Raw genomic sequence first — 72,089 nt, forward strand, 5'->3', positions numbered from 1 at the left:
GGTAAACTGTACAAGTTTAGTTAGCCGTCAGTGGATGGTTAAGTACGGTTCCGGCAATGAAATCTGAGTGTTGGTGTTAGGATTGCGGAGTTTATCATTGATTGCCATGAACTTGTACTAATTATGTTCGTATCTTGTAGGTATTCGTTGTTCCTGACAGAAGTAACTGAGATTATTTAATATGTTGTAGGTATTGGTTGTTCCTGACAGAAGTAACCGAGATTATTTTTAGTACCAGCCGATAATAATTAATATTATGTTGTTTTGTCCCGTAGAAGTTCCCAAAGCAAGAATGGAGGAAAATTTGAGACATCCATGATTGCCCTGAAAAGGGCTTCTAAGAATTTCAAGGTCATCTAGCCTAGACAGTAACAGTTCCGTCCCAATGGACACCTTCAGGTTTTGGTAGAGAGCTCCATTTAACCCACTACTCCTTCTAGTTTGAGGGTATGCATTTGCATGCCCTGATGAAAATAAGTAATAACCCTATTCCTTAGAGACCGACGGCTTCAAAAGCCCTCCGGAGCATGGAATCTCTCTTTTTTTTTCACATAAATTCTTATTTTATTCAACTCGTCATGAGGCCCTAAAACTCACTAGGTAAAAAACGACAATTTGTTTTATTGTGCTGATGCCTAAACGTAGCGCGCCTTTTTTTTTGGCCACGCGACACTGGCCACCAAGAAAACTGCATTCTTTTTTCGACGACCGTTAACGATGCGTTTTTGTTTTTTCTCTCGCTCGACTCTTGATTATCCTCACTTACGCATTTTCACGATTCGAATTTGTAAATTATTGTTAAATAATATGTAAATAATTATAATAATATTAACGTTTTACTCCGTGTATCGAGTAAGTATTACTTACTCATGACTACGATGTCCTCAAGCACACATAGGTACAAACACAATTTTAGGCCCTTTGAAACACTACATTGAGATTAAATTTTAATTATTATTATTTCCTTGTCAAATAGATGACAAATCCTGAAATCAGAAATTACCAGTCAGAGTTCAGAATCGGTTGAAAAAGTGCATTAACCTTTTGGAATTTCTAAACATCGTTTTAATACTTTTCTTTTGTTCCAGTGCCACCACATCAGCTGATCCTGTACGACAAGTCAGGACGAGACGTGTCTGGAGTAGTCGGCCCTTTAGAAGAGGGTAACGAGCTGGTGCTGGTTTGCGAAGTCAGAGGAGGTTAGTTGAATTATTATTAATTAGCCCTACGTTGCACCATCTTACGTTAACTGTAACAAACGTCAAAAGTCAAACTATATACAAAGACAACCGGTTATGGTTATAGTTACGGTTAAAGTAAGTTGCATCTTAGGCTAACCGTAGCTATAAAGATGGTGCAACCTAGCCTTAGCCTTAATAATTTAATTAGTTATCATGTGTAAGCTAGTGTTACTGAACTTGACAGTTTGACTTGAATTTCGTTCATCCATTTAACATGGTTATCTCAGACTCCTCACAGAGATCTCCTCACATATCTAATAGAGAAAATAAATATAAATAAATAAATAGTAATAGTTGGCCAGGTATTTTTAATTATGAAAACTTACAATGATGACATGGATTTATTTGAAACGATATTAAGTAAATGGATTTAAAATTGTAAGCTTTGCCTTAATTATTATTTGATGACCGAATATATTGGGTTATGGCAATTGAATAAAGGTATTTCAATATATTTTTGGTTATCTTGATTCTACGGCCCACCCAAGTAAAAGATGAAATAATATTCATTCAGTTTCAATTCAATAATTGACAAAAAAATGTTATTCTTTGTATGAATAAAGATCCAAATGTACCAACATGATGCCATAACATTAATTATGACTATGATTATGACATGAAAATTTTCTTGTCAAATGGAAGTTCACAAAATTAAATCTAGGATTCCATATAGTAAAATTTTATTTTTAACAAAAAACACGACCTAATTTTTTTTCCATTGAGTATTGACAAATTTTAATTAACTAGTTTCATCTTTCTTTATTGCCTGAACCAATCTTTTGGTTAGAATCATATACAGCTGCATAACCTAGGACTCTGCCAAACAGCGGGCGTAAAAGAGCGGTACAGTACTATGTGACAATCTCATTCAAATTGTCAATTTGACAGTCATAAGCGTGTGCGTGTTATCACTGGGTGCACCTTTAATTATTCTTAGATATAAGCCTCAGTCTTCTAACGAAACTACTTAATTAAAAAAAACCTTACAGCAACGCAATCTAAGAAAACGCCATCGTATTGAAACCATCATTTTTCTTCCCCATCGAATTTAATACAAAATGGCGTAGCCAAACAAACAAAACCGTTCACGACTTACCCGAAACTAACTGAGTGATCCATTTGTTAGCACAGTGTACCATGAAAATGATCCAGCGGAGTCGTTCGCGGGCGACATGGGATGACAACCCGCTAATCCCCTGGGCTATGCATAATTCCAACTCGAAACATTAAGCGCTTGAAAGGATTAAGCCCGGTTTACACAGAAGATTCCCAACTTGCTTTCATATCGGCAGAAAATATTGTTATGCGTACAACTTCGGAATTAAGGCTCCGGGGATTACGGGTATTGCGAGCTGCGGCTGGCTTAAATGACACGGAAAAATCTTGGCACACTTAAATCGGGTGATGATGGAACTTTGAAATCTTGAGACACTAAAACCCGACGCTCAAAATTATTTAAAGTATTGGTCTGTGATTAATCAAATTCCAGTATCACGCATGACTCTATCTTGAGTATTCTTGAGTCTAGATTTATTAAGCTTTGTTTCGTTTGTATCGTTTCATAAAATCGTGTCTAGTTCACGTCCATTTAGGTAAATGGGGATTATTAATCTTTTTAATTGTATTTTAATAAATTTCTAACTACTAGATTGGAAATGCGGCTTTACTAGGTTAAGCTTAAGATAATTAACTATCATTTTGTGAGTATGTGTTTGAGGATAACCATTTAGGCAGAAGGTTATTTGAGCAGTACAAGATAACGCACCACTCAACCGTGTAATCGTTTATGTAAAAGATCACCTATATCTTGCAAATCCAAAAATTTCTGCAAACATTCCTATTAAACGTATTGGGGCGTCTAATTTCTCGCTTTCCTCCAAGGCTTGAAGCGTATAACTTTACACCGTGCCGTGCCGATCCTGGAAGTGACTTATCGGCAAGTTTAACGGCAATATATCAAAGTAATCGGTTTAATTTCTCATCTCCCACTTTGGGGAGAACTTATGCTTATTTCTTGACTGATATTGTCGTGATTTGTGACGCTCCGGATGTGTACACGATGGGAAATTGTTATTTGAAATATTCTCGTCATCAAGGCAAAGTTTGGGACTAACAACGATGAGTTTGGAAGGTAATTTACATAAGATCTTTAGATCTTTTAGGACAACGCGGCAACGTTCTGTAAATAAATGGCGGAAAAAAATTCCTGCTCTTTTTGGGAAAGTAGGGAGAAGTATTTATAACGAGCAGACTGGCGAGTTTTTATTATATTAAATCAAATCAAGTCTAAAAATACTTATTAAACAATATTGTAAGAAAGACAGAAGGTTTGGTCATAATGGTACAAAATAGATATTAGCTACTAACTTACCTGTTTGCAACTTACATTTTTCAGTTAACTCAGAAAATAATAATGTTGATTATGAACTTTAAAGCTTTAAATATGTAAATCAATTGCGTTAGTTGACATTCGAAAGCTTTATGAGGGGCATAGGAATTTTCCACTCTCTTGTCTTTATGTAAATAAAACTACTAAAACTATTATCGAATCCATCTCGAAGCCTTGTTTAATAAACAATACAAGTAACCGATAAAACATTTTTTAACCAAAAGTTTATTTGTCAATAATTACTCTAAAGATACACCTAACTGAAAAGTTATATAACGTCAAGGTGTCATTTAGACCCATCGAACTCAAAATTACCACTCTACTAACACAAACTATGTACCGATTAGACAAACTTTCTGAGTGCCTTTATCTTGAAAGGTTAGAAAGTAATTAGTCAACTTTAATTATGTTTAAGAACAAAAAACTAAGTTTGAAGTTATTCCTTGTGTGCTTGATTAAACATTAGTCGAAATGACCGGGCATTTATAGAACTAGTTAGAAAGTAAGTATAGGTATTTTACTGGAAATAGTAAATCAATTGAAGAATAAAAAGCTAATAAATAGAAAACGCAGCTTTTACTATTCTTCTCTCTTAGTCTTAACTTATTAGGTGTTATAAACATTTCATTTTGTGCTTTTTATTTTATCCCCATTTTTCATGTTTTTGCTCAAAATCTGTATCATAAAATATGTGAGTTGGTTATAGAAGCAACTGCTTTAATACAATATAAAAATACCGTAAAAAAATCTACCGCATACACTATATTTAAATGCCAACAGCTCGGTGTAAAACAATAAAAACACAGCCCTCCATTTTTGTAAGTCGCCGGTTTATTACGTCAAGTGACGTGGAATGATCAATACGGCGTACAGCAGTCGGCGATAACGTAATTACGGCCTCGCCAGACGTGGCCGAGGCTAATTCCCTGAGAGCCAAAGCTCACGATGCGTTGCGGCGGCGGCGCGACGCCGGAGCGGTGTCGCTGCGTCTGCGTCGTCTTACATAGAAATATCTGTGGCGGGCACACGAGCGGTGCGTCGCCGCGTTGCGCGATACGGCGAAATCTTTGCAGTGCGGCGCCGCAACGCATCGTGTGCTTTGGCTCTGAACCGTACCGCACGCGTATATTTGACATTTTCATGAAGTTTACCTTATAAATTAAGGTGTACGTGATACGCATCTATTTTGAACAGTGTCTTAGTCAGTAAAAAGCTCTCATAACTAAAGCTTACACAAGGTCAAACTTTTGAAAATAAAGCTACTTTGGAAGGAAGAAGTAAGAAAGCAAAACTAAATTCAAATTCAAAATTTTTATCTACATTTCTATACAAATGTAAAGGCAGACTGTGCAGGACAAAAAGCATAAAACAATTACAACTGAATAAACAAGATTGCACATTGCACATAAGAGCTCTTCAACGATTCTGTTTGTTATTTTTCAAAATAGGTATGCAGAATCTGAAAACTTTCTTAAAATAATAAGTTCGAATTACAATATTATTGGTTGTAAGAACAAAAATACCTGTTTGTATTATTATTATAAAGAGCTGTGGTTTTCTGAATAAAGAAAAATAAAATAAAATAAAATATTATTCCTATCTAAGAAACACAACTTTATTTGCATTGCCTATCTATTTCAAGCAACATTCAGAAAATGATTATTTCAAATCGGAATCCAAATCCTTTAACCTATCGAATAACTTCGGAGGATTCCAGGAAAAACCTTTCAATTCAAAGTTGTTGGCCCTCGCAGGGTCGTCGGTCGTGTTTGACCTGAATATAAGTGTCAAAGTTATCAATTGCATGTCGAATCCGAGTTTCGAGTCCAAGTTAGTTTTGTTGCTTAGCAGACTAATTTATCCTAACTTGTCCGAAGGATACTTTATGGATAGAAGAACCACAGATGTCTATTTATAGATTTAACTTCTATGATCGATCATGTTCATTTAACCTCATTCTCGTCACTTAGGCCCAGTTTTTTGATTCATAGTTAAAATAACAAATTGTTAAATTTTGCTACTAATGGTTAAATATTAACAAAATGTTAACTAATAGTTACAAAATGTACTAAAAGTTGAGCTAACCATTGTTCGAAAAACATTTTTTTCTGATATTTAACCACTTGTCATTTGATATCTGTCAAATTTGACCATTGGTTATTTTAACTACGAATCAAAAAACCGGGCCTTAGTACTTGAAGTTGAAGTCTAAAATAATCAGTACAGGATCTATAGAAGGATCTGTCACTAGTGTCTCTGGAACGATTCTCATCTTATTTTCTCGCCTCGCCTTCATTTTCATCTAGACATCATCTAGAAAAAAAAGGATTTAAGTATGTTTTATCCGTTGTCTGTTGTCTAGTATCCATTGCATTACAACCTTTGCTCAGTAGTGTAAAAATGTCTAAGGATAAGGGAGAGTCCGCTAATTTGGACCAGTTTTTTTCAATCCCATTTTACACATAGTTTTCTTTTGTTTTTGCGAATGTCCATGGTATATAATAAAAGATACATTATTCAACTTACTATTTCATAAGTATTAATTAACATGATTGTTGTATATTTAGCACAAATCAACAAAATACGAGTTCAGAGCTTCGGTCCAATTTAGCCAACCGGTTCGATAATTTGTACCACAGGGTTACTAAATTGGATTTCAATAAATTTCAAGCCTTTAAAAAAACTATGGCAAAATATTGTACGATACATTCTTAACAAATTAGAAAACGAAAAGGAACAGTAGTTAATAACAAGACAATCGATATTGTTTTACACGTTATCACGATTTTGAGTACAAGTTTTGTAATTCCAATTATCGTAACGCACACTTGTACCAAATCTACTTTGCCAGTCTTTTGCTTTCATTTATTGTTAGTCAAACATAACTACCCTATTATAACTTCAAAATATGATTTACTAAAAAAAAATCAAAATCATTTTGGTAAAGTTATTAGCCAATAACTTTACCAAAATGATTTTGATTTTTTTTTGACAAGAGGAGCCCCTCTTGCCATCTATATGCAGACGATCTGCAACTTTACCGTCAATGCCACTTCAAGGACATCAACAGGGCTGTGGAGTATATTAATGCTGATCTTGATTACATTGCTGAGTGGTCTGGTCGATTTGGTGTAGCCGTCAACCCTAACAAGTGCCAAGCCATAATTATTGGAAGTCAGCGTCAAATATGTCACCTCAACGGTGTGCCACCGGTTAACTTTAATGGAGTTGACATTCCTTACTGTGCAAGCGTCAAAAACCTTGGCTTGCACTTGGACACCACGCTCAGCTGGAATGTACAGGTTGCAGAGGTCAGTCGGAAGGTTACAGCCACAATGCGCTCCCTCTGGAGGCTCAAAAACTTCCTCCCAACAAAAACGAAAATTTCCCTCATTCAAGCTCTTGTCCTCCCGATAATCGACTATGCCGACGTCTGTTACCCCGACCTGAATCAAGATCTACTTACAAAGTTGGATCGCCTTGTCAACAATGCCATTCGCTTTATTTTCTGTCTCCGTAAATATGACCATATCTCCGCTTACCGTTCCCAGCTTCAATGGTTGCCTCTCCCACTTCGACGCAAAGTCAGAATTCTCTGTACCCTTTTTTCAATTCTAAATGATCCCAACTCTCCTTCATATCTTAAGTCTCAGTTTAATCTTCTCAGCTCTACGCACTCACGTCAGCTCCGTTCCTCCAACAAATCCGTTCTTTCCACCCCTCTTCACCGAACTGGTTTTCTCTCCGACTCCTTCCGTCTCCAGGCCATAAGGCTCTGGAACTCTCTGCCTGAAGAGTAGGTAGTTGAAACAAACCACAGCTAATTTTCATAGTGGACTGTACCATACGATAAACATGTCAGTCAATTTGACAACCTTTGTCGGAAGCATTATTCAATGAAAATATTGTCCGAACCCTTAGTATTTCTCTTCGACAAATACATTAACACATCGTGAACCACTTTTCTTTCACGACTATAAAAATATTTTAGCAATTTAATTCACGAAATCAATTGCACACATTTAAAATAAAGTTTGTTTACACTTTGACAACAATAGACTGACATGCAAGGTGACATGTGAATGAAGTTTTCAGTTACTGTTGCCATTAAAAGAAATTAGTACCATTAGTTTTCCGCAACATGGCGAGGGTTTTTATGTTCCTGGTCAGGCTATACAGACATTCAATAAATACTTTACGAAATATGAGGGTGGTACAATTTACCCGGCGGTACAATATACCGAACTCTCCCCTATTTATTTCATATTTTTCGAGACCCATTGCTTCGATATGACTTATTCCAGTCAACATAACATATTCGACGTTATACGTCTATAATTCACCTCCAATATTAAATTACCAACTACTCTCGAAGGCTTAAAGGAAAATGTTTGTACTTATACGAAAATTGGCCGAAAACACTTGAAGTTCAACTCGCCCGTTGCTCATAACGGCATTATTAAGCGGCTCGAAGTTTCAAGAGCGATTTTATAATAAATTACCCGAATTAGCATTTGAAATTCATATATGCTGAGATATATGAACGCATTTGATTACTAAGCGTTCTTAAAATTTAGTACTTCAACAAAGCGTATAAGTTTTTGACGCTTATTACGCGTAATATCATTGGGCGTGTTCACGTTGATAATATTGTTGTAAAATCCCTAAGAATTCTTGCACAAAGATTGCAACTTTTTAGAATTTAAACTCGAGATATCAAACTAGTCATTGACTGGTAGGTACTCAAGTATTATTAGTTAAAATACCAAGCGGCAAATTATGAAGATGCAAATAATTCGTACTATAGCTATCTAGATTCAGAGAAATGTATTACTTGAACAATTGATTATAGCCGCAGGTGACGAACGATGGTCTTCTACGTATATCCTTTCCCGGGGCTTAAACTATCTCTATGACAAATTTCATCAAAATCGGTTCAGTGGTTAAGGCGTGAAAGCAACACAGGCAGACAGAGTTACTTTCGCAAAGTTATGTGTATTTTTATTCATAAATTATTTTTCTCCAACAGGTCGTCCAGCACCAACAGTGATGTGGCTCATAAACGGGACCCCAGCGTCCCAGTACATCGGTGAGAAGACTGACACCCACGTCGTGGTCAACCGGCTGGAGTTGCCACACGTGAAAAGAAGCCATTTAAACACTACCTTCAAGTGTAGAGCCTCAAATACTAATCTAGTCAGCCCGCAGGAGAAGACTGTTAGGCTGGAAATGAATTGTAAGTATTTTTGGTAGTCAGAATTTCATTTTAGAAGAGTAAGAGACTAACACCGAGTTGTTTATACATACCAGTTAGTGAGATGTGTAAATCTTTAATTGCCAAGTAAAGTGATATGAACAATACTGAGACAGTTCAATCTCGTGATCTCACAGTGGTTTCATCTAAGCAGAATAGAACCACTCTCACTCTTCCTGTGGATGTCATAAGAGGTGACTAAGGGACAAATGGATGGCCTCTTCTCTTCAACTCAGTCTGGCCAGTGTTCTTGGAGGCCAAATCCTCCATTTGTCATTCATTCCTCTGCAGTGCACACTAAATGACTTTTCAATTTTTTCATTCGATCGTTCGTTTCAGCCAATTGTCGTCCAATGCTGGACAAGGGCCTCCCCTAAGGATTTCCACAATGAACGGTCCTGCGCTGCCCGCTCCAATTTTTTATTGACCTAAAATGTTTGTTACAGTAAGACCAACCCTAGTAGAAATATTAAACAAACCAGCAACACTGTCTTCAGAGAGGTACATCAGCCTCACGTGCGTCTCCGAAGGCAGTAGACCACCAGCTCAGCTCACGTGGTACAAAGAAAACAGAAAATTTAAGAGAGGAAAGGTGAGTGGAATATTAAATCTTAATTAAAAAGCGTTATTGTAGAAAATTTACTATTTTTGGATATAACTAGAGTTGTTTTTCTTTAAGACTAAATCTGGGAAGGGAAACAAAATTATTTTCTTACTTTAAGCATTTGCGGTTTATGAAAAGTTTTTTCTCCAGAAATAGTAATAATTATGAAAATCTCATCTCATTAAAAATGTGGGTAGAGCTCTAGAGATTGGATTTGTTAAGAAATCAAGACTAAATTACAAGTGGTTTTGAACCGCAACTGGGAAGGATTCATTTCTATTACATGAAAAATATTTTGATGATTTTGTTAAACCAAGATAAGGTAAAGGGTGTTTACAAACGGATCCAATGATGAACCAAGACGGAATCAAAATCAAACATGCACACTTGATTGGCCATGACTGATATTAATATTTATATCTATCACCAATATCTCGATTAAAAAATTTGATAAACATTTTTTCCAAGAACTGTTCTGTCCACACCTAACATTGATACTTTATCATAACAAAATACTTACTTCTAGATAACCGAAAGCATGAACGAGACGTGGGTGAGCAGTAACCTCCAGTTCATGCCTCTGCCGGAGGACGACGGCGTGCAAGTCAAGTGCCAAGCCGACAACAGCGCGCTGCCCGGACAGAGCATCGAGGATGCCTTCAAGCTGGACGTTGTGTGTGAGTGACATTTATGTTATTTTGGGAACTATGGTTGGGGGGACCTTTTCTTTGGTAGATTGTGAAATTGAAAGTCTCAAAAGTACTAGTACATCAGAAATATTAAGCATGTTTATGTAGGTAAGTATACATCATTGTCATAACAGCCAACACACGTTCACAGCTGCCTCTTATTTTGATTTTCAACAAGAACCGTTTAACGATAATTTAAAGTCACGGTCACGGATACACTAGAACACAAATGAAGCAGCGTGTTGCGGAACATGTCGCTGACCAAATACGTGATGTTCCCGGGGGCAATGTTGTGGGAATACTTATAATAAATCTGTAGAGAGGTCAATTCTGTACATTAAATATATTTTCAAAATAACTATCAGGGGGTGATTAGTGATCGATACTGATGCCAAAAATGCAATCAGTAAAATTTTTGTCTGTCTGTCTGTATGTTCCTTATAGAAACAAAAACTACTCGACGGATTTTAACGAAACTTGGTACAATTATTCTTCATACTCCTGGGCAGGTTATAGGATACTTAGGAATTCCCACGGGAATGGGAATTACCGGGAAAATCGTTTTGTATGAAAAATCTGAACCGCTTAAGTTAGACGCTTGAAATTCGGCATGCAGGTACCTTAGTAAACTTAAAGCTTAGTTACAACAGGATATTGCAAAATTCCCACGGGAACGGGAGTTAGTGGGAAAAAACATTTGTATGAAAAATCTAAACCGCTTAAGTTAGACGCTTGAAATTTGGCATGCAGGTACCTTAGTAAACTTGAAGCTTAGTTACAACAGGATATTGCAAAATTCCCACGGGAACGGGAGTTAGCGGAAAAAAACATTTGTATGAAAAAATCTAAACCGCGTAAGATAGATGAAGGGGGTAAAACGGGATCCACGCGTACGAAGTCGCGGGCGGCCGCTAGTCTATAATAAGTTAATTATGATTAAGTTTTAAGTTGAATTTATGACCCAATGTACACTTGATAATGATTTTGAATTTCATATGAGCTGGGCTCATAACACTCGACGAATTAGCAAACTGAAGTGGTAATCGGCAGGACAGGTATGATGTACGCAGAACTGACGGCCGATGGGGCAGCAAGGTTCTGGAGAGGAGTTCACATATCGGAAAGCGCAGCGAAGGACGTCCACCCACAAGGTGGACCGACGACCTCATAAAGGTAGCAGGAAGGCACTGGATGCAGGGCGCTGCCAACCAGTCATTGTAGAAATCATTGGGGGAGGCCTATGTTCAGCAGTGGACGTCCCTGAGAGTTTTTTCCACGTCAGCTGAAATGATGATGATGATAAGCTCAAAAATTGCTTGCTCTATAACCACCATTCCACATTTTATCATTATTAAAAAATACAATAAGACTTACCTCCGCTGATCGGCCCGAAGAACACGGGCTTAATTAAAGCCCCAAAAACATCACTCGTCAGACATATTGTGCAATTAATACAAAAGCCATTACTGTCATCAATCCAAGACGAATTAAGAACAAAACACAAATTAATTAATTCAGAGAATTCCGATTGCCTGGTAATGAACCTGGTATTAAACGGACGTCAACTTATGTTTGATGGCAAACAAATATGAATTTATTTCAGTGAGTAGGCGCACACCGTTGATTTTTCGTCGGCCGATAGTTTAGTCGGGCAGTTGATCAATATGAGCATATGGGAGTGCGCACACTACGCCGATTCAATTTGGCCGATTCTTCATACAAATTAAAATCGGGCACAAGTATCGGCCAACTAAATATCAACGGTGTGCGCCTACTCTAAGTAACCTCGATTGACGTGGAAAATAACTAAGTATTGACGAGTTCATATTAAATTGGCGTAAAAACCTTTTCAAGTCTGACTTTCAATGGTCCAAATACAGTAAGTACAGTCAAAACTTTACATAGGTATAATTTTCAGATTTGTTTCAAAATAAAAGCCTTAAGCGTTTTAATCGGCTTAAAAAATCTACGTCTCACTTATTGAAAAAAGGTTAGTAGGTATGTCTTTGAGAAAAGGAAGGCCAATTTGAGAGAATTATCAAAAACTTTATCTGCCTTCATTATAAGGCCTTCATACTATAATAACTACATAAAGTCTGAAAACGAGTATAGAACCGTCTTTTTAAATATTCATGTCTGCTTAGCGATGCTCGTCGAGTATTTGGGACTAACTTGTTTCACCAATTTATAGAGACATTTATTATACACTTAATTATATTGATCCCTTAAGGATGAATTCAAGAGAATCCAAACAAGAGTAAAACTAAAATATTAATCTCAGAATAAATCGTCAGTTTTGACATATTATTTCCCATATTGAAACTGTCAATGTGCCAGTTATATTCTCGGATAAGTTTGGTCGAATCGGACCTTAGTCGAGTAAAGATAGAACAACCGCCAATTTATTAAATAGGAATTTCCACTTTTTGGTTTCATTAAAAATGTAAGAACTAACAGAAATCTCAAATCATTATTGGGTCAAATTGAAAATTAGACTATACCACGAAACAAAGAACCATACGCGAAATAAATTATGACACCCATATTTGGATAGCCGTAGCAATCACAAGAATACACAAAGGCGCTTTTGTGCTAGAACAATTTGTGTATGCACTTAACGAATTCCATTGTCTCTATTAAACAAACTACGTTTGTAGCAATCTGTTTCTTTGTGAAACAAGATATAGGTGATTAAGTGACGTTATTACTGTGCTAACATACGAAAGAGTGGCCTCTTTCAAGCGCCAGGCAGTGTAAATAAGCCATGCTTAGTTTTTGTAACAACACACGAAAAGTTTTTAAAAGATTTATTCTAGATATGTGTACTATGTATAAATCCATGTAAATTGATAAAAACTCCTAAAAACTCATTTATTTTTGCAAATAGGCTTTTAAAAAGCACACACGACCCAGTATTAACCCTACCACTGCTTTGGGACAATAAATGGGCCAGTGTGCTGAGAAGATGTTGCGCAAGAAAATCAGTCACTATTATCAGCAGATATTATATGTAACTAACTTCAAAAGATTCGTTCCAAAAATATGATATCGCGTAGTTTAAAAAAGGGAATAGAGTGTGATTGTAGTTTTGATACGGTAAATACCGTTTATCAAACTGGATAATAAACTTTATTCGAAAGTGAATGCAATCCTAGGTGCCTTTTATTTTCAGCGTGGAATAATCGACATTCGTAAAAAGTGCCCTGGATTTTTAGCAACATCATTAACATTAAAACAACCCTTATTGACGATTGTACAAAAGCCTATTTCCACCCTGGGAAATTTATCGAAGCAATTGCGAATTTGCGAGTTCGCAAATCTACATATTTACTTAATTTTCGTAAACGTTTCCAGTGTTGTTGTTACCCAGTATGAATTGTATTTGTCTTATAGCATTTTGTGGGAAATGCTTATGTTACAAAGTCGGTTACAAATTGGGAAAGCAAGAATTTTATCTTGTTTACATTTTCTAAATTCGCCATTGCGAATTTTAAGGTAGCGCTTAGTAAGTCTCAAAAGCTTATGAAAGGAACAGAGGTTTATTAAAATGTTTTATTTATAAAATATAATGAGGCACTAAATCTTAGGTAATAGTAATATTAATTAATAAATACGATAAAGGATAACATCTTTGAATTCCCGTCAAGGCTGCTCAGGATTTTTCAGTGTGGTGGTTTTCTTTACTTTGGGGTCAGCTGTAACAAACAAAATCATCTTCATACACTTGATCCATATGAAAAATTAATTTCTTATTTTACAAAAGTTTCAAGTCAACTTACCGCCTTCATAATCGTACGAGGTTTCAGTAATCTCTTCCAAAACAGTTCCGTTTGCGAACACCGTTCTTTTGGTGTCGTGAAGAACCTTCGGTTTGTTATGGATTTGGAAAAAGTATACTATGTCAAATCCGGGATGTTTATCAGATATTTTACGCCAAAAGTTTGGATCCGAGGTGCGGAACCAAACAACTGGGTCGTGAGGTACTTTAGCCACGATATCTGTAAAGAAAAAACAAAATTAAGTGAATTTAGAATCAACGCGATTTGCAAGCTGAATGATTAATGAACCTTTTTGAACAAATTAGTATTACTTACTTGAACCACCTAAATCAGGAACATTCTCACCGGGATTTGGTGTAACGTTGTCGCTAGCAGTATCCAGGATATATTGATCTATGCTAGGTTCTTCTACCTCTTCAGTCGGATCGTATAGAACTGGCACTACAAGTGGCGCCTGGGTACTATTATTAGAATCTTCTGGATCCACAATTTCCAAAACTTTCACTGGCGTACTTTGCTCAACATTAGGTTGTGGAGTTGAAACAATGATTGGTGCAGGAGTTGGAGTAACTTGTTCCTTATTTCCAGCAGAAGTTTGAGCAGGTGTACTTTCTGTAGTAGGTTTAGGAGTACTATCTGAAGTTTGTTTTGGAGGACTATTAGTTGGAGCCAGCGCCTTTAACATAGCAAAAGTAAAACTCATTAAATCAGGAGTTGTTGGAGTAACTTCAGTTGTTTTATTTGGTACAGTCTTTTGCGGATTGTTAGGAACCAGTTCCGTGTTATTATTTACATCTGATGGTAAGACTTCTTTTTTTATTTCTAAGTCGGATGGTTTAATATTTTTCGGAGTTGATGTTGGCACTGTTGTGCTATTTTTCGAAGGTGCAGACGTACTAGTTTGAGGTATAGAGGCAGGCAAAGTGGCTTGAGGTGAAGAGACAGGGGCAGTGGATACAACCACGCTAGCTGCTGCTTGAGGGGCAGGTACGGAAGGCGCAGGTGTGGTAGTTGTTACGTTGGAAGCAGAGACAGTAGTTGGTGCGTTTTTACCAGGGACAGTTGTTGGTGCATTTGTAGTAGGAGCAACAATAGGTACATTTGTAGTAGGAGCAGCAATTGGTGCATTTGTAGTAGGAGCAGCAATTGATGCATTTGCAGCAGGGCCAAATGTTGCAACAACTATAGCAGGGGTACTTGTAGGTGCTGATGATGCAGTAGATGATGGTAGAGGAGCTGTTGTAGTCGTAGAAACAGCCTCAGGTGCTGATGGTGGTTTGATTATTGCCTCGGCTTTTACCGTAGATGTTTTGTTAATGGGTGAGACTTCTACTGTTTTATTCGTTGGCACTGATTGTCCATTTGTAGGCTGAGTTTTTTCTTCAACAGGTTTAGAAGGTGAAGGTACAGCATTGTTTTCTACGGTTCCATTTTTGCTAGTAGTTGGTACGATGTCCCCAGCGTTGACTAAAATGTAATTTGGATGGTCCTTTGCTACAGTTTCCAATTTATCCACATGCTCTATTCTCCCATCTGGATGAATAACTAAATAACGTTTTATATGTTTAGTGTTAGACAAAACGTTTTGAATTCTGGGGTCAGAAAATACTTTTTCAGCATTTGGTTCTGAAACAAAAAAATAAATGAGTCACGTCATGGCGTAAAATGAAGCGTAAATACATATATCTTTATGTACGGTCACCATTGACAGCTGTTTTATGAAAAAAATATATGATTCTACTCACTTTTTTGTGTTTCAGGAACTGGTGTTTGCTCCACAGGGTTACCTGCCGTCGCAAATTGCCGTTCACTAGCGCTTAATGGAGTTCCATTTTCAATTTGAGAGGGTGTAGGAGGAGGGGGTATTACCGGGATTTCGTGTTCTTGGACCGGTTCTGCTCTAAGAAGATTATTATCAACTGGTTTTACGCCATCGTTATTTGAATGAACGCTATGGGCTGGAAATGAAGGCATAGGCGGTGAAAACAACTGAGCCAGTATCTCAGAAAGACCGTGAGGTTTTTGTAAATGTTCGACAGGTGACAATTGGTTGTCATGTACTTTCTTGGGTGGAATTTGTACTGGAATTTTTTCTTCGTACGGTAAGTTACCGCCACTTGGTAGATAATAAGAATGTTCCACAGGACTTGGCGGTACTCTGTCATCGTGCCTTACATTTTCTGGGTATCTGTGTTGGATAACTGGTTGCGGATAGTTATGGCCCTCAGAAACTTCTGGATACACGACATTAATGTGCTGATTTTCGTTGACTTGATGGTTTGGTCCCCTCCAATTATTGTCCTGGTAGTGTTGTTGTGGAACATTATGAGCATAGTATGGGTTTGGTAGTTTTTGTTGGTTAACGTATCTTTCATTAGTTATTTCAGGCTGGATCTGTGGAGGGGCGTTGTTCAAGTAATGTTGTTCGTTCGCAAATACATGATCCTGGTGGATTCTTGGTAGTTCTTGTTCTTGGGGTAGCTGGTAATGGTTGTTATATCCATCATAGTGGCGTTGACCTACATTTTGGTACTGCGGCTGAGGCAAGTACGATGGCCTCGATTGGTAAGGATGTGAGTATCTTTGCAAATCTGCGGCGTAAGGTAAAGAAGCTGAAAGAAAACAGCAAACGTCAAAAATCTGTCAAACTCCATATAAAAAGCACCGGTTATCGTTATAGTTACGGTTAAAGTTAGGTTGTGCATCTCAGCCTAAGTGTAATCGTACAAGTATGCGAAGAAAAAGTTATAAAATAGAAACAATACGCTAGTATAAAAGACACACTTGTGTAAAATTCTGCGTAAAAAATAACGAGGCCTCATTTTTGTTTCAAGAGACAATAAATTAAAGTAACAATCACAGCTAAATTCTACACAAACATTTTAATAAATTTTAACTAGATATTTCCTAAAAATATGGAATTAAAATGCACTAAACTCACCTGCAAGATCCAAAAAAGTCGCTATTAGAGCGCTATAAAATATCACTTGAGCCTTCATGGTGACATCTACACCGGTTTACACTATACTGTTCCCGCAAACACCTACATTATTATAAAAGCGTGTTTTAAAGTAAACAATACGAAAAAGCTGTTCATACAAACCGCTATTGTTTTCGACATTATTCACTTTGATCAACGAATATACGCAGAAAATGACGACATGAAAAATTAGGACCTATTTGTATGAGACAACGTTGCGAAATGTGCGTAGTATTAACGTACAAAGTGTGACAAAGGAATTAAATGGATGGTATTTCCACAATAAGTAAATAATTTTAAAGGAAAAGATAGAGCAGAACAGTGTTAAGTTGAAACATGCAAAGGACTAAATACTTTCTAGTAGTTGTAGGTTCTGGGTTCGAGTCCCTGAGGCAGGGATGTTATTGATATCCATAACCGTAACCGAAACTTTCGGATATCCGAAATAAAAAAATATCCGGAACCGTAACCGAAACCGGTATAATAATATTCCTATATCCGTAACCGTATCCATAACCGAAACTACATATCCATAACATCCCTACCCAGAGGTAACTACCTATCAGCTTCTTAAAAATTTTAAGATACATAATGATTTTACTTAAATTAACGTGTGGCATATTTTTTATTCTGAACAACATGAATGTCTTAGAAGCTATTCATGATCTGATAGGCATTGACAAAACAAAATTCATGCGAGCAAAAGAGTTAGGCTAAGCAAAGTACAAAACATTTGTTAGAAGAATTTTCTTCAATTTTCGCCTTGACATAAGCTTGTATGAACACAATCTGGGCCGAATTACAATGAATACGTACGTGTTCTTTATCAGTTCGAACTGACTTATTCTGAGATGAAATGTGCTCTCATGGTGTTTCTGTTTATTTACGGTTCAATAAATATAAGGTTTTTTTCGTTTTCATCATGCTAAGGCGTATTTACATACAGGGTGCAAAGTTTTTCGGAAGAACTCTGCTGGTCCACCAGCTCCACTAGACAATAGGTGACCTGACCTTCAAGGCTTTCTACATAATTTAAGCAACGGGCGCTCATTATTGAGTCATAAAAGTTTAGATAGAAGATTAGACCGTATGTCAGTTTCTTAACCATAAGTAGTTGGCTAGATGCAGACCGCTCCCAACCGGTAAATCTGGGAAACATTGGGGGAGGCCTATGTTCAGAAGTGGACGTGTTATGGCTGAAATGATCATGATGAAGTACATAGTTGGCTATGACAAAATCTGATCTTTATTTCTTTGTTCTACAATTTCTTTTCCTACGAAATTGTCATTATTCGTAATCAAGTTTTGTTTCTACGAGTAAATGATGATTTCTGCTCTGATAAATTAAGTAAAAAAACAAACTAAAATATAAGACTGGATTTTACACATTTTCCCTTTGTAACTTTGTGGCCTTTTAAACACCCTGTATACATTACGGCCTTTGAAATTCTACCTGAAAGAATAACTCACAGGTGACAGGCGTATCATAAAGCTTTGGTTTATTTCAGCTTTTTTACTTTCAGGCAATTTTGTATGTTTATACTTAGTATGGTTTGTTATGGCGAGGGGAGCATACCTACACTTTATATAAAATTAAAATTTTAGATGTAATTTTTAAATTAGTCTCATCAACCCCTCGTGGTAAGCTAAAATAAATGCTTGTGTTACGAGTGGGTTCACCACAAAGTCCAGCGGCGACAGGGAACGAACTTGCGTTCCTCGAATCTGACCCGACACCGATATCATCCGGCTTTTGTCGCTGTTTCTTATTGATTAATAGTGATAATTTGTATCGAAAACTTTGTTTTCTCTTAGAAAATAGTTGCATTTGGAGATAGAATCAAAACTTTTATTATCCATACTTACAACTGATACTCTGTATAATTGTCACTGACTCAATACAAACAAAATGCAATTAAATGGATTTCAATTCACTTTTCAGTACAAGGATACACAAATATTAATTTAACCCACTTGTAGAAAGTTTTGTTGACTCCATTTGTTATGCCTGTTTCGATAGAAGGCTGAACTCATAGTCAAATAACTTTATTTTTTATGAAAAAAAATCATAGATAGCTTAGTTCATAAAACTTATAGCCGTTGGAGCAGAAAGTTCTCGAGTGGCAGAAGAAGAGCGCGCGTGGAAATGCTTGGGGGAGGCATTTGTCCAGCAGTGGGCGTCTAAAATCTTCAACTTTGTAACTATCTAAAAAAATCATAAATGAACCTGAACAGTCCAACTTCGTCCTCGACCTCAAACTCCTCAAACCTCAAAGTCGAAAAACATGAACAGTTGTTTTTAACGACATCTATGTGATACGTGATAAACTGCGTACGAAGTGCGAACTCGTAGAACCTTGCGTTATTGTCCTTGGTTTAATTATTTTTTCATGAAAAACTACAAGCATTAAGATCCTCTGTCACCCGCTAGATGGCGTTAAATAGGGAAAATCTATTAGTACAGAAAAAACCTTCAAATTATTTTTGTAAATAAATCGAGTAACTTGTAACACTGTTTTCATTTTTGTTCTTGAACTGTAGAATTTCTTTTTATAAGGCTAGTAGTTTCTAAGACTGTAAACAGCCTGCACGAAGATGACGCATCTAAACATTGTTTTTGAGACTGGAATATTACTCATCTTGTGTGCAACTTGTTATTGTGAGTATTTACTTTTATTTAAAACATATGTTAGAAAATACAAAATCAAGGATTGCTTGCTAGCATAATATTTATTTCGTTACGTTGCTTAAAGTATTAGTAATTATTTGGATGGGCAGAGGCGGCGTAAGGCGTAGGCGACGTGGGCCACCGCCTACGGCCTCGCGGTATAAGGGGCCTCGCGCATCAAAAATTTTAAAAAAATGTATACAAGGTGGAGATGACAATATCACAATACGAACATTGACTATTAAATATAAATTCTTGATAGCTAAACAATGTAGTTAAAAATAAAAATATATTTTTTTCCAAACAAATTCAGCCATAATCAGACACAAAATTAAGCAACAACACGGTTTTAAGTGACGAACATTATTCTTTGGCGCAATATTCCTTTAAAAATAATCACTGAATCAAGAAATCAGAAACTGTCATTGTAGGTATAGACCTTTGACCCTTTTTTTTATTATTTCATAAAATCCGTCTTCAGGTCGCCACAGACCAAGGCCTCGCGAAATCTGTCTTGCCCACATCAAATTTAGATCTTGCCCCGCCTCTGTGGATGGGCCTACGAAAGTAAATAAATGTAATGCTTCGTGTAAGTTAATGTAGGTAGGTAAAGGCATTACAATTTATAAATTGACATTTATTTGTACTTGTTGCATCCGACATGCATTTTAAATTAGCATTAAATGCAAGTAGGTTTATTACCATGATGGCCCAGTTTTATGTTGATAGGTGTATAGTCACCACCTCAGTCTGATTTGAACCTCCTTCCTCTGATTTGAACCTCCTCCTGAAATTATAAATTCATTTTATTTTGCAAATAGGTAATAGGCCTTTAGGACGCTTTTTTACACGTCTCAGTATTACTATAACCCTACCACTGCTTCGGGACAATAAATGGGCCAGTGCTAAGAAGAAGCAGTGCAAGAAACTCAGTCACTATTGTCAGCCTCTTTTCTTAATCTTACAGCTCAGCAGGCGTGTGGCCCAAATGAAATTACGGTTGACTGTGCTGTCGTTTGCGAAGCGGACTTTTGCCCCAAGAGTGCGAAGCCCCAGACTTGCCCCCAGACTGTTACCTGTCCTCCAGCTGGATGCAAGTGCCAATTCAACTACCGTCGAGCTGACAACGGTACTTGCATACCAACAGAACAATGCCGTAAGTTTGATCTTTTAAGGTTGACAGCTATCATGGAATCGAATATCATGCAGTCAAAATCAACACCCGCATATTATACGCAACGCGATAACCCAGTGCCGGATTAAGCCAGCGCGGGGCCTGTAGCAAATTTCTATCAAGGGGCCCTTGGTTTGCTTTAGGTTCTCAAGTTTAGGGTATTAAATGAAACAAAACTGTTACAAATGAACTTTTCTTGATTTAATGTGGGCAAATTTAGAGATAACACTTTCAATATCAACTTCTTTAAGCAAATCATGCTCTACGAATATATTCAACAAAGTAAGATAACAGGGCCGCGCCAACCGCCGGCAGCGCCTGTGTGCGGAACCTATGAAGCGCCTCTTTTCTAATGAATCGTCATAAAAAAACGAATTTAAATTTTTAAAGAATATTTTACTTGTTAATTTTGATTAAAATAGATGTTCTCCAGTTTTAAGTATTAAGTAATTGACTATGAAATTTTTGCATGTCTTGTAGACGAAACATGTTGAACCTGATTGTTTTTATCTGACATCTGTATTGTACCATGTTCCTGTGCAAATAAATGAATTTGAATTTGAATTTACAGTACTTAGATAATATTATCATAAGTGTATTAAAACTGGAAACCACTTAGGAATTAGCAGGGCCGGATCGTGAATTTGTGGGGCCCTGGGCTGAAACTTCTTATGACGTTGTCACGTAAAAATATCGTCCGTAAACCAACTTTACAGAATTTTTTTTTTTCAAATTATGGCCTACTTTTTAGCGGAATCTGAGGGCCCCTTGTAACCCCGGGGCCCTGGGCTGCAGCCCAATCAGCCCATAGGTAGATCCGGCCCTGGGAATTAGGTTACTAAATAGGTAAATCCCATTCGTTCTGCTTGCCAATTACCTGCTACGAAAAAGTAAACTCAATTATAATAATTCAATGCGCACCTTACACTCCCTTTCTATCAAATGATACAGGGTGTTTGGCGGAAGGTTAGACAAACTTCGTGGGTGTATAGGTAAGGTCATTTTAAGAATACAAGTTCGCCCATTTGACCCTTTTGTAATAATTATAATTTTTGTATTATTATTCCATTTTCTTCCCTAAACTTTGAATTTTTGACGAATTTCAATATCTAATTAAAAAAAAGAAGAGAAGCTAGAGATGTTTTTAAGATCATTGGCAATCCATTATCACCATTAAAATTTTTTTTAAATCGAATTCTATGTTGAATTTTTTATCGTGGTTTGTACTTTTGTTAAACTTTGGTGGTTCGTAATTACCTATTCAATCATTAGTTACCTATTCAAGCTTAAGTCTTTGTTATTGAAGAAATGTTATTATTGTATTGAGGATTATTTAAATGATAAAAAGTAAAGATCTCATTTTGTTAAATGCTTCCTTAAAGTTTTATGCTGTGTTGTATAATTTGTGATTTTATATCGGTTGATGTTTTTTAATTTTTCATGTTTTTTGTAATATTTCCAATACGATAATGTTATTGTTTATGGAATAAATGACTATGACTATGACTATTATCTGGATCTGAAATTTATTTTATTTGACTAAAGACATATTCGATATTAATATCAAATAAAAAAGCGGTTGAAAACATGCGAGAAAAAGAATTGAAACAGGTTTTAGGTCATATTTTGAAAAAAATAAATAAAAACAAAAACATCAATTTAAAAAAAGTAGCTCACTTAGGGTAAAATGCAAACCTTTGCCAACCAATAACACTGTGTAGTACCTGGGCTTGCACCTTGATAGAAGGCTAATCTGGGTAAATCATGTTAAAGCCAAGAGAACTGAAGCAAATATGCAACTCAGGAACCTGTCATGGCTGATAAGACGACAATCCCGACTCTCTATTAACAACAAACTGCTCGTCCACAAGTCTATTATCAAACCAATCTGGACCTACGGAATAGAACTCTGGGGATCTGCTAGCAACTCCAACCTGGAAATATTACAGAGATTCCAAAACATTGCATTGAGAACAGTCTCCAGCGCCCACTGGTTTGTGAGAAACGCAGTAATACATGAATACCTTAAGATGCCGACTGTTAAGGAGGAAGAGCAACTACAGCAAAAAGTACAGGCAGAAATTCGACAGACATAGCAACGCGCTGGCCAAGAACCTGCTAATGGACGAAGATACAAAGCGCCTCAAGAGATGGCACATCCTCGAGCTCAGCGAGAGAAAGTAGAGCTTTTACCAGTGATGGACTTTGCTATTCAATGGAATACCAGTCAAATAATCCGCTCCCAGAACACATCTAATTATGGCTATGGAAGGCCGATCGTAGATAATAAGAGAAAGAAAAAAAACTTAGGGTAAAATGGGCGAACTTGTAAATTCTTAAAAATTGACCTTACCTATAGGTACACCCACGAAGTTTGTCTAACCTTTCACCAAACACCCTGTATACTGTGATTTTGGCTTTGCTATCTCGTTCGTTAAAATCCCCGTGGCGGGGAATCCCCGTGACCCCATCTCGCTTGTGTCGCACGCATCGCATCGGGTTGCGTTCATAAACTCACTCAGTCATAAAAAAACATTATGACAAACTCGGCGCCTCTACGGTTCAAAATAACTAGTACTTTATCTGAGGTTCAAAAGAACTGAAGCCGTTTTAACGTTTAGTAATGTAAACTAAAACCCTAAGCGTAAAATGAAACCATAAACGTGAATCATAATAAACATATAAATATTGAGAGACTTGTTTAATAAGCGTAATATTTGTTTTGTTTTGTACAAGGCCTATGTTGCGCATACTGTACCTACTTACTCGATACTCCATTTAAAAAAAAAATAGGTGGCAGTAGCGGCGCGGCGCCCCTATTGTCTTGGCGCCTGTGTGCGCCGCACACATCGCACACAGGGGCGGCGCGGCCCTGTAAGATAATTAAGACGTTCTTGTCCCATCGTGTTCCTTAATTAATTTTTAATACGTTTTAATGTTGAAAAAGAACGATTGCCACTNTGCGCTGCCCGGGCAGAGCATCGAGGATGCCTTCAAGTTGGACGTTGTGTGTGAGTGACATTTCTATGCTATTTTGAGAACTACGGTTGGGGACCTTTTCTTTTGTAGATTGTGAAATTGAAAGTCTCAAAAGTACTAGTACATCAGAAATATTAAGCATGTTTATGTAGGTAAGTATACATCATTGTCATAACAGCCAACACACGTTCACAGCTGCCTCTTATTTTGATTTTCAACAAGAACCGTTTAACGGTAATTTAAAGTCACGGTCACGGATACACTAGAACACAAATGAAACAGCGTGTTGCGGAACATGTCGCTGACCAAATACGTGATGTTCCCGGGGGCAATGTTGTGGAACTTTGCAAGCGTCCACACTAGTCACACTAGTCAGTAGTTGTAGGTGTGTTGCACGAAGAAGTTATCTTGATTAGTGCTGCCGTCGTGTTTTGAAAAAGTTGCGCACACGTCTACATTAGGGAACAAACTTGAACAAATATACATGAACGAGACGTGGGTGAGCAGTAACCTCCAGTTCATGCCTCTGCCGGAGGACGACGGCGTGCAAGTCAAGTGCCAGGCCGACAACAGCGCGCTGCCCGTTCAGAGCATTGAGGATGCCTTCAAGCTGGACGTTGTGTGTGAGTGACATTTCTATGCTATTTTGAGAACTACGGTTGGGGACCTTTTCTTTTGTAATTGTGAAATTGAGTCTCAAAAGTAAGTTGGTAGTAGATAAGAAATATTAAGCTTGTTTTTAGGTATACATCATTGTCATAAAATCCTACACATGTTCACAGCTGCCTGTCATCTTGATTTTCAACAAGAACTTCGTCTAAAGCTTTTTAACTAACTAGTGTATTACTGTTATTTTCTTCAGATATTGCAAATTCATTACAGTTTTATCAACCTAATCTGTTATACGCCGCTCAGTTGCCATTTACAACTATTTAAAAGTACCTAGGCCATGAAAATGGCAAAAACTTGTTAGAAAGTTTGTAAGAAAATCTAACAATACTTTTCACAATATTAAATTAGGTGGCGCCTCGTACGCGTACGCACGTGCTGAGCGACTGCTCAAGTGGCAATGATAATTAAGCTTAACCCTCCGTGTACGAGGTGACCAAAAGTTACGTCCCGTACCAGGTGGGGTATGACACACCCCAATATACAAAGTGATTAAATTTTCATTCAACATTTTTTTAGGTGGAATTTAATATTTAATATTGATTATTTACGTATGCTAATTAGGTTTAAGAAATGCTCTGTGCTGAAAATATGTATTATAACATTTTTATCATAAAAAAACAAAAAGACACAATTTCCGTTGTTCTTGTAATTTAGGAATCAGTTTCCTATGTATAATTTTTAATTAGTGCCTTTAATTATGCCAACCGTTTTTATTTAACAAAGTACAAGTATTTACTTATAATTTAAAAGTAAATTAAAAACTGGAAGGGTATAAATTTGTTTTGATCATCGGTTTTCAATTTACCACAATTCTGATGAAAGAAAATGAGTATGCTCAATGCATAAAATGGGAGCGTAACAATTTTATTTATTTATAAAATAAGTTATTCCATTTCAGTAGCCCATAAATTGTATCACCAAGTATAAATTGTAGCCCATAAGTGTATGTTCACATACATCTTCGGATCTCAGTACTAAACTTCCAAATTCGCACTAAAAGTCATCTCATTTGACTAAAAGTGCTTGAAAATTTCAGATACCTTAAAAATCACGAAAAATAATATTTGTATGGAATTTTATTCAATTGACAAAGCTAAAAATATATAAATTACACCAAAATTGTTAGATTTTTTTTTAAACTTTTTAACAACGTCCCGTACCAGGTGGGGTGTGTGACACCCACACGCACTTTAAAGGCATGTAACTCAGTTGGTAGTCACCGCTGGACTGATATTGCAACGCTGATCGAAGCAGCAGTGTCATAATTCCAGCTACTGAGAATTTCAAATTCAGCACTTGCAAATTTTTAAAATTGTGGCTATTTTTAATGGACTGGGGTGTGTCACACCCCACCTCGTACAGCGAGGGTTAACGGCGTTACAGATGTGCCAACTGGTTGAACCGCGCTCCTTTATTGCCTATTCCGTCGCAATATTCGTTTGGAGAATGGTCCTGCGAATTAAGAAGTAAGGCTAATTGTAACGCCGCGGGCGCTCGCGAGACGGAACTCGGGATTTGTTTAAGTTCCGTGAATGAGGTTAAATAAGCGTATATTTGAGACGGTTGTGTTTAGGCACAAAACGGTTCAGAAATGTTCAAGACGGATGGCATATTTAATTATTAATGTTTGCGCACCCAACGGTGGTTAACGCATTGTTAAAATTAAATATTTAATCAGATGAACTGGAAAAACTGTCAATGACACTAACATAACACAACTTCACCAAAGCGCAGTTATTTTAAAAGTAACAAAAGTAGTTTAAAATAACAAAAATAGCTTTCTGAAGAAGTAAATGAACATTCCACCAAAAAAGTATTCCTGAAGAAGCTCGACGTTCTTGGTTTTCATAAGAAAATTAAATGTCAGTAAAACAATTTAGACGGCAATTTTAACTCTAGTAATACCAAAATATGCGCAACGAAATTCGTTACACAAGCAAAATGTGTTTAGGAAAGCAATATGGCGTTGGTTTTCAAAGAGCAAACAAAAAGTGGGAATCTGCAGAATCTGAGTCGGCTGAAATGTCAGTGCTTTGCTGGAAGTGTTTACGGCAAGTAAAGCCGGAGTTACACTTAAAAGAAATCAACTGTTTTTCTCTTAACTTTCGGGAAAATTTTAACAAGGAAAATCGAATCTCTACAATATTTTCTGCTTTTGTAATCATAAAAAATGGATTCATGAAAATTATTTTTACATTCGTTTCTTTTCCATTTGGTTTTTCTTGTTAAAACTTTATGTAATTCATTTTTTTCGCAAATCCTTTTGTGTGAGTAAACTTTAGTTTTATTTTTCCTCATTCTACTGATTTTATTATAATATTGATATTAATTTAATTAGGACTTTATTACCTGAGTGTAGGAGCTAGTATTAGAGTTTACGACTCATCTCATTATGGATGAAGCTCTAATTTAATTTTAATGATAAGATTCCGGAGCACTTAGTTATTAGGAGGACAGACTGACAATTAGTGAATTTTCTTTTATATTATTCTGGTAATATGATTTTATGCAACGTATTACAATACGCGATACCTACATCGCGTAGTGTAGGTTTCTCAATATAATATTTTTGTATGAGTGTTCTGCTTAACCCTAGTTTATTATGCTCTTATTCTGTTTATAAACGATCTCGTTTTGTGTATGTGTAGGCTTATTTATTTCCCAGACAAGTTACAGGTGAATCAGCTCAAGGTGACTGCTCTGATATACACACAATGTTATAAACGCCCAAAGATACGAAACTTTCGACGATAGGCGATGTATTAATGTCATACCTACCTGCAGACTAATAAATATATTGATAAAATATTTTTTCTCTGCAAAAATTGCAGAAGCTCTGTAATGTTGCAGGCTCGTTGCACTCTGAAAATTATTTTATAAAAATATCTACTGTCACCAATGTAATCGCTTCATGTGCAATAGTTTGTGCAAGACATGACAAATATATATTTCTTAAACATTTATTATATTTCAGAAACAATAATAACTATTATTAATTTGTATAAATAAAATAAATATTATTTATTCAAATTAATAACAGTTATTAATTTAATGTTTCTGCTCATCTTGTGGAGACCGGCTCTAAGATCAGCGCTCTTTGTTACGCCGCACCACTAACGTCTCGCGGAATGGCGCGCGAAAGCAAAACATAAACCCGCTCTGTATGCTTAATTAAAATGCGTGCTGTTAAATTGAATTTACGTCCTAATTGAAATTGTTATGTTTATTTAAAACTGTTTGCCACTCAAAAACAGTCAGTTGAGCGAATACCCGCGAGATAATATAATTTGAATAAAATAACTCCAATAGAAATTTGAAGCATTTGGAGCTGGAATCGTTTTGTTTGAAATATTGGGAATTGCTGTTACATTTTCAAATCGCTGATGCCCGACAAATATACCGTGTATTTGAAAATGAATTTAAATAATTAATTCTCAGTAAAACTAAATAAAAGTTACAACTTTTTTTTTGTGTTGAATATTCTTTCATAGTAGGTAGGTATTATAACGATAAAAGCTTAAATAAAAAGAAAAAATCCCTATTTGAAAAAAGGACTTTTCTGTGCTCCATTAAACTATTCTTTGGCTATTTGTAACATACCAGAATGTACGGTCCACCCGGTAAATACAAGCATTGGTGATTCAACTATATTTTCACTTCTACCCGCGTCACCCCGCTTCTAAGCACCACGTACCACGTGATACTGCGGAGTACCTACGTGTGGTCCTCACACGTACACCATAAAGAACCGACTAAGTGCAAGCCGGATTCACGCAATGTGGGTTCCGTACGGTTTGGTAAATTAAAAGAAAACTATCGTTTTATAGTAGTGTTCTGAATAGTTAACATCAGTATGGCAAAAACGTATGATGTAATTAAAATTATTATTTTTTTGTAGATTTTATATTAATAGTTCTGATTGATTTAGCAAGTCAAACTATTTTATAAATAATTTGAAAATATCGAACTGCCTAAGGCGGGAATCGAACTCACGACCTGCCTTTTGAGTTTGAGATGCAACAATTTTAAAAACTATGTATTTGCAAGGTTTTACTTTCTATTATTAGCAAAATTTCGTGTTTGAGAACATAAAACGGCCTCGTATCAGGTAGGTAGTACTTCAAAAAGTTACCTTTCTCTAGATCTTAAGCCCTAAGCCCTTACGGGCTGTATAGAAAACTTATTATAAGTTAGGTTTCTTAAAATAAAAAGATTTCTTAAGTTATGGAACCCTAAAAACGGACTCGTGCCCAAGTTCGCCTGAAACTTGCCAGTGACAGTTTGTCCACGACCGAATTCCAAACTAATTCCGTATAATTTGGCCGCCGCGCTGGTCGCACACCTCTACCTGTAGTTTGCTTTTACTTGAGGGAAACGATTGTTTGAAGTCTTGGAATTCGGTACAAAAATAATACTTGCTGTGTATACTAAGGATTGAATAAAAATAGATGTTTAAGGGCAAACATAAATTCTACTAGACATTGCGTTTATTAGAAAAAAGAAATAAAACATAAGAAAAAGGAAAATAAATAAAAAAAACGCCTTGACGCTAACTTTCAGCATGAGGTCCTTGGGTCCCTTGATTGTGTAAGTGAAAAAAGAAGTAATAATAATTTACTCATCGGACTTATTTCAAGCTTTCTTAATTTGGGACTAAAGAGAGGCGCCACTAGTGTAAAATGTCCAAGGATAAAAAAAATCAGGCTAGTCAATCATTGACAAAATACGGGCAAATATTAATATGTAGTGAAAATTGTATAAGCGTTGTTTATTATTTAACCAATTAATGAAAATTGCTTGCATATAAAAAGTGTGAGTTATGGCATACTACCTCGCGTTACTAGATTAAAAATATGCAAATTTATTAATTGTGAGCTGGTGTAATAAAAATGGTTTGTTTGTTAACGTTTAGTTATAAAATATTATATTTCACACCGGTAAAATAATTGTACGAGTATACGATTTTTATTCAATTACGTTAGAGAAAAAAACTCCGACGGCAAAAAATTCAACTATCGCCTTAAATAATAATTTAGTAAAGGCAATTTACTTTACTACTTTAGTCTAACTTTAGAACATGCCTGAAGCTGAGCTAAACAAGATGAGCTGAGCTCAAATAATCCGTGGAACGTAAACTGTCAGAATCTGGGAGTTCTGGTTGCTACAAACTTAACCGACAATGTAAGAAGGTAGAAATAGTCAACAGTATAACAGCTACCAACCGAGCAATATGAAAGTCATTGGGGAAGGCCTATGTTCAGCAGTGGACGTACTGTGGCTGAAATGATGATGATGATAATATTTGGCAAATCATTTTTATAACAAAATAACACCTCTAAAATCTGGTATCATTCCGTTTGGCCAAATTACTTTTCGCCAAATTTCACTTCGCAAACAACTTATCGCCAAAGTTTCATTTCCCAAATGAACTTTTAGCAAATGTACTTTTCGCAACTATTTCATTTGGTCAAATTATCATTTGGTCAAATTTTACTTACCAGATCGTCGGTCCACCTAGTAGGAGGCCTGCCCACGCTACGTCTTCCAGCCCGTGGTCGCCACTCGAGAACTTTCCTGCCCCAAAGGCCATCGTCTCTACGAGCTATGTGCCCCGCCCACTGCCACTTGATTTTAGCAATTCTGCGAGCTATGTCGGTTACTTTGGTTCTCCTGCGGATCTCCTCATTTCTGATTCGATCACGCAGGGAGACTCCGAGCATAGCCCGCTCCATCGCCCTTTGGGTGACCTTGAGCCTTCTTATGAGGCCCATAGTAAGCGACCACGTCTCAGATCCGTATACCATCACTGGCAACACGCGACAGGTCGCGGGAAGAGCCTGGATGCGGGCAGCGCAGGACCGTTCATTGTGGAAAACCTTGGGGGAGGCCTTTGTCCAGCAGTGGACGTCATTTGGCTGAAACGAAGACGAAGACGAAGAAGAAATTTTACTTGGCAAATGTTTATATAGCAAATGTTTTATTTTGCCAAATATTATATCCCAAATAATTTATTTGGTCAAATTGAAACTTCACATGCTTACCCACCGTTACCCACAAATCAAAGCACAAGGCAAATGATCATGGTTTTCACAAGAATTTTATGTAAAACAAAGAGATTGCAAAAAATAGTATGGATGCGAAAGTAGGTTTTGCAGAAAATAGTAGGTTAGGTTAGGTTAGAACAGTGACCCTTAAAACGCGCGAAGGCGAGCGAAGCGTGCCGCGGCAGCGGCTGCCGAGCGCTAGAATCACCTCTATTGTTAATTAATCATTTAGTTTCGATAACAATAATGAAATATGAAAATAAATTTAGAACTAATTTTATATTAACTACCCACTAAACAAAATAATAACCACAAGCTAATTTGTATTCCATTATATGCACCAATCAAATTATTTTGTAAATAGTTTATCGTGAAATAATTTTGCCAAATGAAACATTTGGCAAAACATACTTTGCCAAACAATAATTTGCTAAACAATAATATGCCAAAAAAAACATTTGCGAATTAAAAGTTTGCAATAAGTTGTTTTGCCAAATGAGAATTTGCCAAATGAAAATTTGCGAAACGTTGTTTGCCATGTGATAATTTGGGAAACGTTTTTTGGCCAAACATTAGTAATCCCTAAAATCGGCATAATGCATTCAGTTTGTGTGCTTATCTTATTATTTAGAAAATATGGTTTACTAGCTGACTAAGTTTGTCAGTTTGTCACAGATCGTCATAAATTATAGCCTATAAGTACCTATGTTATTCTGGGTTATAAACAATGATACTGTAAAGTTTCATCAAAATCAGTTCAGTAGTTTTTGCGTGAAGGAGTGATAAATATCCAGACATCCATACAAACTTTAGCATTTATAATATTAGTAGGATGGTAATTTAACAAAGGGAAACAAAGGTTTGAATTCAATGCAAAAGACTCTATGGTTTTCTGTGTCTCCCGAGTCCCGACTGTATACCTTTTACAATTTATGAAATTTTGGTAATATCTCCTTGTATAATAAGCTCTAGATTTGAAGTTGGACCTTACATAATGACAGTAACAGAATATATCTTAGGAAATGGGTCACATATTAAAGATGGCCGCCGTACCTAATATATTGTACGTGGCACAGAGCACAAAGAGCCAAGGGTCAGGACGGAAACCTTAGACGGAATTTGGACCCTAAATCACGGACCTTGAAATGGATACTTGTCAAATAAACCTAATATATCGAGACGATTCAAAATGGAGTAGAATATGCTAATTACTTACCTAGTGTTTTGTTTAAATTCTTAATAATAATTATTTAGCAATCTAAACTCCGATCAAAAATAATTATGAATGTGACAATAGTTAATTGTTATACTTAGACCTTGAAAGTTTATATTATTAGGTACAGTCTATTGTTTCAATAATAATAAAAAACACACACGGCTACACTGTTAACTATCCATTTCCGTTTTTGCTCTCGCTCTCATCAAATGGTGATTCTTTGCGATAGAACAAGACGACATGACAGGCAATGGATAGTTAACACTGTTGCTGATGGTACTTATAACAAATTGACACGTTATTTGTACTAACAAAGTTTCATCAATCGAAACCTCTAAAAATGTAATAAACGCATTCCGTTCTTCGCAAAAATGTATCAAAAGGTAAAAAATTCATGGCACATTTTAGAATAGTCACAACATCCCGTGACGGTTTTAACAGCGGAGGATATTTGAGCCAAAAAACAAAGCTTTGTATCTGACATTCACTGAACTAGAAATACGCGAACGTACGCAGTATAAAGTTGTACTTTCTATAGGCATAGGCTACATACAGAAAGTACAACTAATACTGCGTACTAGATCTAGCCAAACAACTGACTTCAAATTAAAGTGGCTTAATTTCAATAAAAAATATTAAATAAAGACATACAATTTAATATGATATGAATAAATTAGCGAAGGCGATACTAACGATGTATTATTATATTTGCTACGTTTAACGTAAAGTTCAGGTTTAAAATTAATATGGCTTTTGTAATTTATTTTATAAATTCTATCCAGTGAATACTTAGACCCTAGAGGCATGAATAATCCTATTAGTTCTTAATTTACAAAACCGTTAATTACTAAGAACAGTGTCAGAAGCATTAACGTATCTTCAAAGAAAGTTATTAATAAGAGCGATAACCTTACAAGCTGAAAAAATTGAGGTTTTTAACTTTGTTCCAAACTTCAATTAATTTTCTACACACTGTATGACAATATACAGGGTGTTAGATATAAATGGGTATATGAGCCGACACTAGCCCATGTTAACATATGCATATAAATGGTATGGTGAAGTCAGAAAATTGATATTTTCATTTTAATTATTTTAATTTTCATACAAATCAGATTTTATAAAATTTATTTTGTATGAAAATAAAAAATTATAAAATGATGATATCAAATTTCTGACTTCACCATACCATTTATATGCCCATGTTAACATGGGCTAGTGTCGGCTCATATACCCATTTACCTAACACCCTGTAGAGGCATTCGGTATCTAATCGCGCTTAATATGTAAAAATTTTAAAGACCAGACTTTGGTAAAGAGCAAACTTGCACCAGTAGAGTCAGTGTCAGATAAGTTCGTGACACCCAAAGTGGGCAAAAATTTGACTACACAATCTTATTCCAATTGTAACAAAGTCGTGTTGCGAACTTTTTGGCTTTTTGTTGGTACTTAACTGGTGTTTTTGAACAAAGTTTGACATATTTTTGTCGTTTCATAGTTAAAGTAAGATGGTGCCCAGGCTAACTGTTCAACTTTTAATTTGCGGTTTTTCAAAACAAATCGTAATCTTTGGTACTCAACTTTGATTAATCTGTCAACGGGGTATAAAAAGTTAAATTATGAAGATTTTTCCTCAAGCGATAAGGCTTAGAAAGGAATTTAATTGACGCCTAAGATTTGAAGCATCAAAATGTTTTTTCACTTCTTTGTTAAATTTTAACTATCGGTACTCACCTGTGCTTTTAGTACCTTCCAATATTATGCCTTCTATTAATCAAAATTATTTAAAACTAAAACTTTTTCCTACGGTTTCCACCGTGAAATGTCTGAAAAATATTTAATCGCGCATTTATCCTCATTCCATAAAACTGGCAAAATACTATTTATCTTTCTCTGAGCCTCAAATTATCTCAATTCCAAAATCTCTACAGATAAACCAAGTTGACATTCGCGTTTATAGTAAAATTACTTACGTACGTACGTATATTTAAGAATCACCCACATTATTCCTGTGTGCTTACCATGAGTTTACGTTTGGTGAGCTCACTAGCGAATACGTCAAAAAATTCTATGAAGATTTTATTTCTTGAAAGTAGCCGCTAGGGGCGCTGCACAATATGTCATACATTTAAATGTCATTTTTTTACGCAGTCGCTAGCGAGCACACCTAACGTAAACTCGTGGTAAGCACACTGGACTAGAAATTCTTATTCAAATACCTACCTTACCAACGTCTAAACTAATTCAGAATCACCCAGACGCGCCTATCAGGAATCCGTCAAAAGCATAAAGGCAAAGTCAACAAAGCACCGCCGTAGATCTGAAAATCCAGATCTCCTATTGTGCCTAAAGCGGATCGTTAAAATATGCGTTCAAAATCCCGATTCTCATGGCGCTCGCTTTTTTCGCTCTCCATGGAAATTTCGCTTAAGGCTACAACGCGGCGTTCGTAATTAAAACCTTGTTAGTGTTGGTTAGTCCACACAACATGGACAGTTAACATCCGTGGAGGACAGGCCAAAAACTAATTCTGACTAGAGTACGTTGAGGGGCTCGTATCCGTATAGGGAGAGCTTGTATGCCAAGAGTGATATCGATGTCTCTAGATTTGCTAATAAACTATTATCTTATATTTGTGTTGTAACTAAATTAAGAATGAAACATAATTGGTTACATCATTAGGTCGTTTAATCATTTTAAAGAATCCTAATTTAGGCATCGCTAACATTTATAAAAGAGAAAAGAGAGTATTATGCTTCATGAGAAAAGAAAAAATATTATATCCGATTAAGCAGAATCTAATGGAAAGCTAAATTGGAAGCTTAGCTTACCGGAAATTACAATCTACAGCTTAGATAAAAATGGTTTCTCTAACAAAATAAATTAGGTACGAGGTTTTGCATATTATTTTTTAAATAGAAAAAACTTTATTTTCAATTCAAATAAATTTTGCTCAGTTATTTCGCATCTCCAATCACGTACTGACATAATTTATTATTTTTACCTTTCTTACTCAAGTCTATTCGAGAAGTATAGATACTTTCGTTTTTATTGAAAACTAATAACATTTCCCTGCCTATCATTTACTATTATCTTCCTTTATCTGAAAGAAATTCCTATCTCACTATAACTTTATCATGTTCTATTAACGCTTTTTTTTTGTAGGATACACATTACAATGAATAGGTGGCATCTTTCTAATAAATACTTATAATTTCAACTTCAATATTGACTGTTCTAAAGACCAACATAAGTCTGCATATTATTTCCTATTTTTCAACAGCACTCATTAATTACTTCCCATCGTATTTGTCAAATTAATGTCTTGCAAAATACACAATTAACAATCCAGTTATTGGGTAAAACCAATCGGCCATAATTCATCACGGCTTACGAACGAAACAGCAGAAAAGGCACCGGCATTATACTCGCATAACTCATTCAGCTCACAAAGCGCAGGCTCTTAATAATGGATTGAATGAAAATTGTATTAGAATGTTCATTAAGTCATCAAAACTTAGCCGTTTCCACTTCCTATTACACAGTTATTATGGCAAGTTACTAGACGAAATTTCCCTTTAAGCTTTCACAGAATTGCTATATTAATCACCGTTCAGAATTGAAACGCTTAATAATTCTTTGTGTTTAACTTCAAACTGATTAATTTAAGAAAAAACATGCCATCAAAAGTTTAACGTGAACTCGATGTCGTTAAACAAGTTGAAGCAAAAAGAGAAAATATAGCCTTGATTCGAATTAGGCCGTTAAATGTTGATTTATTCGGTCCGCTTCGCTCCGTAAACATTTTTAAGTAGGCGCTTAGTGTTTTGAGTCATCGGGTGATTATTAGGATTACTTGAATTCGAGGGGTTATTCAGGTGCTCACTTATCTACGACCAGGAACGGGGGTTGAGGTTTTATTACCCATTAAAGACCTATAACGTCGCCTGCGAGACCGTCTCCGAATAAACATTTACGATTCCGCCGTTTAAAATGTTGCCAAAACGATTCGCGCCGGGAGCGTTGGAATTCCCCCAGTTCTAAATGCGTTATGGTTCGCTGAGCAGAAGTAAATAGAATTTATTTATATTTGGAAATTAATTTCCTTTCGTAATAGAGTCAGAGTTTCTTGCGCTTTCGGAAAAATGACCGGCCGTACTGCTTAGCTTTGTGCGCCTCCTCAACCGCGAACGGAGAAATTAAAATAGCAATGGACCGGTTCAGGGCGGAAATTGGACATTTATTTTGTTATACCAAGTTAATAATTGCTCCCGTTTTTTATGCAATTTAACTTGCAAATCTGTTTGGCTATCCACGAAAACGGTTTCGCAATCTGCGTGAAAATTGAAATGGAGAGGTGGTATTTCATTGAATTTAAGGCTGAGCCTAAACTAATACTGTATTACAAGCTATAATACAGTGTGTCCGGGCTTGTAGTGATCAAACTTTAAGGGCGTAATCTATGGACAATTTTATCGATGAAAATACTTCAAATTTGGGGCTTGACCCATTTCTCGCAAAATTACGAGGATTTAAGTTTTTAATTTTTAGTTTTCACCTCTTCCTTCAAAAACAAGTGAAAGCGTGGGTAGCTTAACACTAATAAGCAAAAATTTTATATCATGCTATAGCCAATAAAATTATCTATTAGCAGAAGTAGAAAACAGATACAAGTTTCATACATTTTAAGGGAGTAAGAATGGATTTAATTAGAAAAAAACATGACTTTTTTCACTTCTTTTTCAGTTATTTTCCAACACAAGAAAAACCAGGTCGTTAAGGTATGTTTTATTTGCATTGTATTATTAGTATTTGAGCTATTCTACAAAACGAATGTAAATTTATTTAGTCTACGTCTATTAGTTTCGACGTAATTGTTGAACAAAGATATCCCTTCCCAGCGGTTTCCATAGCGCACGCGACATGCGAAAATGCACTGCCTGAAAGAATCACACAACCTATTCCGATTACTATGGAAACCGCTGGGAAGGGGTATCTTTGTTCAACAATTACGTCGAAACTAATAGACGTAGACTAATAAATTTACATTCGTTTTGTAGAATAGCTCAAATACTAATAATACAATGCAAATAAAACATACCTTAACGACCTGGTTTTTCTTGTGTTGGAAAATAACTGAAAAAGAAGTGAAAAAAGTCATGTTTTTTTCTAATTAAATCCATTCTTACTCCCTTAAAATGTATGAAACTTGTATCTGTTTTCTACTTCTGCTAATAGATAATTTTATTGGCTATAGCATGATATAAAATTTTTGCTTATTAGTGTTAAGCTACCCACGCTTTCACTTGTTTTTGAAGGAAGAGGTGAAAACTAAAAATTAAAAACTTAAATCCTCGTAATTTTGCGAGAAATGGGTCAAGCCCCAAATTTGAAGTATTTTCATCGATAAAATTGTCCATAGATTACGCCCTTAAAGTTTGATCACTACAAGCCCGGACACACTGTATAAAGGTGGTGAGGTCTAGCTCTTGTATCTGTACAATACTGTGAACCTATATGACTCCAGGTATAAATAAACGCCCAGGCCCAACTAAACCTAAACCAAAGTAAGTAACATTTGTGATGTTACTTACTTAACATTTGTGCAATTGAACCAATGACACATGTCACTATGTTTAAGGGATTTATGCTGATCATCTTACGATTACTCCCAGTGAGGTTGAGAGTGAATTTTTGAAATCTAAATCACACAACCATCTCACATTGAAACATTACACGTTTAGCTAAACTTCTATTTTAAAAGAAACAACAACAGACTTCTTACCCCCTGAAAGTTTGGTCTGCTTCTAAATAACGGGGAATCAGCTCATACCAAATCAGTGTAATGTTCACATTGTCATACGTTTTTATACCGGTTAAAAGCCTGTAAAAAGTCTGTAGTCTTTGGAAAATATAAAACTAAACAACTATTAACATACCAGTATATTCCAGATCCGCCGGTGGTGTCACTGTCCCTCGGCAGCACCCTCAACCCCCACGACATCAAGGAGGGCGATGACGTGTACTTCGAGTGCTCGGTACGCGCCAACCCCAGGGAACACCGCATCTCCTGGTACCATAACGTGAGTTGCATTCCTGAATCACCAATCTAGACATAGATTAATGAGAGCCACAGTTTCTTGGGATAATAGCAACCTTAAAAGTAAACTTTGTAACTTCGAACCTGCTTGCCATGAGTTTACGTTAGGTGTGCTCGCTAGCGAGTACGTCAAAAAATCTATGAACATTTTATTTCTTGAAAGTAGCTGCTAGGGGCGCTGCACAATATGTCATACAATTAATGTAATTTTTTTACGTAGTCGCTACTGAGGACACCTAATGCAAACTCATGGTAAGCACACTGTTTCATGTTCAATGTTTACCTGAAGTAATCGGTCACCAGTTCGCCCAACATATCCTTTAAAAGTGAAGTCTCTGGAATTCATATATAAAAGAACTAGGACGTACAAACGTACTATGTATGTTCGCTGTTTGAACCGATCTTGTACCTGCAGGAAAAACTACAGTACTATGGCGAAAGTAGTGCGAGTTTTGACATAAAGTCAATTGTAATATTTTTAACGCCTATACTTCTTGGTTTAGTATTTTCAAGGACATCTCTAAGCTACCTTTTGCTGCAAAAAAAAACACTAAAAGTAAGTAGATCTTAATCTCAGATATGCTGACAACAAACATTGGACTTTACTAAGTACCATTTAAGCTCTAAAGTTGTAAAACTCCCTTCATCCAGGATTGATAGACTTAAGACATAAAAAGGACCACTGGAGCGATTTAAGCCCTTGCCCAGTGGGACAAAACTTCGTGAATCTCTCTTATCGGTGGAAATTGTCCATTCGGTCCATTCACAATACCAATACAATATTCATTTATATCAGTTAGGAATGATTTTTGCTATTGCTATGAATTTTCTTTCTCTGTAGGTTTCCTTTGTGTATTTTTGAATAGTGTTTTTTTACACTAATGCCATATTCAAGTAAAAAGTGCATGGAGGCCGGCTAACTGAGTTAGTAGGCTAAGATTACGAATCACGTTTATCTATTTTCCATAACCAAAAAACCTTTTATATCAAAGAAGCCAGCGTGATAATATAATGACAAAGTCGTATCATCTAGAAAAATATTCTGACACCTAATAATATTATGATTGTAATAGGTGCACGTGATTGTGTTGAGATGGTGATTGAAAAATAACCCGAAAATAACCTGTCAATAAAGTCTCAAATTAAATCACACGTCACCTTTTCTAGCACGATAATAATCTCCTTGTATGCTGTCAACCCTAACACCACATCTCATTGTAGCTACGTGCGTTGCATCTGCAATGGCGGCGTGTCTCACAAAATATGACAATTAATTAGTGTGAAGTGAAGGGTTAACCCAGCACTACGCTTGTGTACGTGTCCCGAATAGGTTATTTAGCAAGGTTATTACGCCAATATCACAAGAGATGGCTTATTATTCTAAATAATCTATGTTGAGTCGCTTCGAATCGCAGAATAAACAATCTAGGTCTGCAATGAGGCAACTGGCATATTCAAGTCAAGCGTTAGCCAAATCGTTTGTTAAAATGATCATATTTTATATTGTATTGTAATTTAAATCAATGTGTATATTTATAAATGTGTTCTTCCAAGTTACATATGTAGTAACAAACCCAAAACAAACTATATCACATAATAAACAGATAAACTGGGCGCTTAGTGATAACAATTTCAACAATGTTAAACCTTGTATCAATAAATAACGAAGTTCAACTCATAAATGTTTGGAGGGACGACTTCTCGGGCTACGAATTCTTGTCATAATTGAACGAATTTCTCAATCAGAAGTCGCGATTAAATTTCTTCGGGCAGAAAATGAAACTTGATTCTATTATGTTTGGAAATACCCAGACGGTATTAAAATGTCGGGTTAATTTAGAGATTAAAACCACATTTTAAGGTTTTCTGAGATATTTAGTTGACGTCGCGGTAATACCGTTAAGTAATTAGTAATTGGTAATAATTTGACAGTTGAAATGATCAATTAAAATATTAATATAGACTAAAATTTTGGATTTCATAAGCAAGTCTCTTTTCTTGTCCATGCTTAGGACTCGCAGTTTAGCATAATTTCAGTCTGATAGTTTGATATTAAAATATATAGACTAAGAGCTAGTGAACGCCAGACCTACGTTATTTTATAAAGGCTGAAAGTTTGTCAGCGCATGCTCCCAACATAGCTAAAAACCATGGCCAAACATGAAGTTTGGGTAATGGTGGCTTTGGCAGACAGACGGTACTAAAGGTGTGTAAAATACCAACTTAATTACGTCAAAGTATAAAGGCTGATTTTTTGATATTTCCTTCAAAATGTTATTAGAAATGATGTCATTCATTGACAGACACCTACCATGGTGGAATCCCTTAGCCAGACACCTTAAAGTTCATGAAAATGTAGTCCTACTTACGTCATACTATAAAAGCTGATATTTACATAAAATATTTGAACAATCATTTGATGAAGTTTCCTCATCAGCCAGACACTTCTGATGGTTCCTTCGCCTTGCCAGACAGCTTTTAGGGTGGCTGAAAGTGCGAACGCGAGGCACTATAAATATTATATATATATATATGTTTGCCATATGTTTGTCTCGAAGCGCTGGTAGGGCCCAAAAGATAAGGAGACATGTAAAGTGCCCCATAAGGGCTACCTTTTTCTTTTTTTTATTATTTTCTATTGACGTTCATAAGTGCCACTTGTGGTCTAAACTGAATAAAATATTTTTGATTTTGATTTTGATTTTATTGTTTTTTGTACTTTTTCTTAAGTTACTCAAGTATTTTGAGTCTGTAAATCATCATCTCATGTTGATGAGCTGATGATGGAAGGTAAGTACAACTAACTCCTTAAAGCTTAAGAGTTGGAGGACAATTCTTTAACCAGTATTTATAAGTATAGTTTCTAAAGTTATTTGGGTGTTTGCATCAGCTAGTCATCATCCCATGTTGATGGAAGGTACAACTCCTTAACGCTTAGAATTTGTAGGATAATTCACGTCATGCTCCCCGGCGGAACTACATTTGATTTAACTAGTGTAAGTTTCTAAAGGTCTGGTAAAGGTCGCGGGGAGAGCCTGGATGCGGGCAGCGCAGGACCGTTCATTGTGGAAAACCTTGGGGGAGGCCTTTGTCCAGCAGTGGACGTCATTTGGCTGAAAAGAAAGAAAGAAGTTTCTAAAATAAATGTATGAAATGTCTATAAAATTCTAGTCCTATTTTTAAACAAACTATGTCTCAGGCTTCGCCGTATTTTGTTATTGAAAGTGGTTGCGCTGCAGAGTATCCTTCCAGCGAAACCATCACGATATATCTATTACTATGCATAGTATAATCAAATTTATAGTATCAAATAATTATATTACAATTCTATATTAAATTAGGACCCCCAAATCCTCACTAGAATTTATATACACGGAAAATGTGGTGCCACAAATTTTCTCTTCGAAATAGTTGCTAAACGCCTAGAGTAAAGTTCTTAGCAACATCGGCATTAACATAGGTAATGCTAATGTTGCTAAGAACTTTACTCTAGGCAACTTTCAGAGGTAATCACTTTAAAATTAGGGATTGCCTACCTAAGCCTTAAGGAGTTGTACTTACCTTCTATCATCAGCTCATCAACATAATATGATGATTTACAGACTCAAATACTTGAGTAACTTAAGAAAAAGTACAAAATACAATATTTATAGTGCCTCGCGTTCGCACTTTCAGCCACCCTAAAAGCTGTCTGGCAAGGCGAAGGAACCATCAGAAGTGTCTGGCTGATGAGGAAACTTCATCAAATGATGGTTCAAATATTTTATGTAAATATCAGCTTTTATAGTATGACGTAAGTAGGACTACATTTTCATGAACTTTAAGGTGTCTGGCTAAGGGATTCCACCATGGTAGGTGTCTGTCAATGAATGACGTCATTTCTAATAACATTTTGAAGGAAATATCAAAAAATCAGCCTTTATACTTTGACGTAATTAAGTTGGTATTTTACACACCTTTAGTACCGTCTGTCTGCCAAAGCCACCATTACCCAAACTTCATGTTTGGCCATGGTTCTTAGCTATGTTGGGAGCATGCGCTGACAAACTTTCAGCCTTTATAAAATAACGTAGGTCTGGCGTTCACTAGCTCTTAGTCTAATATTTTTTATATTGTATATAAACGAGGAAGCACTTGGCCTGCATCTTACCAAATGAAAAGTGATGATCAAGCCAAAGGTGGAAGCTCGCTTCACTCGGAATCCTCAACAACAGAGGAACTGGCTATAGGTACAACAATGCTGCAATAGTGTTTTGGTCTTTACTTGTAGCTGTTTAAAAAGTAAAGCATGGATTCAGAAGTAAATTAACTCTTGAAGTTATTACTAATATTTAAGGAAATCTTAAATAATTTTGCCTTTTAACTAACAATCTCTTTCGTTAACTCATAATGGACTTATCACGAGTCACAATATTACCTCAGAGCTAACACCAAACGAATGTACGATTACATTATTAGCCAACGAAAATAACAGTTGAGTAAAGTGTTTAGTAATAATAACACGGGTTCGTGTCGACAATCTTGATCCAGGGTTGTACTCGCACGAACATACCTACCGCGATCAATAGGCTTAAACGAGAGAACTAAAATAGATAATTACATAATCAATCATGGAGTGACTTGCTTGTAAAGATAATAGGCATAAATGACTGATGAATAATTAACCCAGAAGTTTTGAAATAAAATTCATATTTCTAGGTTGTTGGAAAAGTTTATTTATTTTGTCCAAAACTTATCAGACAAGCAAATAAATGAATGCAGTCTCACAAAACCCGCTGACCCGCCGTATGGTAGAGTCGTCGGCAGTTGACATGTTGTCACCATCACAAGTCATAGAAAGTACAAAGTCTTCGAATGATTATTTTGAAATAAAGCCGCCGACACCTATCCACCGGGCTTTTAGCCCTAGGTTTTTCCGTATTTAATTAAACCTTAATTGAAAAAGCAATCAAAAGTAATGGGAAAGTTACCAGATTTTTCTTGAATAATACACCCAAATTAATACAAGTATCGACGAGTAATTACTTAATAAGCATTTAATTGTTAGTGTCTACCTATACTACGTGATACCTACCTATGTCAGTGCCGTGAGTGAGTACTAGGCGTATCACTAGGGATTGCGAGTGCGACCATATAATTGTTTGCTCTTACGATTCTCATAGCCTGAGTATTGTCGTAATGGCTTGTTGGATTCGACTACCCTGTATGATGACTTTCATACAACTAACGTTCATTTAAGTTCCAATTTCGTCATGAATTTCTCTTGTTGTTGTAGCAACAACGCAATTATCCTGGAGACCACCCATCTGAGTCAAACTTCTTATAACACTAGATTTAATTTAACGCAGTCGATGTCGATTTTATCAAATGTGTTTGACGTAAACTCACACTACGCCCCCAGATATAAGTAAGCATAGAGCATGTAATATTCATCTAGGTTTGCTCCGCTCATTTTCCCTGTCGCCTTTCAAATGCTAACGTTTCCTAACAAATTAAATAATATTTACATATTCTCGGCACTTTAATCGTTTATTTGCGATCCGAATACTTATTTCGAGAAAAGGAAATATTTACATTTCAAGCTTGTTAAATATTTATCAACTTGCCCTTTTACTACTCGTTTAGGTCGTAAAAATGTATTCCATTTGAAAACGGACCTAAAATAATATCCTTTTTAAAAATATATTGCCTTTTCAATTACAAACATCTGCAACGTTTCCCATACTTTACCGCTTTTAGTCGTTTTTATAAGTCACTAGCTTTTGTACCCGACTTCGTTCGCCTGAATTTTTATCACATTTACGGACACGTAGAAAGCTACTTGGTTGAACTAAAATAAGATTTATGTGAGCTGTAAATAAATTAGGTATCATTCCGTGTATCTTTAACATTTCTAATACCTATCCGATGAATTGGAAATAAGTATTTACTAAGTAAGCGTGTTTCCCATTAATCTTTATCGTCACTAACTTGGCATTAATAAAATTGCTTGTAAAAATCCGCCTTTGTATAAGATATAAATATCTAAATTATTTTATTTTTGTTCAGGACAAGCCAGTTCTCCACAACGTGTTGGCAGGCATCATCGTCAGTACAAAGTCCCTGGTGCTACAGAAGGTGACAAGAGACCACGGAGGAGAGTATTCCTGCAGGGCCACCAACGCCCTTGGAGAGACTGCCAGTGAAACCACGCATTTGAGCATACAATGTAAGTATTATTTTGTTAGTGACGGCCGATGGGGCAGCAAGGTTCTGGAGTGGAGACGACGTACCGGTACCCACAAGGTGGACCGGCGACCTGATAAAGGTAGCAGGAAGGCGCCGGATGCAGGCCGCTACCAACCGTGCGATGCAGAATTCATTGGGGGAGGTCTATGTTCAGCAGTGGACGTCCTGTGGCTGAAATGAAGATGATGATGAAATGTAGGGCCCGGTTTCCACCAAAGCGGAGCGGAGCAGAGAAGTGTGTTGAATAAGAGATAAAAGTCTCCGCTCCGCACAACTCCGTAACGCGCCGCGCCGCCGACGCTGTCAAATTCTATAGAAAAATTTGACGGACTTTTCCTCTGCCTTGTTGGAAACCGGGCCTAATAAGCGACAATAGCCCAACAGTTAAGGTAGACTGCCGATTCAAGAATTTTGATAGGACGTTAACTCGGCCTGCGACCACTGGACTATAACTGGTGAAACCACTCCCAAACACGCATAGATTTAGCTGGAGGTTTGCAGGAGTAATGTTCATTACAAAATAGGTCCAGATTTCATAAGCCACTGAACCAGTGTTGCTATACGGCTGTTATAATCTACTTTTAAGTTAATTACTTATAAAATTTACCACTCAAGTATCAAATAGGTGGAGCAAGAACAGGCAGAATCATTTTCCTAATTATGTCGGCTTAAAATATTCCAAATCTTCCCGTAAGACGAGATACTTTTAAAACAATTCTTAAATTAACTAACGAGTATAATGACGGTACCGAAACTTTCTGATCAGTTTTAGGGAATTCAATCACAATTGTAATTGGTATCATTACCGCATTCCTTCTGAATTCTTCCCCAATAAAAGCAACAAGATAATCTCTTAAACGAGGGAACTCAATAAAAGGCGTCCCTTCCCTCCAAGAGTTAAATAACAACGAATAAAAATAAAACACCTCAATAAGTAAATTGTACCGAAGATTACTTTTCCGATCCAAATTGGGGGGTCTTTTGTGCTCTATTATCAGAGCGCTAATAAATTTCATTTCATCTCCGCGGAGAGTCTTGGTAGGCTATTGCTTAAGTTTCATCAGACATCAAGATAAGGCATCAAATACTAGTGTCGACCTACATTAACAGTCTTCAAACGGGTCACAAGAGACACAATAGTATAGTGACAACTCAAACTTTGACCTAGCATTGTTAATGTTTATGATTACCTACCATATGATCAACCTAACAATATAATTTCTAGCTTATATACTCACGTAAACCATTCAATTTTGAATCAATACTAATCGCTTCACTTTGTCCCCAAACAATAAATGCATCTGATATTTTTATATACCTTTTATACCCACTTCTCGACAAAAGCTTCTTCCAGATATTTATCTCTAATTATTCCTATCCAAGACCAGAATCGAAATTATTCGCCTTATGCCAATATTAATAGTAAACCATATTCCTTCGTAGTGACAAGAGACTATCGTGGCGTGTTTTAACATGTATATTTCATGTAATGTCTCACGCTAATTGTAGTGAATGGAGGAATACAACAACTCCGCGACCGCTTCCGCGTCCTCCGTCTATTCAACTCAAAAGCCGTTTCGTCCTCTCTGACTGCTGTATCAATCATTCCTGAAGAGATCTTAACAAAGATTTGTTACAGTCAACGGGGTAAGGCGTGAATGTATTGAGCGAACACTTCCATTCCCTGATGAAATAAGCAATAAATCACGAAAGCTCTGGAAAAGATCTGTAGATATTACAATTTATGAGTCCCGATTTTACGATATTAGCTATAACTCTAAATTTTGTTGGAAGTACCTAGTTTGTAACGGCGGCTTTGTAGATAAATGAAATTGAGGAACATGTAGCTAAAGGTAATAGTTTGTATAATATTAATGCCTTTAGCAACTGCGTGGGAAAGTGCCCAAGAACGTAGTTTTGATTCCCCAATAAAACTTTCGACAAGTACTCCTCCGTTCCCGAAAGCGGAACGCGATCACATCAATCAAAAGCGAAACATAAACTATATTATCCAGGGGGATTAATTGAGGAACAACGTTGATCAATACATCAACACCCTTCTATTAGCGATTGAATTTGGCCAACTCTTCGGAGTCACGGGAACATAAATCATTGTGCAGACGGCTGGTTGCGGGAAGGGTGTCGGAAAAGTATCGCATCTTCTCTGGTCGCGGATTAGAAAACGAATGTCTACATAGACATACATATTATGTCACAAGATTTTGTGAATTACCCCATGCGAAATTCTTAAGTACTTTCTAGAATTTTCTATGAATAAAAGGAACTAAAGTAATAAGTAAAGCTAAAATTTCAGAAATATAATCAGTAAAGCAGCTCAATAATGCTTACCAAATCTATAAAAATGAAGAATTTTTCAGGTACAATGTCTTGTTGCATTTTCAGTAAAACAGAGCACAACTCCTATTTTTAGATGTAGAAGATCTCAACAAGCGGACTGAACTTTGCGCCGTCATCTGGTCGGATGCAACGAAAAAATCTTCGTCCAACTGCACTTCTTGAATATTTGAATGAGATACGGTCCGGCAGACTGCGATGGCCCAACCCGGATTTTTTTTGACGGCATATCTCAGCATTTGCATGCAACTGGGGTAAAACATGTAGCTTAAAAGAATAAAGCATGTTTTGGTGTAAACGACTTCTAAAATATGGAGGATTGTTTGTTATAATGTTAGGTTACTTCATAAATAAATTGTTTAACTATCAATCCTGCTTAGCAAATAAAAAAATGTATAGAATAGTCAAATTCCTTTCGAACAGTTAATTTCCCATAGAACGCAGCGTCCACCTTCGACAAATGTACTCTTTGTCGCTCCCCCATTTATTACCTCTACTCGTTTGTTTCACTTTATACCATTCGCGCCACTCTGTTCCTGCCTTATTGATCCCTCCCTCGCCAACAAATCTAAGGTAAAGAATGTTGTTGTTCGCACGCGGTACACGATCTACTCCCTGTTAGATTAATCCACATATTTTCATATTCCTGCCGCAGTAATCCTTCCAAGGAACGGGTGCTTAACGCGAGCAAATATTTGAGGGTTTAATGAAAATCTAAGGCAGCTGGAGCGCAGTTTTGTAAGTACAAACCTAAATGAATCACTGCTCCCCACTGCGCCTGTCGACACAGTTGGGCGATAAAATTCGTAATCGTCTAACTTCTGTTATGATTTAACGAACTGAATTCGGGGTCTCTTTGTGTTAATTATTGCATTCTTGCTTTGTTCAGCTCTGAGACGTGAAGAATCAACTCAGTAGATTTGTGTAAACCAGTATAAGGTTGTTTATTCTTCTTAATTACACGGTTAAAATACCTACGAGCGAAGGGGCCAGCCGTCGGCGATACTCTTTGCGCTTATTGTACAAAATGAAGGGAATCTTAGGAGCAATTTATGATGGAAATTGAAGAGAGTTATTTGTCTACTCAGAAGTCGGGGTAACTTTATTACGGCTTCTAGATAATAGGTAATATCGTTCAGTCAGAGCTTTATAAAATAAATTATCATATTTTACAATGTAATAGCGACTACTCTTCGAAGGAATTCGATTAAGGAGCTAACTTTATTTTTTACGATTCTTGTTCTATTTTGTTCTTGCTCCAGAATAAATGGGTGGCTACATTGATGCCTTCACTAAACTTGTTAAAACTTTGTTGGTTTATGTATTTAGGACTAGTTCCGAATTCTCGGTTGTGACAGTTTCAAAGTATGCTGCAGAACGCTCGAAGTTGTATATCTCCGGAGCTAAACCGTCTCCTGCTGAAAAGCTTTTGTCACTAGGAGTTAGGTTTCTTACTCGTAGCTCAGACTTTTATTGTTAAAAAGATTCTTTAAAACACATCCACACTTACTTGCACTCTGATTACACACCCACACAAAGTAATTTATTATTATTAATTTGTTTCTACCTCTGATTTTTTTTTATATGATACAGCTGACCTATTTAGTCTCCAATATAGCTTGATTAGAATGACAGCTGTCAAACGAATGTGACTAGTGCTGGGTATGTTTCGTACGGTTCACATAGATGTATCGATAAGTTTTCGAAAAAATGATATAAAAAAATGCACCCAATTTTTCTTCATATCTTTATTCATAAAAAATGACAATTATAATTTAAATTTAAAGACAGAAAAATTTAAAATTCATGTCAAGGATGTACAACCTAAGTCGTAGTCATTATCATCAGTGTTCTTCAGTGGTTTTTTCCTCTCGCTAGAGGGCGGTGGGCATCTCTTCTAGAGCAACGGTGCTATGAATACCCAAAAAATTACCGGTGATTGATTTCCGATGTTTGATTATTTAAGAATAGCTGTGCCNCTTGACTTAAATATGTTAAAAAATTTGATAGAAAAAAATTTGTTTAATATGTTAAAAAAATAGTTTTAATTTAATATGACATTTGTCGATATGTCCCATCACTAACATTTGTGTAACTCGAAATAACCTTGTAGAGACGTCGTTAATACTCTAGCTTGATTTTTATAATTTCGAATTACTACTTATTGGTGTAATTTAACGCTGCATTTACACGAAGTTAACATTTTTATTGGAAGCACTGTCGTCGAAAATATTGTTTGTAGGTGGTCAGACGTGAATTATTTCTTGTCCGCCAATATTTAGCTCTCATTGATCGCTACTACAAAGTTATGTCGTTACTTTTGATGGCAGCTGTCATTCTAATCAAGCTTTATTGGATAGACTATAGTGGCACCTGTCTCTAAAAAATACGATGCCAATACGATTGTCTATGTCATTTTATGCTCTATTGTGTATGTTAGTAAACCTCTTTTACTGTGGATAGAAATAAAAATAAATAATTTATTTTTAATTTAAGTTTAATCCTTCAAACAGATGCCCCAGTGTGCGCCCACATATCCCCTCAAGTCCTTGGCGCACAGATAGAAGAAGCGCTGCGCGTGCGCTGCTCGGTAACAGCCAACCCGCCAGATGTGACGTTTTTCTGGCAGTTCAATAATAGCGGGGAGAGCCTGGACGTCTCTCCTACGAAGTTTGGTAAGCTTTTTATACAATGTGTAAACATTATTAATGAGCAAAAATAAAATAGCTAGAAAATTGGTGTAATATTGTGCGCTTAACTAGGCTAGTGCTAAAGTTTTACGTCAGAAATAGACCCACGCCCAAAACGCCAGTTAAATCCAACTTCCCAGCCGAAATTGGACTACCAATAATAAATATATGGTAATTACCCCAAACGTTTCTGAATAATGTCTAATTTTGTACCAAAATACCAGTTTCCACGGTGCCGTTCGTGTGGCCCAAAGTATTTATTAGTAGACTAGCAAACGGCCCGTGTGGGCCAGGTAATTGAGGAAAGAAATCAACTGCTGGGCTTGGTGCCAAAAATTGGTGGTTAGATTTGCAAATCAATGGGTTAGCGAGCCATTTCAATGTATTTTGCAAGTTTTTTGGCAACGAAATAGCTGTTGTGTCGTGTGAAAAAGGGCACAGGTCAGACAATTAATGTGAAAACTTGCTTCTGAGTGACTTATATCTCAAAATGTGTATAAACTTCCAATACGTGCTATTTGCATACCTAAACGTTTGTCTGTTGAAACTACAAACTTTCTTGCAGTGAGTATCTATAAGTTTATTCATCGAATCAATATAGCCCGGTGAGCTATATGTTTCCATTAGCGAGTCAAGAGTTCTGTTGGATCAAATACGGAATCATCATGTTCATTTCATACAATCAAGTGGAGTTGAGCTTCAGTTTCAATGATATTGGTAGTAGGTACAAAGTGATTTCATACTACTTTTGTCCCGCCTGATAAACGAACTCAGTCGCGACAACCGACTCTTCAACCACGACGAGCTGTCAAAAATGTTATCTTTATCTATCTATCTATATAAATAAAAATGAATTGCTGTTCGTTAGTCTGAGTAAAACTCGAGAACGGCTGGGCCGATTGAGCTGATTTTGATTTTAAAATGTTTGTTGTAGTCCAGGGTAGGTCTAAACGGTCAAAATTTGCTTATTTACTGTCTTTAAGGCGGAACAGAGTTCGCTGGTTCAGCTGGTAATAATATTAAATAATATTAAAAAACTCATTTATTTTTGCAAATAGGCTTTTAAAAAGCGCTTTCAAACGTCCCAGTATTAACCCTACCACTGCTAGTGCTGAGAAGAAGCAGCGCAAGAAACTCAGTCACTATTGTCAGCCTCCTTTTCAAGGGTTTACAGTATTTAAAATACATAGTACGAACTAGAGTGTAGAGAGTACACATTAAACTTTCTATAGAGTGCAAACTTTGGACCGGTAGAGGACAAACTTGACCTTCATTGGTTGAGTTTTTTTATGGTGGTCAAGCTGTAGATCCTGGCTACACAGGAGTTGCAGCGGTGGGAACGAGAGATGGGAATATTTATTTAACTAGAGTGCTAATTTTGGGCAGGTACCGCAAACGGCAGCACCAGTGAGTTGAGCTACAAACCGCAGAGCGAGCGAGACTACGGCACTCTGAGCTGCCGAGGGACCAACTCGGTGGGCCGACAACTGGAGCCTTGCGTCTTCCAGATCGTTCCAGCAGGTGAGACTTTAAACTAAAAGCATCATCATCATTGTCATTTCAGCCATAAGACGTCCATTTCTGAACACAGGTCTCCCCCAATGATTTACAGATTTTAAATTCACCGACACCTTCCTGTTACTAGTGCTCATTTGTTATCAAATTATCATCTCATCTGATTAAAATATTTTTTTATGTCTCGACTTTTTGGGTAGGTTCCTTTCTCAGAACCTAAATAGTCGCTAAGACGACGAGTTGCTAAGGCGACTTACAGTTTGAAAATAACATTATCTTATCATTTTTGTGAAACATTAAAACAAACTTAGTTTTTAAAGCAATACGAGCCTATTTACTTTCTTTTTGATATTCCTTTAAGCTTAATATCTTAATTTACTGAGCCAAAGAGCTTTGACATCTAAATGGATAAAAGTTTATCTCTAGAGAGTTTGGTTTTTTCCGTGAATTTACGTTCGAGATAACCCTAAGCTTTAAAAAGTCGCAAGACCTTGGATATTACAGTTATTAATCCGCAGCACGGGTGACCCAATTAGTTCTACATTTCAACCCTTCCCTGCCTACACAAAAAAACGGATGACATCCATTATATTCTATCCATTATCGAGATGCGAAATTCCGCGATTCCATTCCGCATTCAATACAACAATGGCCTAGAAATTCTAAGTTCGAATAGCTTTTCAACTCGCGAACGAGCCAATAGAAGCACTCATACACACATGCATCTTAGGGTGCGTCTACATTCGTAGGCAGTGTCCCAAAATGCACATTGCACACACCTTATTCAATTTACCGCTCAAGCAAATCAAAAATGTACTCTGAGAATTATTGATAAACAGTGTGCCCAAAGATAAGAGACAATTTCGTAACGAATAATAAGTCCCTTACATAGGCACTAAAATCAGGCTAGTGCTTATTTGGGCCAGAATATGTAGGTAAGTTAGTAAGTGACAATAAATGATTGTCACTTACTAACAGATGATTTCGTGGAATTACGATTATGATTATGGCACATCTAAGTTAGAGCGTTAGTGAGAAATCTGATAATAATGTCACAATATTCGGTACGAAATAGGGCAGTAACTCCACTTCCAAGACAATCAAGTATTCGCGGTCGACAGTGTGAACAGAGCTTCATTCGGACGTGAATCATATACTAAAGTTGGTACATTTGAATCAACAACGGAGCAGAATTGCGCACGTTTTATAATTTCAGTATGCGGCTTCTGTCGCACAAGCCAAATCTCATAACTTTGCCGCCTGGATGTATATTGTCTAGATGAGCAAATAATGTTCAATACTGTATTACTGTAAAACCTGTTGATAAAGTACAATTAATGTAACGTCTGTCGTAAGGTTTTCATTTTAAATTGGTCTGTAAATGTTAATAAAATAATCACTAAGCAATTGAAAAGCTGTCGCGGCGTTGAGCGAGTGAGTGAACTTTAGGAAATAATTATTATTTTAAATCTTACATTATGGCCTATTTTTTCTGTCGTAACAACTCAGACCATGATGCCTGACATGATTCAGTCACACGCAGCACAACCCTAACAGTTACAGTTTTAGTTCAATTTCAGAGAGTTCAACTCAACACTAGATCTGGAACGTCACTTCTAAACGTTCATCTCCACTATTTCCCGAAACGGATCTTCGTTGCCGTCATTTCTGTCGCTTTATCTCCTTGACGCTGGCTGCAAGTGGAAATATGAGCTTGCTATACCGAGGTGCAACGAAATACGCCCCGACCGCCGCTTAATATCGCCGCAGTGTGTTATAACGTAGCTGGTATACTCCCCTCTAACCGGTATACCCCATGTTTCAGCTTAAATTAGGAAATTTGGTACACATAATTCTAATTCCCTCACGCACCCGGATTTACATAGATTAAATGTGCGTAACGCTCGACACATGCATAATAAGCATTTTTACCGCATTAGGGCGGTTTCGCACTACGTCCGATCCGGATCCGTCTAACTACGTCTAATCAAGAAAATTACTAAAGAAATCGGATCTAGAGCCTAAACTAGCATAGTAAACAGTTTTACAACGTCGGACCGCATTTTCACGGATTCAAATCGGACGTAGTGCGGAACCTTTCTATGTATTGTAAAAGTGACATAATGTGGAGAATTGCCTACCGATTTCAAATGAAGATCCTAGAAAATCTTTCAGGCTTCGAAAGACATTCATGAATATAATGGGACACTTCTCATCATTTTGTTACAATGTCGCACAATATTCGTCACGAATAATATGATCGTAATATTATTCATTATTATATTATATTACTAGCTGTGCCCGCGACTTCGTCCGCGTGGAATAATGACTTTGGGTAGGCACTTTTAATAATTTAGTCTAATTATTTTACAAATAGCTTTTGCCCGCGACTTCGTCCGCGGAGAAGTCGAAAACGTTCTCATACGATTTTTAAATGTTTTTAACGTTATTATCTAAATGTTTGAATACTTATAAAATATAAAAATCTTAAAGGTTAAATAAACATGAAAATATTTTTTTCTTATATTTTATGAATATGCAGCTCGGCCTTTGATCCGGTGAAAGTTACTCGGTGGTATTATCTTTTTACTACGAAATCGAAAACTACACCTACCGCAGTATTATTGGTAAACTTTTTTTTATTTTCCTACGGGTGCTAGAATCACCAAGCTTCTAGCATGCCACTGGCCGTGGGAGAAGGAGCTTTTCCTCAAGACTACTCCCACGACCTCAAGGGCCTCCACCAAAACTCTCGCGCGAAAATGAGTTTTTGTATAATATACAGCGCTAGCAGGTGCCCGCGGCATGACCGTCATGCATTACTATGCATTGTTAGGCGAGCGCACGCAACGGGCACCCACTCCGAGGTTAAGTGGAGGCCCCTAGAGTATGATAGTCTGTAACATGACATGATTGTAAAAAAAATGCACTAATGAGTAGGTAATTAATATCAACTTTGAAGCAAATCACCACTAAAATAACTTTCTACCCCTTTTTAACATAGTTAGTGTTTCGTATTTTAGTGAAATGCACCCCGCATTTCACTAAAATACGAAACACATCTTCCATTAATTCTGTTATAGAATGCTTATGCGAAATTTGAAGTAGATTGAACGAAGGAATCCCGTTATCCCATACAAACTTTGCCACCCCTTTTTACCTCCTTAGGGGTAGAATTTTGGAAAATCCTTTCTTATCAGATACTTACGTCTTACAAAGAACACACCGTTCAAGTTTCAGGTCTCTACGATCAGCGATTTAGGCTGTGCGTGCATTGATCCATCAGTGGCGCGCGCAGTACTTGATCATTATTTTGCTGCGATGATATTTTAAAACTGCGATATCTCCTAAGATATTTATTGAAATCGAATGGTGTAAAGGCCAAGTATGTTTAAAATTAAATACTTGTGATGAATAACTTATTTATTTGGATAAGGATTAATATCATGTTTATGAAAAAACCTCCGCAAATAATGCATTAATATAAAACAGATTTCTTTTTGCATAAAAAGGGTTACTATGAGCCAACCTTAAAAGATAGACAAATACTATCGCGGACTTTTTTTTAGAACTTTTAAAGGGGAACAATCCTGTCATACATGATTTTTGCGAAACTTTAAACGCAGCGTCAGCTCTCAAAAGGAAAAAAATCACTGATTTGAAACATTCTTCATTGGTGCTCCGCTCCTATTGGTCTTAGCGTGATGATTGTATAGCCTAAAGCCTTCAGGAACTAACGGGCTATCCAACACAAAAATAATTTTTCAAATCGGTCCAGTAGTTCCTGAGATTAGCGCGTTCAACCAAACAAACAAACAAACAAACTCTTCAGCTTTATAATATTAGTATAGATATAATAATTAATTATATTAATAAAATTATATTATTATATTATATCGTATTCAATAGGAATATGATCACGAATATTTTGATATCAGATTTATTCACGACTATAAGCCTTTTCCTAGCAGGTAGGTACTTAATGCCTTTTTAAATGCTATAAAATCACAAATTTTCTTTCTCACTTTTACTCTTACTCTGATGTCTAAGATGTTTATTTCTCAAAACGGTTTACTTTTTAATTTATATAAGTAACGATCTCTCAGTCTGGACAGGAGACTAGACGGCTTATCAAGTGAGCTCAAGCGTAAAATCAAAATAGTGGAATTCGCGTGTAAATTCAAATTAGTTCTTATTTGGTGCACCTAAGGACACTACCAAGGACAAGATGATAAATGTTTTCAGTGCAAAAGATCTTATTCATTTTGGGTATCGTAAAGTTATAGGTCAGAACATCTCTTCTCTCGATGCTCACAGATAGCTGGATAGCTGATATTAATATTTTAATTTTTCTTTGTCGCTCTTTTGGACATAAATCTTGCTTTAATTTTGCTTCAATAATTTCTGAGAATCATAATTTTAGTTCATTAACTCTTTACTGCAGCAGCACAACCTTCTCTAATTTACACTCCCTACAGGGGCCAAAAATCCGAGCTGATGTTCGCATATTTTGTCGTCTTTTACGTCGTCCAAGTGAAGAGTTGAAGTGGTCCGAAACACGGTTATACGTAGCAAAACTTAACTATCTTAATTAAACATCTAACACCTGTACATCTTTGTCATACAGCCAGGCCCACAGCTCCCCGGAACTGCTCCCTCCAAGCGGGCAACAACAGCATAGAGGGCGCTGGTTGGCTGCGCGTGCGCTGCGTGGCTGGCTACGACGGCGGTCTTCCGCAGACGTTCATACTGGAGGCACTGGACCCCATCACTGGGAAGACGCGCTTCAATGGGAGTGTCAATGATACGGGTAAGTTAGCACCAGAACGTTTTTGTTATACAGCCAGGCCAACAGCTCCCCGGAACTGCTCCCTCCAAGCGGGAAAGAACAGTATATAGGGCGCTGGCTGGCTATGATGGCGATCTTCCGCAAACGTTCATACTAGAGGCACTGGATCCCATCACTGGGAAGACGCGCTTCAATGGGAGTGTCAATGATACGGGTAAGTTAGCTCCAGAACGTCTTTGTCACACAGCCAGGCCAACAACTCCCCGGAACTGCTCTCTTCAAGCGGGAAACATCAGCATAGAGGGCTCCAGCTAGCAGCGCGTGCGCTGTGTATGACGGTGGTCTTCCGCAGCCGTTCATACTGGAGGCGCTGCGTATGACAGTGGTCTTCCGCAGACGTTCATACTGGAGGCGCTGCGTATGGCAGTGGTCTTCCGCAGACGTTCATACTGGAGGCGCTGCGTATGACGGTGGTCTTCCACAGATGTTCATACTGGAGGCGCTGGATCCCATCACTGGGAAGACGTGATTCAATGGTCAATTCAATGTCAATGACACTGTTAAGCTAAATCTGCCATTAATTCCTTCGGTAATAACATTCTCAGCCTCATTTGCACCACCTTAAATTTAACCGCAATTATTAACTATAACCGGTTTTTTTTTGTATGGGGTTTGACAGACTTTTGAAGTTTGTTAAAGATAAAGTAAGTTGGTGTAACCCAGGCTGTGTCCCCACAAAAATAAACTTGTTGCCCTATAACCGTCAATTCTTCATTCCAACTACCATACTGTCAATACTAATGTCACTTATTGAATGTTATGTCATTATTAGTGATAGTGACTAGTCCACTTTATGTTAAAAAATGTTTTTCCCAGATTTTCACTTAGCAGCTTTTAAGGATACGGCTTTTTGATGAACGGCTTTACAAGTATTATTAATAAAGTTGTCCAATAAGTTCTAGACTTCGCCATAAGTCTTGATAACGTTACTAAACGAAGTTACGAAGTTTTGAGAGCTTACAAATTTAATTTTGGTAACATGTACTACTACCAGTTATAAATTGAGCTGATTGGTGATTTCTGTTCTGTGTCAGTTAGTGAATATTGTTAAAATTGTTTTAAAGATTATTAATTGTTTGTTTTTTTATTTGTTAATTTATTTAATTATTACTTAATTACTATTTTACGTGTGATCTTTTTTCGCCTGAAACACAGGTTTTTAACCTAGTTCAGGCTACAAAAGACTATTGAAATATATGTAAACTCTAGCATAATAAGTTCTTATAATGTTCTTATTTTGATGAATAAATTACTATTATTATTATTATTATTTTTATGATCTCAGCCTTTGCAATTACAGACTGTATTTGCTAGTCAATGTACAAACACTTTCTTATTTTATTAGAATAATGCGATTTCGACATCGCTCCCTAATTTTTAAGTGACCCCTATTGTAACACATAACAGGAATTTTGTTATCACAGGGGTCACTTAAAAATTAGGGATTTATGGTGAAAACGGGCATAAGATTCACAAGACCAGTTCTTTCGACAATATTGTCTCGCTGTTATTAATTCCAATATCCCTCTCCTAGATGGCGTAGCCACCTTCAAACTGGATCTGGCTCAACTGTCATCGGTGGGAGACGGAGACAGTACCACTTTCAACCTGCTCATCTACGCCAGGAATCTTAAAGGAGAATCTGAGAAGACACTGCTCGAGAATATTGCTTTCAATGATGCTGCTAGAAGAACAGGTAAGAATAATAACAATTTGTTTTCATCGAATGTTGCATTATCAGCGAGGAAAAAAACCAGTTCCTTGTTCAAGCATTTCTTTTTCCTAAAAATTATCGTCTTTAATATTTATTAATCTATCATCACTCATTATTTACAAAAATGCTGTAAGTATGAAACCATCAATCCCTATTTTCAAACAGTAACGGTGACTCGACTCTCTTCCAGAATCATTGTACAATTCAATACAGTAAGCTCAATCCATAAAATTGAAACACCCTTTTTAAGTATTGCTATTAATCATATTATTATGATCCTTAATGCTTTTGCTTTATACTCAAAAATAAATTTATGAATAAGAATTCATCTTTTAAATTAGTTTTGTATAAGACCACCACATAGTTTCGCCAAACGAAGTGCTCTTGTTTGTTTCATAAAAGGCTAAACTGACTAGACTCATTTGAAGCTTTACATTTTCAGCATCATATTATCAATGCAATAATTTAAAAACAATAAAACCTACCGCATCCACTTCCATTGTAAATAAGCTGAGCAATATAAATGATTAATAAATAACGTTGAAACATCTTTCAAACTGTTATACCGATTCCCATAATGAAAGAAGCGTTCGGATCTTCTCTAATTGAAGTCAAATTAGTGACTTAGCAAAATACCTTACGTAATTTATGAAATATTCTGTTTCTTTAATCTCATACTCACAAATTCTTTGTAGGTCTTTTCATCTCAAAATCGATCGTATTATAAAAACAATTTTATTGGAATTCGTAATTGAAATACTGCACAGCCAGATCTAGGCAGCTTTTGGTACTAAAAGCATACATTAAAAAGTTAGTGGCCAGCTGCTATAATATTATAAAAATGTTATCTCTCGCAAATTGATTGAAATTCTCTTTTACGTATTTCGACGTAAATTGTCTAAATAGCGATCTTAATTAATAATATTGGACAAAATTTTGATCAAAGGACATTTTCTGGTAAAATAACGCTCAAGCCTCCCCAAGAACACACAACATGGGAAGGATTGACATGGACTAAGAGTCCTTCTCATGATGACATTTTCTAATTTCTAATTTCAAACCTCAAAATGATGAAGAAAAGACCATGACATTACATTTACTCCATGATTTTTTGTCCCAACAGACGGCAAAGGTGCCATTGGTGGCATCACCCTGGGTGTGGTCGTAGCAGCGATTCTTGGGGCAGTTCTTGCAGCAGGGGGCATTGCCTTAGCAGCACTTTGTGCAAGAAGACGACGCTCCCAGCCGCCACATAAGCACCCCCCAGGGGATATGCTGGAGCTGAGCGATGGGGGGAGAAGATACGTAGTGGCCTACACCATCAAACCCTCGCCCGATTTGAAAACGCCGGATCCTCAGCCTGATATACTGAATGCACCAGGTAAGTTCTTGAAACCATAGGACATGTTTTATTATTTGCCATTTTATTTGTGTTCATCAATAAATTTTTCTTTATTTGTCTAGATGCTGACAATCAAACGGTACAGCCATTGTCGGTGGAAGCTGAAGAGTGGCCTAGTATAAAAGAAGTAAGAGGTGAGTGATCCTACCATCTCTTTTACGGTAGCCCATGAATCTCATCGGTTCACTCATCGATATTTTACTATTTTTATATTTTCTATGTAAGTCGTTTATAGAGGTTCTTGTAGCTGCCAGAAAAATATCCGTTCATTATTTTCGGAGCTTTCTCTCTAAGGATCTACAACGACTTTAAAGTAGCATCTTCTTTCCAGGAGACTGGACTAAAACTGGAGCAGTATTTTCAGCAGAAGATTTAGCTCTACTTGACTCTACTGGACGGCCTCAACAGGTGTGTATTACAACTTATAACTGGTTCTTAGATTCACCGATAGTTTTCAGTAAAATATTTTTACAAATGAACTCCTTTTTTCCATCAACAGCTCACACCAGGCAGTGACATAGAGCCAAGCAGTAGGCAAGAAGACGTTCTAAATCAGAATATGAACACCCTAGGAAATAATTTTAGGCCTAACTACGCTATGAGCAACAGCCCCACATTAGGGAGTCCCAATTTTGTCTGTCCCAATGGAAATGTAGGGACTTTTGGAAGTCAGAACCTAACTCTAAGTGGACCCACGTTAAGTTCTGGGAGTATTGCAACTTCTACGCTACACAGAACTAAGGGTAAAGGTAATGCTAGAAGAAGAGAGCATGTTCTTGCAGAAAATTTACCAGGACCTGAAAGTTGTGTGTGAAAATTACACTCACCCAATTCCTTTGCAACAGGATAACTAAAAAGATGTTCCGATGTACATTTTTGTATGCGCCTAGCGAATTTTTTAAACAATTTTACAAAAAAGAGGTCCACAGTTATAGGAGTATGGACTTAAGAACAATTACTGCTTAATAATGATTAATGAGATAAATTCTTTATAAAATACAACATAATATTAATGTTGTGTATCTTGGATTGTATTTCCCGCCTTTGTGTATGACATTAGTAACCGTGATAGAATAATTTTAGTAATTATTATTATTCAATCTACGAATCTTGATTTGTCGGTCTAATCTTTGCTCAAAAGACTGTAAATATTTTATAGGGAATCGTATTTTTTCAAAGAGTGTCCAGTCTCATAAATAAATTATTATTTCAGCTAACCAAAACTGCTAGAGTGACCCTCTTGTCTCAATAGTAAATTGTAAATGTACTTTGTAAATTGTATGCGAAGCTTTGTAGAAATTCCTATTTGTTTTTAAAAAAAATCGGTTGTGTAACTGTACATATAAATAGATCTATAACCAAAGATGTATAGTTGGTCGTAAGATGGTAGTGTAAGGCTTTTGTTGTCTTTGTTTATGTGGAAGAATGTATAGGTCATGTAAATACTCATTACTATAAATGTATAGGAGACAATTTTAGAAACACACATTGATATATTATGGCGTCGGCTTAAACGTTTACTCGTGAACTTTTATGACTGGTGATGTAAAAATAAAATATTGTTTCTAAAATTGTGTGTCTATAGGTAGTGCCATTTTATATTTAAAACTGTAAATGTTTCCATTTTGTGTTAATTCTATATTATAGAGTTTAATGAAAGTATGGGTTAGTATGGAAACATTCGACCGAACTGTTGTAGATGTCAATAATTCTCCGTTGTCCTAACGATCTGATACGGTAATTTTATATTAATAAAATAAAAAATAATGATTTTTAACACGTGATCGTTTCATTTTCATTTCTTAACTTAGTAGAGATTGTAAAAGACAAAAACCAACCGAATTGAGAACCTCCGTCTTTTGTTGACGTCGGTTAAAAATACGAGAAGATACAAGGAAATAAGTTAAAACAAAATAACAAGTGAATTAAAGGAACAAACAAATCTTCAACATTCAGTACAAAGGCCAGTCTAGACAATCAGAAAATATTTTCACGCTGCCCAAAACTTGTTTTACACGATCCCAAATATAGGCCAAAGTTATCCAACCTAAGACATAAAACCTTTATGCTGATAAAGATTGCCTGAAGCTAAAGGAATATTTTATCAGAGACTGGGTTTTGCGGGGTGAATTGATGGACAAACCTCATTTACCAGTACGCTTCAAATGACCACCCATAGGCCGTAAAATTGGCACCGAATAGCTGTTACCTTCTCCCGGGGCGCACCTGGGCTTTATAGGTCACGAACGAATCTTTGGAAGCTGGGTTTTGGTACAACCCACAAAGCAAACAACCGTGGTTGTTTACTTCCCACTGAAGGGTTTATTTTAGTAATTTCGAAGATACCTACCTACATACAATTTTTGTTTCTTTTTCCACTTTTTTTAATTCTCTTTCCTTTTGAGGCACGAAACCTTACAAATTCAGTGCTATCGTCTAGTATTTTATGGAAGTAATAGTAAAATCGCCGTGCATTGCACATGATCCCATCGTCTCTGCAGCGTTAATTGAATAGATACCACCACTATCATTATGACCACCCATAGGCCGTAAAATTGGCACCGAATGGCTGTTACCTTCTCTCGGGAGCGCACCTGGACTTTATAAGTCACGAACGAATCTTTGGGTGCTAGCTTTTGGTCTAGGGTGGTTTGTTTACTTGCCACTAAAGTAAGGCTTCACTTTGATAGTTTTGAAGGAATTAGGAAGTATCTGTACTTAACAATTTTATTTTTCTCTCTTTATTTTAGTAGGAATACGGGTTCTGTGCTTCCTTTCAAGGCACAAAACTCTTATAATGCAGTAATTACGTTTAAGCAATGGAAGGTTTGCTAATGTTTTCTAAATAACAAATTGAATAGAACCGAGTCCTAGTACTTGCAGGTAAGTCATAAGGCGGCTCAGTCTTTTTTCTTTTCGTCGGCTTTCATACATCGCGAGGATCCTACTTAAAATATCAGTCAGTAAGCCCATTGTGTAGGAAAATGCATGACTTCTAAGTATGTTTGCATTCTGATGTATTTTCTACATCACAATGTAGAAAATTGCATCACCATGGCATACACAACAGAGTACTATTGTATCATCTTTTTAATGACTACAATTTTATAGAAAAGCCTTTACATTAAAATAATCTGCATTAAACTACTAAGTCCATTGTTGTTACTTCAGTGTTAAAACCCGCACGGTAAAAGAAAAGTAATAATTATGCCTATGACATGTATGACGAATTACCTACCTAAATACTTTGTAGAGTACCTAACGGATCATGAAAATATTTTATTGTTACTAGTTCTACTGTTCATCCTTTTTTCATTGTGACAAGAAGGTGAGTGTTGTATACAGGATTACGTATAAAGGCGCCGCATGGGGCATACAGGGTGTTCCGTCTACACATTCAGTACGAAAACTATTAAACATTTTGTATCGTTTCTGGGAAATAAAGTTACCCACATGGAATTAGGGAAAAAGATCTATTAAAGTATTCCCAATCCAACGTATTTTTGGCCCTGCTTAAGTAGGATATCCTTAGATTATACTACTTATTACTCACTATACGGTAAGTACTTGTTTAATAATTATTTTTAAATAAACAAAAGACTATTTATTTCTCCCATCCTATCCTTTACGGAAACCTAAATATTAAAGAGAACGAATAAGAACTTTACAAAATCTGCCATTCCTTTCACCCTGTATAAGGGCACCTGTCTAGGTATGGCTTAAAATAACACTAGCTCGTAATACTCTTTGCAGAATTTATTTATGAAATGCAACGTTACTTATAAATAACGGCCATTTTTGAAATAGGCATAGAATTTAAGCTGAGCGCAAACGTAATGTGATTTTCCCTGGAAACGTAAAATAAGTATCCAGTTAGAATTGCAAATGAATTCATTCCATGCATTGTTATTTTATTTTGTGTAACGAGACGTTATTGATGGCCTTAGAGGTTTTATTTTAAAAAATGTTACTTGGAAATCTCAATAGGTAATATTTAATATTCAGCTACCAACCTATTTTAAAGAATAAAATTCCTTAACTCGTAAAATTACATATATTTTACATTTACTAATTTTCTTGCCTTATATTTATATTGAAACCATTTATTTAATACTGGCAACTAAAATGGTACGCTGTCACGCCACGAGAGGGCTCTGCTGGTTGCGAAACCAGTCAAACTCGCAATGGCGCGCGCGTGCGAGTGTAAAACCGCAATAACAGTGTTCGTACACACTGTGTTTAAGAAATATGCTGTGAATTGTGTGTTGTGAGTGCAGCAAGATTGTAACTATTGGATGTAAGCCCCGGCCGCGCAATCAAAACCCAGGACTGCAAGTGAGCGGCGACCGGCAGCGTTGACCAAGTAAGCCCCAAAACTTCTGACCTTTTTTTGACCTAGAAGGCCAGTCAACGTTGAAACTCCCCCAGGCTCAATCTTTCTTCTTCATGCTTCCTTTTTCATGATAGACAAAGTGATAGTTTCACTTTTCTTCCAATGCATTTAGGTTCAACTATACTGTAATTTACAGTTTTGATAGCGTCAGTCAAAATAGTGGTGAAAACGATGTATTTTAATACATCCAGCGTCACGTTTGTGAAATTTAATTAACGTCCAACCGGGCCGACTTTGAAACGTATAATCAACTTTCCATCAAACGTTTTACTCTATTTTTATTTTATATTTTAGGATATAAATTTGATAGAGTAATTTGTCCAATCTACAATGTAATTAATGGTTGTCTTCTACAGAAATTTTGAACTGGTCTCTTTGAGTATACCTACACTTTATCACCTACCATTACATTACACATTACAGTTACTTCTTTTCTCTTAAAGACATCAAACCTAAGTAATTCCCAAAAGAGTACCAAAGCTAACTCACTAAGTTAATTCTACCTCGTAAATCCAGCAAAAAATGACAACTTAAATCCCTAGAATCCAGTCTTAAACCTGCAAAATAAATATTTACACAAGAGACTTAATAAGTCTGATGCATTGTGACTCGACGCGACATCACTCGTAATGCAATTACTGTGGATCCACTCCGGTATTCCACTTCCAAATATTCTACTCTATCTGTTCCTCTCACCCATAAAATCAGATAGGTATGTACGAAAGAGACAGCGTAGAAAATACTAAAAATGTCTCGAAGAGTAGTCCCCCAGCTCCAAGCGAATCTACGTAAAAGCGTCTGAACAACAACTGTACTGGGAAATCTATACTTATCTACTTCTAGTGGATCTGCTGTTGATTCGTTGATTCCTTTCGATAGGTTCGCTTTGTTTGGTGAGACTTTAGGACTGATGGAATACGTGCATAGACAACTTGAAAAATAACTACATTTTTTGAAACTGAATAAAAGCCAGATACAAATATTTGTTCAAATAGTTGTACCTACTAGTTGCGTTGCGAGTTTCAAAATGGAATTAAGTAGTTTTCTATTCATGTTTGGTGTCTATTCCGTAGGCATCTATGTAAATACCTACATTCAACTACATAATTCTGTGGATATTCTCTTTCAAAGTAAGTACAGCACTAAAAAACTTAAAAACAAACTCATTAGGAGCTAAGAATACCTTTCGCAGTTCTATTGACTAATAATGTTCCACTTCTACTTGTTTGTTGAACTCAGCACGATGAAGACTTCTTGGGCTTTAATGAAAAAGGTTTAAAAGGATAATGAAAGTAAGCTCAACTTTTAATTCAAAGTAAGGTTATGGTCCACTAGAAGCAATTCAGCGTTATTACCTCGGTCGTTAGGTCTAAGACGGCTCTAGAGCGCGTTTGACTCGAACGTTTTCTTCGCTTCGTCATCGTTATGTCGCTGGACTAAGCTAATGCTAAGTGTGTGTGGGACAATTAGCTGAGAAAGTAAATTCAGCGAATTTGCAGTAAAAGATTTAAAATACTTACTGATGAAAATGTAGGTATAACATTTAAGAACAGGTCTTTGCTAGTACCATGAGCCTTTTTCATTTTGTAATACCTTTATTATGTATTTTAAATAAAAAGCTTAGAAAATATACGTTACGGAGTGACGACATCATGGGTAAGCAATGTAGCATGTTTTGTTGTTGTATTGGGCAATTACTTATTTTGCAACAAAAATGCAAGTAGGTAAACATTTATGGAGTTGATTGGTGCTAGTGGTGCTACTACAGCACGATAAGATGGCATAATTTTTCTAGTACTAAAAGGTACAATTTTACAACGAGGTACCTAGGTACTTTTTAGTATGTACAGTCACGGAATGAAAAGGTCCGTCAGTTTTCAAATTGATTCCTTCAACGAATCACGAGCACATTATTACCTTTTGAAACTATGTTGCAGAATAATCTCGAGTTAGAGAAAATAATCTTTAACTGTTCGTCAGTAAAGTTCAAAATTATTCAGATCAAAGTTTGACGATTTTCTTGTCAAGAAGATTATTATGATTGATAAACTAAAACCTTCTTGTTGGTTCAACCTGCCATTATTATTTCTTTTAAATAAAAAAAAACTATTGTCAATTGGTCAATGTCATCATTGCATTGCACTGATGGGATAGAAAAATAAACAAGCAAAACCTTATTCGTTAGCAAACGTCATATTTATTTAAATGTTAGCAGCACTGTTTCTTGCACTGTTATGTTGGCAGGTTTGACTCTCACAGCACCTAGTGCAAGCGAAAACCGACACTAAGGTGACGAACCTTTTCATTCCTCGACTGTACTTTCACTAGATATCGTGGGCTTTAATAACCTCGAAAATTTGTCAAAGGTACATACCAATTCTTAATGAAATCGCGCGGACTATGAAAGCTAAAGTTAAAATTTCTAGCATCTAAATTAAGAATAGCATCTAAAATAGAAGTAATTCAGCAGTATAACTGCGGTCGTTAGATCTAAAGCGGCTCTAGAACGCGTTCAACTCGTACATTTCCTTCGCTTTGTCATCATTATGTCACTGGACTATGGCTAATGGCGCCACAGATGATACAATTGTATGTGGACTGGTACAGTTGGCTACAAAAAATATACACATAGAGTTTATTGGTGATGCGAATAACTAGAAGTTTTCTCTCGTTTCCACCAATATTAGACTACTCCTGCACTGGTGGTGCATGCTGGGCTAAATTCAACCAGTGAAGGCCGGTGTAGTTTACTATCTGTAGGCACTAAGAAGAAATTTAATATAATGTCGTATTGTCTACCAGTCTATATTTAAAATATGTTAATGATTCCTTTAAAAAAATACTTTCGCATCTTCGAGTGCTTGACCTTCATTTGTTGTAACATACAATCATTGGCTCGTCAAAATTCATCGGTACTATTTGACATTTTATGGTCAATCTGCAGCACTTGTTAAATTAATAAGTCCAAAAATTTTCAAGAATATCAAGCAATAATTTATTTTTGAAATCTCCAAAATTCCTACGGCTTTAATAAGATTCACAAACGGTCAAAATATGAATATTGTTGATGCTGACTGTACTTCGTGCGAGTAAGGTCAACATTATCTGGTGACATATTCCGAAGTCGGAGATAGCATTTATGTGCTATTACTGTAGGCACCGAACCGTGCATAATTTGCTTTGTCCGCGGGCTGGTTGCAGCTAACATAGCAAGGAAATAGAAATACATATTTTGAAATATGCGAAACTGTCACTTCGATAGTCATGTGTAGAGCAAGTTGATAAATAAAATAACGAGTGGACTGGATAAAATTAGAATCTATTAGATATAAATTTACAATAGCAACCGTTTAGTGCAGTCGTTGAAGAGAGAGCGTCTGCGTCGTCTTCGCTCGCGAACCGAACATGGCTCGTTCGTTCGCCGAACGCTCGCCGCCCACTCGCTGCTCCCTCCGGTCACGCCGCCCGCGGGAAATATCCGTGTGTAGACAGAAACTCATCTTTTTGATGAAATAAAGACTACTTATTTGCAGCAGCTAGGCAAAATGAAATGAAAACAATAATACATAAAAAAAAAATCTGCAGCCGTACAGAAAAATGTTCCCGAAAAAGAGAACACAAAAAGAACGAGCTTTAGTTAGACTACAAGTAAAAATTCGTTAATTTTTAATCAAGATATCATACAACCAGGGATAAAAGTTTTTTAATACGATTTCGTTCTATTGTTTGTGTCGAGGATTCTAGACATCCAGTGTCTTAAGTTAATTGAATCTACTAAGCCCACTAAGAAGTTATGGTGGGCGTTACATTATTAAACATAAATAACAATTATACTCGTAATCGGATTTCAAACTTCAACAACTAATTTTAGTTTTCGCTAGAAGGCTTTAAATAGCGCTTTTACACGTCCCAAATATAGCTTACCTACCACCACTTCGGGACAGCATTATGTGCTGTGAAGAAGTGGCGGAAGAAACTCAGTCACCTTTTATTTTACTCAACAATTTTTATAACTAAAAATTTTCTTTCTGTGATCTACATAGCGCTTCTCGTAAAGAGGCTGCAAGGCAGCGCAGGAGAGTCGTTTTGTTAAGTTAGGTCACTTCTGTCACTTGGTCTACTAATTGTCAGATTGTTATCTGCCATTATTAAAGAAGCTTTGCAAGGCAGCGCGAAGAGAGTCGTTTAGTTATGTTTGGTCACTTCTGTCACTTAGTCCACTAATTGTCAGATTGTCATCTGTCATTATTAAATAGGCCACAGCAAATGCATTTAATGCAAAGTGCACGTCTAATTACTGCTCCCTTTGCACTTTTGTGAACAATCTCTCTCGCGGACACGGGGCAATTAGTTCGCCACCTGTAGGGAAATATTGTTTGCAAAAAATTACCCAGAACAACATCAACTCCGTTTTTGCTCCTTTGTTGTTTTTTTAATTACTCGTACTTAATTGACGGGTGGATTTAAAAAAATATAGAGCTCACGCAAACGTTTCCTTTATTCGAGAATTCTTCGTTTTATTCATTTTTACTTTTTAGTTTCTTGAATTAAACAATATTCTGTTGGCAGTTCTGTATTTCTACATTATTTTGTAGAAGTGGTTTTACTTGTTAATTAACTTGCTTAATGGAAGTAATTTTGTTAGATTATTTTATTTGGCAAAAGGAAACAATTTGAGTTGTTTAGAAGCGGATAACATTATCAGACTGAAAACATCGTAAGGGAAAACAGTGTAGGAATAAATTTGCAACTTCCGAAGCCGGAATTGGACTTTTATAAAACAAGAAGTCATTTTAAAGCATCCCAAAGAAAATAATGTAACCATCACGGACCAAAGCTGAATAACAAGCCCGCATATTGCCAACTTTTTGCGCGCCAAATGAGTTTCACAACTTGGCCTTCAATTTACACTTCAATGAAGTGGGCGTAAACTTTGAATACAAATTCTACTTAAAAGTGGCCCCAATCAAAAGTTCGATGGAGATGCTATAGGGTTGTCTCACTCTAAGTGCCGATACATTCTGTTCCGCCTCAGTGGACAAGACCTACTCCTGGCCATCAGCGATGAATAACTTCAATATTAATAATTACATAATTATCGCACGATTAATCGTTTTAAAATATTTTCATCAAGAATTCGTTAATATTTTTATTGTCTGCTGAAAGTCGATTACAATCGATGATCTACTTACATTGTAACTAATAATTGTCTGTAAACGCCGATCGTTAAAAAGAATCTATTGCATGTCATTATATCTCAGTTTACTCATATTATCTTCTTCTTATATACTTACAGCATTCTTTTCCATGGTTTCATAACGCTATAAATGACAGTCACAATCACCGTTCGCCATCTTAAATATCAAGGTGCCTTTTCTTTACTGATAAATAAATTAAGCTTAGAATGACTGATATTTTGAATGTGTGACAGCCCTTCACCTGTTGATGGTTTGTTTACTGACAATATTTTTTCAATTACTTTTATCTACCTACATCTTTGCTTTGGTATTAAAATGGAAGAGCTTTGAAGATAAACGTTTCATGAACCAATATATCTTTCATCAAATCTCGAGCAACTTCTTCTAACATCGTCTGCACTCCTTTCCCCATTCAAACCATTTCAAAGGGTATATAGGAGTGTGTCTTTATTTTTTTTTCTCAGGGATAACTTACAAGGGTATCGTAACCTGTTCAATGTTCATCTAGAATGATATTTGGTAAGAAGCAAGATCTAGTGTAGGTAAAATTAAAACAAAATTATTGATTTATAGGTAATTTAATATAATAATTGAGGCGGCAATAGCCCAATGAATAGACTGTCGGACTCAGATCCGAGGAACGCTGGTTCAAATTACTGATTTTGTTTTTGGATGAAACTTTATTACTCGTAAACTTATTGATAATATGACCAAAAGACTTAGAAAGTGAATACGATGTTTTCTTGTATTGTCGAGTAAAAGTTAAGGAAAAACATGTACAGAATAGAATGAAGATACAAAACCTTCAGAACGCGAGCCCGACTCGCGCTTACCCAGTTTTTTGTTCCAATGGTCATATCAGCAATCCAGTTTCAGAAGCAATGTGAAACGTATGAAAAAGATTCGCTGCGATTGCAACAAGCTCTAGAAAAAGACAGCGGTATTGAGCTGCAAAACGAAAAGGTCGAATATTTGTTTTTGTCGGAGATATGAATATGACCCGACTGTGGATTTATTCGCTCTCATCCCGTATTATTCCTGTTCCATTTTAAAAAATATCCCGGCGCAAATGCGGTAATTGTGTGTTACGACTTCTCGAAGGTATGGTCTTGGGGTAAATCACATTAGTTCGCACCATAGGTTTGGCGCCAGTATTATTTCCCATGATCATTTTCATAACAAACTAGCTGACCCGGCGAACTTCGTACCGCCTTAGCGTAGAGATTTTCTTAATATTTTTTTCCGTAAGAACCATCCTTGGACTTCCACAAACATTTAAAAAAAAGAATTATCGAAATCGGTTCAGCCGTTCACACGTGATGCCGTGACAACGCGAAACGGGTTTCATTTTTATATATATAGATAGATGTATTTTTTTTTAATGTCCACCAGGTATTAATTAGACCGTAGCACATTCTTTATTTCGTACCAAAGACATAAATTAATATGAATTTTAACTCCCTTTTGAAAGATTATGAATTTACAATTTCGCGCATTTTTTTCTACGGCTCATTTTTGTGATTAGCTGAAACATGTAATTTTTCTCAAGAATCTGTAGTGAGAACGAGAGATTGTAACGTCCTATGTGCCTACCATGAGTTTACGTTATGTGTGCTCGCTAGCGAGTACGTCAAAAATCTCTATGAAGATTATGTTTCTTGAACAATATGTCATACAATTAATGTCATTTTTTTACGCAGTCGCTAGCGAGCACACCTAACGTGAACTCATGGTAAGCACACTGATTGTTCTCAACTTACAACCCTTTTCTAAACTAGGCATATGACATTTCAAGACAGCTATAGATGACCCACGCTGAACTGTCCCGCCAAACTCAATGACAGGGGGGCGCTACCATCGTTCAACTATATGGTTTCCAACATGGTAAAAATCGGAACTAGCGATTCGGTATTGACGGTGGCGCCCCACTGTCAATGTCATGCACAGGACAGTTCAGTATTTTGGAACTATATTACCTACTCCCAGCTTTGACAGTGACAATGGAAAAATAAAACAAGCATCAGCCGAGCGGACACTTATCTTAATATTGTGTCGTAAAAGATATCGCGATAATATGAAAAGATTTAATATTAGACGGTGAAATAACAAGGGTTGACAGGCTTTGACAAGGTTTGCAAGATGTCTGTATAGGGTGTGGATTTCAATATGTGCTTTATTAACGGACGTATAGACAATCATCGCCTAGACTTTTTTTGCCAAACGCAAATTCGATGGCTCCTACGTATAAAGGCGAAACTGCCGCTTACGCCTTTTTCCAATTATTTAAGAAATGATTTCATTTTGCTCTAATCTATAACGTCAGTAAGAAAAAAATTTTTTTTTTCCATTAGATACAAAATAAAATTTTAGGCAAATAGGCGTATGTGCAAAACTACGCCACGTACCTATAAAGCCCAATCATACGATTCGTCAATCTATACGAGTAGTTGCTTACATAAATATATATTTTTTATTAATCCAAATCTTAAATAAAGCCATGAAAATATTTAGCAAATTGTTTTATTTATAAATTATGACACATTATATAGTTATTTAATTTTTAGCGTTAAGAGTCGCATCTCAAACTAATTTGAAAATTATAAATAACTTGAAAAAATCGAACTGCCTAAGGCATCGTGGGTTCAATTCCCGCCTTAGGCAGTTCGATTTTTCAAGTTATTTATAATTTTTAAAAATATGACACATTATGTTAAAAGACCTAACTAAATCTCGAGCACAGCATATGGGCGTATTTGCGTTAAAACGTAATAACGATACATTAAACAACTTTTTCTAACTGATTTATTATTGATATAGCACATGATAACAATTAAAATAATTACATGCATAAATAAAGAGAGTAATCGCTTAAAATATTATATTTACGTTGTCATTTAAGTCTCTTTACGTTGAACAATATACATGAAATCATAGAAATGTGACGACGTAAAAGGGCAATGCGTAAAATCTCAAAATATATAATAAAAATATAAAAATTGATAACAGCAGTAGCAAAAGCATTACATGTTAAGGCTAAATGTGAAATTTCATTAAATTCGTTTTAGTAGGTCAGAAGATATGACCCAAAAATATGGTTCTGGCCACTAAAATGGCTCTCCTGTAAAATTTACTTTTTTCACTTACGCCAGTATACGTAGGAGCCATCGCTATAGGTAGGGGAGACCGAGGAGAGTTGTGACTTGTGACATTGTTGGAACTTATTAACTCCTAGCTAGCTCGTAACAGTGCGCGTTTTTTAGTTCAAGTCTCAAGCTAACAAATAGCTGTTGCGAGGTCGCTGATGTGTAATAGGTTTCCAAAAATCGACAATGTCACAACTATCCTCTGTCACAACACTCCTCGGTCCTCTATATAGTTTTCCATCGCTGTATTAAAGTTCACTTAATGGTATAAACGTGAATGGTAATAAACATGGTTGATTTGACGTTACCTGGTATAGGTATACATCGTCGTTTCAGCCAAATGACGTCCACTGCTGGACAAAGGCCTCCCAAGGATTTCAACAACAACCGGTCCTGCGCCATTCGTATCCTGGCACCATCCGCGACCTTCACGAGATCGTCTGTTCACCTACACCTTATAAATATAGGTACATACCAGTATCAAAAAGTATCAATGCTAAAAATCTCTTTTAAGAATATTATTATAAAACCTAAAAGATCCAAGGTAGCAAGCAAAGTGGAAATTCTTTGAGATCCTTTTAATATTTATTTATTAACCTTTCCCTTTTTCTTCAACCTTCGGAATGAAATAGATATTATGATCCCAAGTTAATTAGTAAGGCATCTTTTGATCGTTTTTAGGTTTGTAAACACTTTCATTAGCGTTTGATTTTGAAAATTGCTTGAAAATTAGAGTACGATTGGTAGGTAATAGAATTAAAGTTCTAGAATAAAGAATAAAAACAATAATCGTGCTACTTTTTATGACTGCAT

General features: G+C 36.3%; 2 protein-coding genes across 2 annotated transcripts; one reads left to right on the forward strand and one right to left on the reverse strand.

The window, feature by feature from the left end:
* Positions 1–1,081: 1,081 nt before the first annotated feature.
* On the forward strand, positions 1,082–60,179 carry LOC114355827 (hemicentin-1; the record flags this gene model as incomplete). Its single annotated transcript, XM_028308851.1, has 14 exons — positions 1,082–1,199; positions 8,660–8,866; positions 9,331–9,476; positions 10,015–10,165; positions 37,642–37,772; positions 43,838–43,997; positions 48,886–49,047; positions 50,449–50,583; positions 55,205–55,387; positions 56,961–57,122; positions 58,264–58,521; positions 58,605–58,676; positions 58,874–58,950; positions 59,042–60,179. Coding segments are annotated over 14 exons (2,277 nt in total), but the record flags the coding sequence as incomplete, so codon positions are not given.
* LOC114355836 (proteoglycan 4-like) lies at positions 13,726–17,006 on the reverse strand. Its single transcript, XM_028308864.1, has 5 exons — positions 16,898–17,006; positions 15,702–16,568; positions 14,272–15,582; positions 13,957–14,175; positions 13,726–13,872 (listed from the first exon to the last, which is right to left on the reverse strand). The coding sequence occupies exons 1-5, from the start codon at positions 16,953–16,955 to the stop codon at positions 13,820–13,822; spliced, it is 2,508 nt and encodes an 835-aa protein (XP_028164665.1). The 5' UTR covers positions 16,956–17,006; the 3' UTR covers positions 13,726–13,819.
* Positions 60,180–72,089: the final 11,910 nt, after the last annotated feature.

The sequence above is a fragment of the Ostrinia furnacalis genome, unplaced genomic scaffold (assembly GCF_004193835.3).
Source record: "Ostrinia furnacalis isolate ACB-3 unplaced genomic scaffold, ASM419383v2 OfSCF2566, whole genome shotgun sequence".
NCBI classification, from domain to species: Eukaryota; Metazoa; Arthropoda; class Insecta; order Lepidoptera; family Crambidae; genus Ostrinia; species Ostrinia furnacalis.

Excerpts from the sequence above, each read along its gene's own strand:
- LOC114355836 (XM_028308864.1), bottom strand. The coding sequence starts at position 16,955 with ATGAAGGCTCAAGTGATATTTTATAGCGCTCTAATAGCGACTTTTTTG. Across the intron at positions 16,569-16,897 it reads GACTTTTTTGGATCTTGCAG|CTTCTTTACCTTACGCCGCA; the intron begins GTGAGTTTAGTG and ends GTTTTCTTTCAG. Across the intron at positions 13,873-13,956 it reads CTCGTACGATTATGAAGGCG|CTGACCCCAAAGTAAAGAAA; the intron begins GTAAGTTGACTT and ends TGTTTGTTACAG.